The sequence below is a fragment of the Rhinopithecus roxellana genome, chromosome 17 (assembly GCF_007565055.1).
Source record: "Rhinopithecus roxellana isolate Shanxi Qingling chromosome 17, ASM756505v1, whole genome shotgun sequence".
Taxonomy (NCBI): domain Eukaryota; kingdom Metazoa; phylum Chordata; class Mammalia; order Primates; family Cercopithecidae; genus Rhinopithecus; species Rhinopithecus roxellana.
The window spans coordinates 57,761,326-57,833,188 of NC_044565.1; the positions used below are offsets into that span (position 1 = coordinate 57,761,326).

Genomic DNA, 71,863 nt, shown 5'->3' on the forward strand with positions numbered 1-71,863 from the left:
TTTTGGTCAGGGACAATTCTTCAAAATGGTTCCTATGTCTTTTGACACAGTTTCCTTGTTTCCTGGTACATTACTTCATTCTTACAACAATCCCAAAGAGATAGATACTATTATTATCTGCGTTTTGATGATGAAATGGAGTACTGCCCAAGGCCACAAGGCCCTTAAAGGTGGTGTTGGGATCTGATCTTCACCACTACACCATATAATTGATTTGAGGAGATAAATTAACACACACACACACAAAAGGATTTAGTAAGCAGCACGGAATGGTGTATGCCTTTTGATCGATTCATTGGCTCTTTGTTGGTTTCCAATCATATGCCAATTTCTAGGTCTCTATGGAGCTCATGTTTCAGCAAGTGTGCACATTGGTGCTTAGGATACTGAGTAGGAAAGGAATTCACTGTGGGCTGGCAAAGCCTGGGGAGACTTCTGGGATGGGATTGGACATGGCCTTTGAAGCCTGATTAAGAGTTTGCCAGAGAAGAGGCATTTCAGGCAGAGGATGGCATGAGCAAAGGCTCAGAGGCAGGAACCAGCCTGGCAGAGGAGGTGGCAGAAACGCACCTTGCCTCAACCCTCTCATTTTCCATAAGTTTGACCCCAAGAAGGGGGAGGTTCACAGATCAAGTGTGCTACGTAAACGATGCTTAAACGTCAAAAGAACACTCAAGTTCTGCACTGTGGGGAAAGTCACAGGTTATGGGAAGATTTGCCCCAAATGGTCTGCAACATTATACTGTAGTTTTTAATTGAACTGTTCCCATACAGAATGATAATGATAACCCATTTTTCATGAGGTTTAGAGTGGTGTGGTGTATGTCATGGGATCTCCCCAAGGTAGGTGCCATATCTATTGGTCATTATGTCCTCAGTAATCATCATACAGGTTGGTTCTTAATAATTTTTAAAAATTGAAATAAAAATTCCTTTAAGACATCATAATTGATAATCCCATTATATGTTCCAGAAAATCTATTGCAAAGAAATAATCAGGACCCAGACAAACATTTATACCAAAAATGTTCATTACAGAAGTATTTGTATTAAAAAAAAAACCCTACAGGTGAATGCTTAATTACACTATGGTCCATCCTGTGCTATTCTAGGTATGATTGCAGTGGAACCTGAACCTGATGTAGATATTAAATAGCATGTTTACAGAGAGTTTTTTGTTGTTGTTGTCGCTGTTGTTTGTTTAAGACAGAGTCTTGCTGTGTTGTCCAGGCTTGAGTGCAGTGGCACAATCATGGGTCACTTTAACCTCCGCCTCCCGGGCTCAAACGATCCTGTCATCTTGGCCTCCCAGGTTGTTAGGACTACAGGAATGCACCATCATGCCCCGCTAATTTTGTTTTTTTTCTGTATTTTTTTTGTAAAGATGGGGTTTTGTCATGTTGCCCAGGCTGGTCTCAAACTGCTGGGTTCAAGCAATCCTCCCGCCTTGGCCTCCTAAAGTGCTGGGATTATAGGCGTGAGGCACCATGCCTGGCCCTACAGAGAGTTTTTGATCATATGAGATATTCTTAGGACATACTGTTAACTCAAAACATTCAGGGTGTGAAATTATAAACACAAAATGACCCCAACTATATAAAAACAAATGCATATAAAAAGCCTGGCAAGAAATACACCGCAAATGTCAGTAAGTGCTTGTCTGTGAGATGCTTGTTATTTTCTTCCTTTTGCTTTTCTCTGCTTTCTAAAACGGGTATGCCTGACTTTTATAATAGGCAGAGCAAAAGTCATGGAAAGGGTGGCTATTGCGCTTCTTTAGATCCTGACTCAACGTTTTCACGAGTTAAAAGTAGAATGTTGTTTTTGCGTCCTAAAACCCAATGCGAAAGCCACGAAGGGTGATGGGTGCGCTGGGAAGGGTGGGTGGGTGAAGGTCCCAACAGAGCCATCCAGGCAGAGGAATGAGGTCACAGAGTTGGCGTGATGAAGGACTGGGGGGTCCCCACCTTGGTGGTTCCCACCCCTGCTCCAGGGCTACCTGAAAAGGTAGCTGGGCAAATGCTGGGGGAAACTTCAATTTTACGGCAATTAGGGGCACCCGTGGGCTGGGCAATCAGCCGAGGCTTTGATCTGGTTAACCTCGCTGGGGGTCAGGCTGCGCTGACCTCGCAGTGTTCTCACTCCGAAGCCGCAGCTGGGTCAGCGCTCCCATTGTGTGACCGGTCGACATTAACTCCCGGGCCAAAGAACAGGGCCTGCTCCCCACAGCCCTGCCTCCCGCCCAAGTGGGCCAGCTTTGTTCCCTCCCCATTGGCTCCCATTGTGCCTACTCAGGGGGAAAAAGCCTGCGTTCATTTCCTTACTCTAATGGCTCCATCCTCTTCCAGCCCATAAGCATTTTGTCACTGTGACCCCAGAGGTTATTCAGGCCTTTTGATCTTGCCTACCTCCAGCCCAGCTTCCCAGCTGCCCTGCGGACCCGCCACCCAGAGGGTGAGCCTATGCGCAGGATTGGGCCCCGGGCATGGGGAGGGGTTACCTAACCGGGGGCGGTGTGTGGGGGATTGGAGAACAGGGTGGGGTGGGCTCCAGTGGGAGGCATTTCAGTCTTTCTCTCCATCAGAACCCCCTCTCCTCCTGGAAATCAAAGGCTCAGGGCCCTGGGGCCTTCTTCCCTCGGGGAAGAGCCGGGAGGAGCTCTCTATAAGGCCTCCAGCCCTCCACAGCCGCCCAGTGAGCCAGGCCTGTCTGTCTCCCACGCTTGGCCCCAGAGCATTTCCTGGGACTTTCTGTTTGCTTGCAGGACAGTCTTGTTGTCCCTGGGATGTTCAGCCCTGCCCACCCCCTCACTCCGTCCTCCACAAGTTCTCCCCAAACTCCACATTAATGTCACTCTTTCCTATCCCTGTAGCACGGGGCTTGCAGGTCTATGACAACACTTCGGTGGCCAGCTGCCGACAGCCCAGCTACTTCCCCTTACCTTGAGGTCCAAGGTGACCACCAGCTCCTGGGGACAGGCGCCTTGCTTTCTGTATTGTTGGAGCCTCCCTCCCCACCGCACAGCCTGGAACAATGAAGGGTAGTGTTCAGTCACTTCCAGCCAGGAGCAGGGTGACTTCGGATGTTTTTAGAAGGAGCTTTATAGAGTAGACAGGAATGAATAAGGTTTATGAACCAAATTCTTCCGATTGGCGTCTAAGATGTTGAGAGGTGGTGGAGGTACGGGAAAGGGTTTGGAGAGTTTTTAAAACATGAAAGGATTGATTTATTTGCTCACTTATTTGTACAAACAGGAATGGAACCCCTTCTCTGGATGACTGTTGAACTGCTCTTAGCACTGGGAAAGCAGACGGTAAAAGACTCTAGTCCTGCCCGTGCTGGGTTCGTAGGGTTCGTAGTCTGGTGGTGGTGACAGGTACACAGGGGAGAACTCACGACCCACCAGGAGGTGTCCTGACAGGTCAGCCCTTATGAATGTTTAATCGTACACAGAGAGAGAAGGAGCTGGACCTTAAAGAAAAGGTTAAACTTACTGAGACAGATATAAAATGTCCACCACACCAAATTTATTAGGCAATATTGTATAGCCTGGGAGAATTAATCTATTTCCTCCAAAGTGAATAATCTCAATTCAAATTCCAATTAATGGCTTTGAGGAAACTACATTGAAGCATCGAACAGCAAATTAAATACAGCCTTTTCTGTCTGCCTCTCGACAACCGGATGCACTTTATTGACATTTGTCTCTATGCCTCTTCAGGAAATTTGGGCTCGCCCACCGGCAGCCAGCCAGCACTCTGCCTGTGCTCTGTGCCAGCCCTTCAGGAATCTACCTAGAGTCCCCTCTCCAGCAGGGTGGAGTCTATTATGGGTCGATTAGCTGCACCTTTTCAGCGCAGACTTAACACTGTCCAAAAGGTAAACTTATGTTGTTTCATTAGTACATTCTCCTTCATTCATTCATTTCCAATCTATAATTAATTCTTTCTCAGTTAACGAGTTATTTTCATTTCTTCATTACACAAGTGCTTTGCTAAGTGCTTGGCACCATGCTAGGTTTAGGAGTTATAAAAATGAATACAGGGCGAGCTCTGCTCTGAAAAAAAATTATTTTCGTGAGGGTCTCTGATGAGGCCACCTGGGAAGTGCTATCATGAGGGAGAAAAAACATATTAGGGAAACCTTTGGGAGGGGCCTTAACCCTATTTGGGGGTAGTCAAGAAAGCAAAAGCTTTGCTGGGCAAGATTACACTGAAAGTTTCCCTTTGTATTTTTTGAAAAATGTTTTAAGAGATAGGCTCTTGCTATGTTGCCCAGGCTGGTCTTGAACTGGGCTCCAGTGATCCTCCTACCTTGCCCTCCCAAAGTGCTGGGATTACAGGCGCACGCCACCAGGCCTGGCTCCTTGAATGTGTCTTAAAAGTTAAAGAACTACCAGGTGAGGAAAAGGGGAGGGCTGGAGAGTTGTGTTTAAGGTCAGAAGGCAGGTGGCTTAATTGGGGAGACCTTGGAAACAGGGAGGAGGTTGGCATAGGAGTCCAGGCTGGACCCCGAGTAGGCCCTGGCCCTTGTTTCGGCAGCACCCCTTCAGGGTGGGGATTGTGGAGCCCATCAGTGTGGTTTCTTATTGTTTTTGGAGACAAAGTCTCGCTGTGTCAACCAGGTTGGAGTGCAGTGGCCCGATCTCGGCTCACTGCAACCTCCGCCTCCTGGGTTCTTGCAATCCTCCTGCCTCAGCCTCTCAAGTAGCTGCGACTCCAGGTGTGCATCTGCACACCGAGTTAATTTTTTTTTTTTTTTTTTTTTTTTTTGAGACAGAGTCTCGCTCTGTCGCCCAGGCTGGAGTGCAGTGGCCGGATCTCAGCTCACTGCAAGCTCCGCCTCCCGGGTTCACGCCATTCTCCTGCCTCAGCCTCCCGAGTAGCTGGGACTACAGGCGCCCGCCAGGTAGCCCGGGTAGTTTTTTGTATTTTTAGTAGAGACGGGGTTTCACCATGTTAGCCAGGATGGTCTTGATCTCCTGACCTCGTGATCCGCCCGTCTTGGCCTCCCAAAGTGCTGGGATTACAGGCTTGAGCCACCGCGCCCGGCACAGTTAATTTTTTGCATTTTTTTTTTTTTGAGACGGAGTCTCGCTCTGTCACCCAGGCTGGAGTGCAGTGGCCGGATCTCAGCTCACTGCAAGCTCCGCCTCCTGGGTTCACGCCATTCTCCTGCCTCAGCCTCCTGAGCTGGGACTACAGGCGCCTGCCACCTCGCCCGGCTAGTTTTTTGTATTTTTTTAGTAGAGACGGGGTTTCACCATGTTAGCCAGGATGGTCTCGATCTCCTGACCTCGTGATCTGCCCGTCTTAGCCTCCCAAAGTGCTGGGATTACAGGCTTGAGCCACTGCGCCCGGCCAATTTTTTGCATTTTTAATAGAGACAGGGTTTCACAATGTTGGTCACGCCTGTCTTGAACTCCTGACCTCAGGTGATTCACCCGCCTCAGTCTCCCAAAGTGCTGGAGTTACAGGCGTGAGCCTCCATGCCCAGCCCCATCAGCATGGCCTCTGCTGGAACTTCCCACTGTGTCCTGGGCATGGGCCCCAGTCTGACCATGACCTCCTGACAGACTGCAGCTCTGGACACCAGATTTGCACATACCACTCTGCAGCAGGACCTACCTTTGTCCCTCATAAACTCCCTAGCAGCATGGAGAAGCTCCACCATCCTCCAGGATGGTTTGCCTGGTCTGTGCAAGTAGCTTTCTTTCTTTCTTTTTTTTATTTTTTGGAGACAGAGTTTCACTCTGTGGCCCAGGCTGGAGTGCAATGGCGCCATCTCAGCTCACTGCAACCCCCAGTTCTCCTGCTTCAGCCTCCTGAGTAGCTGGGATTACAGGCGTGCGCCACCACATCCAGCTAATTTTTGTATTTTTAGTAGAGACAGGGTTTCACCATGTTGGCCAGGCTGGGCTCGAATGCCTGACCTCAGGTGATCCACCTGCCTCGGCTTCCCAAAATGCTGGGATTACAGGAGTGAGCCACCGCGCCCGGCTGCAAGTAGCCTTCTAGAACACTCACTGCCTCCGGACAGTCCTACATTCAGTCAGGCGGCGTCTTCTCCCCGACCCCACTCCCCGGATATGTGAATAGATGCCGCCGAATGCGCTGTGTGGATCTGAGGCAGAAAGATAATTATTTTCCTTTCTCATAAGGAAAAGTTAATTACTAGAAGGAATCCCAGCATAATTACACAGTTAGGCTTAGCGTCTTGGTACGCATTGCTTCCTGGCAAAGACGTCCAGTTACCCTGTAGCCATTTGTTGTAGGCGGGGGCAGCCATTTCTGATTCTCTCCTGCTCACCTACCCCGTTGTCTGCCCCTCACTGATGACCCTTTGGGGTGGATAAACTGAGTCAGGTGCCCAGGTAACAGGACCAGGGAGCAGTGCCTACAGCCATCGGCTTTTCACAGTCCCTTGCAGGGAAGTTACCAGGGCGCTCACAAGGAGGGGAAAGCTGGTGCTCGGGGAGGCCGTGCCACTCTCTTGGGGTCTCTCCTCTCCCTGTAGGAATTGAAGCTGGGATTGGAACCTGGGTCTCTCAGGCTGGAAAGCTTCCTCCTTTCTCCATGACAGCCTCACCATGGGATGTTTGACTTAGCTGTCACCGTGCCCCATGTGGATGGCAGGGGAAGGAATGAGGAATGTGTTTCTCAGTGGGCTGGGGCCAGGTAGGGGGAACATTTGCAGTGTGGTTCAGCTCCTGCCCAGAGGGGGTGGGTGTGTCTCACCAGGGGCGCTTCCATCCCTGGGGGCCCCATCCTTGTCCCAACACAGACAGGGAGGCAGCGCTCTACAGAGGAGGGCCAGCTGGCTTTAAAGTCTGTGGCTTTCTCCGCAAGGAGAGATGGGCCAGGAGACAGCATGAGGATGTTCCAGGCAGAGGAAAGAGAAGAGCAAAGAATTGAGCAAAGGCCAAATGCTGGAAGTGAGTCAAACTGGCAGGGGTGGAGTGGGGGAGGAGGGTTGCGGGGGAAGTGGGGTGGAGGGGAGCATTTTGTTGAGTGAGTGGTGACTACTGGCCCGGATCACAGTGGCCCGGCACTACTGTGAGTCCTCATCTGGAAGGGGTGGAGCTGACTGCAAAGTTCCTTCCTGTTTGACACTCTCTAAGTCAATATTAAAAATATACTTAAATAGTTAGAATACTGTTTGGACACAGTGATCAAGGATGTTAAACTATTCATACCCTTTGACTTAGTAATTCAACTTCAGGAAATCTTTCTGGAGAAAATAGATATATAAACAAGGATGTTTGTTACAGCACTGTTTATAACAGGGAAAAATTGGGAATAACCTAAAGATCCAACACGAGAGGATTCACTGTGTAAACGCTATTACATCCTGACAATAGGTTTTCAGACAGTGGTTGAAAGGATGTTTGTGAAGACTTTATAAAAACAAATGGAAATGGTTATGTCATAATACTATGGGGGAGAGACACCAAGAGGTCAAATTATGCATTTAGTCAAAATGGTGAACACGCACAGTCTCATAGAGCAACAGACATGCAACTATGCATAGGGAAAAGCTAGAAAGAAGTATTAATGGTGGCTGTCTTTGGCTGATGAAACTACAGGGAATGTAAAAACAATTTTACTTTGCTAATAAAAAGGACAAACTTGGCTTGCTGGGCTGGCTCACACTCATAATCCCAGCAGTTTGGGAGGCCGAGGAGAGTAGATCGAAGAGTTCTAGACCAGCCTGGGCAACATGGTGAAACTCTGTCTGTACAAAAAATACAAAAACATTGTGGTATGTGCACTTGTAGTCCCAGCTACTTGAGAGGGTAAGGTGTGGGGATCGCTTGAGCCCAGGAGGCGGAGGATACAGTGAGCCATGATTGCACCACTGCACTCAAAGAAAAGATAAACTTTATTAATATGTTAAAAAAAAAAGTTAAAACACAAAATAGGAGCAACGAAAACATGACAAAACTCTAAGACAGGGGCTGGACAATTCTCACTCCTCTCTAGCAGCTGCGGACTATAGCTGGTCCATGCCTTGGCAGGAGACGGCCTGAGGCCATAAGAAGAGACCTTGGAAACAGACAACCATGTAAGGAAACTTTGGAGGTGGGGGTGATGGTGGACCTCAGACCCAAGGGCAGGTTTCTCAGTGAGTTCAACTCCCCTGAGGCTCTGACTGGAGCCATCAGGTCGCACTGAATCTTGGGGTGTGTCAGCACCTGCAGTGCCCGAGCTGACATGGAGAAAGTTGTGAGTCTATCCAGGGTTTTGCAAAATGTTAAAATGGCCTAATTTCTATCTTCGAACTTCTTAGGACACAGTGGGAGGCCAAGTGGTTTGACGGTCTAGTTTAGACTGTAAGGTCAGAGAATCAGGCCCAAATCCTGCTTCTACTTCTTATTCCTTTTAAATTCTTGGGTTTCGTCTGTCAAAGAGGGAATTATAACCCTGACTCCAAAGAGGTAGGCACAGGAATTTAAAGGAGGTCTTGTCTGCAAAGTGCCTGAAACAGCTCATGTTTGCAGGATTCTTCTTAGCTAACTGGTAACCTGACTTCACTGCTTCTTTCTTTGTTGGTGGGAGACGTTTTCCTGGTTGTGAGCAGTGGCTGTGACCATCCAGTTTTAAATTGGCCAGTTTGGTTAATGACATGGCCTAGCAGGCAGTCCTCATTGTGTGAGTGAGCACTAAATTAGTCCCACAAAGGAAATTGCTTCACTGATGTCCTGTGCTGGTACCAATGAGAATCTTCTCTCCCCAGGATAAAGCAGGTGGCCAATTGCTGCACGCTGCCGAGGGGTTTTACAGGTCTGAGACCTGGAGGCAAAGCTGGCTTTTATAGGGCTGGCTTGGCTCCTAGGGAGGTGAGCTTCTGTGCCCTTCTGACATGTCTTCCACCTGCTTGGCACCAGTTCAGTGAACACTTTTAGGTTCCGTGGCTATGAGAAAATCTTCCCATTGTTGCTAAATGGAGATTTCACAAAGGTTGATGATATGTATTTTCTGACCAGATGGTTCAGGGAAACCCTGAGAGCCCCAAGATGACCGAATAAGCTAGGGACTTAGATGGCTAGGATTTTTGGGGTGGCAGGGGAGACTACCTTGCCTAGAAAGGCCTGCTCATTGATGCCTGCTGTTCCACCATGATAGCCCCAACTCTGCAGAAACTTGAAGGCCCTTAGGTCTCAGGTCTTTCTGTCAAAGGTAGACCATCTTGGGAAGGTCACATCCTATACCATTACTGGTAGCTGTCATTAGGTCAGGTTAATAGGAATTAGTAAGGATAGAGTGCTGGCTAGGTTCTGAGAAGCAGGGCCAGGCAAAAGTAAAACCAGACGGGAGAACAGCAGTGGAGACAACACAGACCAGCCCTCTCTGATCCCCTGGGATTTAGATTCCGTCTGCTTTTAAGTGTAGTTTGAAGTTAAGCCTAAAGCATGATAATGATTAAGGTAGGAGAGAATCTAGGGAACCATCTTGCATGGGGGGTTGGGTGGGTATGGTATGGTTTCAGGGAGGTAGTGAGTGACGTTGGTGCATGATGCATGGGCAGGGGACATCAAGGGCTTGGCTGTTCAACTAGGACCTGAGAGGTGGCTGAGATGACCCTCCAGAGTCACTTTCAAGCCCAAATATTTGCCTTCCATTCTTTTTTTTTTTTTTTTTTTTTTGAGGCGGAGTCTCGCTCTGTCACCCGGACTGGAGTGCAGTGGCCGGATCTCAGCTCACTGCAAGCTCCGCCTCCCAGGTTTACGCCATTCTCCTGCCTCAGCCTCCTGAGTAGCTGGGACTACAGGCGCCCGCCACCTCGCCCGGCTAGTTTTTGTATTTTTTAGTAGAGATGGGGTTTCACCGTGTTAGCCAGGATGGTCTCGATCTCCTGACCTCGTGATCCGCCCATCTCGGCCTCCCAAAGTGCTGGGATTACAGGCTTGAGCCACCGCGCCCGGCCGCCTTCCATTCTTAATGCAGCAGAGAAGTTCCTTGTGATTTGTTGATCTCTGGTTGATACCCAAGCATTGGGGTTGTCATGGAGTCAGGATCAACTGAGGAAAGTGAATTGGGAGCTGCCACAAAATCGGATTCATGCCCACGTGACTATTCATACATTCACATTCAGTGCTGCTATGTGAAGACTCCTGACCTCCCTGTGCCTGGACTGTAAGTAGGAAAAGGACGATAGCATATCTGGGCCATACTTTTTCAGATAGGGAAAGTGAGGTCCAGAGGGGAAGTGACTTCCCCATTGCGAGTCACAGAAATAATTCACCCCAGTCACCAGGCCCCTGTTTTCTTGGTTTCTAGACCCTCAATCTCCTTTCTGTGCCCTGAGTTTTGGATCACTCCCCCCAGGCAGGGCTCTTAGGCATTTCCTGCCTCATGTGTACAATTGTGAGGATTTATTGTAGCTGGGATTTTGTTTCAAGCCTTTAATATGATTAGCAAACATCAAATATCAAAAGCTTATCTAGTAAACACCTCCCGTCCATGCCATGGATGTTATGGTCAGCTCTGGATTGAAGTCGAGTCACATTTCAAAACAGATGCAATTTCAAGAGGCCAGAGCGAGGCCGCCCGCATCTGCTGGCTGTGATCTTTCGTGTGCAGTAAATGGCATTGTTGGAGAGCTCGGCTGTAAAACTCAGCCTGGTCAGCAGGACCTGCTCACAATGCAGGGAGCTTTCCGGGGGATTTTAAAAATGCAGTCGAGCACTCCGAGCCTGGTGGGCAGTCTGCCGGGCAAGAACAAGCCGTCTGTTCAAGACTGGGATGTTCAAATCAAGTATTTGTAATCTTTGACCAAAATTTAAGTGATACTCTTAGGACAGTGGGGTTCCCAGGAATGACTCTGGCAGGGGAGGAGGGAGGGAGATGGTGAGCGTTTGTAAAAGAAGACTATGGTGCCTCCCAAATCTCACCATTTAAGCCAAAAGAAGCACACTTCCATCCTTTCCCTAGACATGAGATTAAAAAAAATTCCTGGCCGGGCGTGGTGGCTCAAGCCTGTAATCCCAGCACTTTGGGAGGCCAAGACGGGCGGATCACGAGGTCAGGAGATCGAGACCATCCTGGCTAACACGGTGAAACCCCGTCTCTACTAAAAAAATACAAAAAACTAGCCGGGCGTGGTGGCGGCGCCTGTAGTCCCAGCTACTCGGGAGGCTGAGGCAGGAGAATGGTGTGAACCCGGGAGGCGGAGCTTGCAGTGAGCTGAGATCACGCCACTGCACTCCAGCCTGGGTGACAGAGCGAGACTCTGTCTCAAAAAAAAATAAATAAATAAATAAAATAAAAAAAATTCCTTGTTCCATTTGCGAGTAAAAGTGCTGGAGGAATCTAAGGTCTGCTCAGTGGTGTTTCCCTTGAGTCCGTGGATATTGTGGCGAAGGGCAATGCATCTTGTTGGACATATCAAGACCAGAGGCTGGGGTCTGCCCCAGTGCCACTGAGCACTCCAGCTCTTCTTCACGGATGCCGGGTGTATTTATGTGAGCACGCGTGTGTGAGAGAGCAGAAGAGTGGGTGAGTACATGGACTGCCGAGGGATTCCCATTGTTGCAGCTCGGCCACTGCCATGCCCAGGCTGCTTTGCTCTTCCTGCTATACCCATGGGAGGCAGGAGACACCCTATCTGGAGGACTAATGTTTCCCTGAGTGCCACAGCCCATGGGTTTCAGTGACCCGTTCCAGCTGTTTCTGGCTGCAGCTCCGAAGCTGTCGGCAGCCTGGCGGGTGGCAGGGTGGGTTACACCGTGGAAAATGCCTTCCTAATGGGGCAACAGCTGCCACTGGCAAGAGCTCCAGGAATTGGTGTAATGAGAGAAATTGTTCTCTGCTGCTGGGTATGGCTGATTTCACCCATAAAGGAAGATTTGCTGCCTCCAACAGGGGAGGCACTTTCTTGTTTAGATTCCTGTAAGTCGATGAGGAGTGGGTTGTACCCATGAGAAAGTCACCAAGGATTCCTGCAAGAACATGGGGCTTTGCTCTGTATTCTGGCTGGGGCTGAACTGAACCAAGCTTGGTACCATCTGCAGTATACAGTGTTGCCGAAGTTCAAAGTCACCTGGGTTTCTCAAGGTGAATCCCAATCTAGGTGTTGCATCTGGGAGGGGACAAGAGCAGAGTGAGAGGGCAGGGATCATTCTCACAGGACTGGAGGGTGGGACTGGAAGGTATTTCCACTAGGTGCTGCCACGGCCAGTGGCTCAGGGTGTTGACATTGCCACACTGACAATTAATAAAGTCTCGTGAGGCTTTCTTCCTCCCTCCCTTCCTTCCTTCCGCCCTCCCTCCCTCCCTCCCTCCCTTCCTTCCTTCCTTTCCTCTGCCCGCTCTTCCTTCCTTCCTTCCTTCCTTCCTTCCTTCCTTCCTTCCTTCCTTCCTTCCTCCTTCCCTTCCTTCCTTCCCTCCCTCCCTCCTCCCTGTCTCCCTCCCTCCTCCCTTCCTCCCTCCCTCCCTCCTTTCTTTCTTTTTTCTTTTCTTTCCCTCTCTTTCTCTTTTTCATTTCTCTTCTTTCTTTCTCTTTTCTTCTTTTTCTTCCTCTTTCTTTCTTTTTTTCTTTCTTTCTTTCTTCTTATCGGTCTTGTCTTTCTTTCTTTTTCTTCTTATATTTCTTATTTCTTTCTTCTTTCTTCTTTTCTTTTTCCTTTTTCTCTTTCTTTCTTTCATCTGGTCTTTCTCGGGCTTTCTTCTTTCTTTCGTTTTTCTTCTTCCTTCTTTCCTTTCTTTCTTTTTATCTTCTCTTATCTTCTTTTGTCTTACTTTTCTTGCGTCCTTTTCTTTTCTTGTTTCTTTCTTTCTTCTTTTCTTTTCTTTTCTGTCTTTCTTCTTTTCTCTTTTTCTTTCTTTTCTTCTCTTTCTTTCTTTGCTGTTCTATCTTCTTTCTTCTTTCTTTCTCTTTTTCTTCTTTCTTTCTTCTTTCTTGTCTTCTTTTCTTTCTTCTTCTTCTTTCTTTCTTTCTTTCCTTTCCTTTCGTTTTTCTTTCCTTTCTTTCTTTCTTTCTTTCTTTTCTTCTTTCTTTCTTTCTCTTCCTTTCTCCTTCCTTCTTCCCTTCTTCCTTCTCTTCCCTTCCTCTTCCTCCTTCCTTTCTTCTTTCTTTCTTTCTTTCTTTTCTTTCGCCTCCTTCCTTCTTCTTCTGCTCTGTCTGTCCTTTTTTTTTTTTTCTTTCTTTTTCTCGTTCTCTCTTTCTTCTTTCCTCTCTCTTGTTTTTCCCTATTCCTCCTTCCCTCCCTTCCTCCTCCTTCTTTCTCTTCTTTCCTTTTTCCTCCTTCCCTTCCCTTCCCTTCCCTTCTCCCTCCCTTCCCTCCCTTCTTTCCCTTCCCCTCCCTCTCTCCTCTCCCCCTCCCCTCCCCTCCCTTCCCCTCCCCTCCCCTCCCCTCCCTTCCCCTCCCCCTTTCCCCTCCCTCCCCTCCCCTCCCTTCCCTCCCCTCCCCTCCCTTCCCCCCCTCCTCCCCTCCCTCCCCCCTCCCCTCCCCTCCCTTTCCCCCTTCCATTTTTAACTTTTATTAAAGTTATACATGCATACTATTTAAAACGTCCCCAAGGCTTCTTGAGAAAAACAGCAGTTTCCCCAGCCTCTTTCTCCTTGTTTCCTTTTCCCCAGAGGCAGTGATTTTTAACTCTCCTGGTTGAATCTTGTTAATTTCCTCCTCCCCTTTCAGCAACATATTGTTTCTTGATGTGACAGCTTTAGGAACAATCTGTACACTTTGCACCATGGAAGATGAACATTTAGCTTCTTTTTTATCTGTCCCTGTCTCAATACCACTGGCACCAGTGCCTCATCCTTGCTACTTCTCAGGCCCGGCTTCGTCGTGAAGGTCGGTATTGGGGTTACTGATCGTCTGCTTCTCTGCCTAGGTCTGTTTAACTAGTGGACACCAATCACCTTTCTGTTGCCTGTAGTGCTTTCCTGCTGATAGAATTCCCAGTTCACCTACTACGACTAAATGACTCAGGAAAGTGTCCAGAGAGCTGGAGATGAAAGTGGGAGGAGGAGGCCCCTAGTCGTGCTCAAATCACCTACTTTTCTTGCTAACTCTACAGTAAGGAAAGCAAGGGCTTTCACTCTGTTCAACTCTGGACTCTGGGTTTGGGAACATGATTTTTTTAAAAATTAAAAATGTGCTCATTATAGTAAATTTCTACTGATGTAAACATTGAAGTCCTCCTGACAATGGCCCACACGTCACAACTTTGGGCAGGGAAGAGCGAAGGGGCTCAAGCGATAGAATGGAGCCCAGACACTCGCAGCCAAGTGAGGATCAAACTATTTCTCAGTGAATGTGGAAAATGTGGAGTTAGGAGCTAAAATCCCCGCGAAAAGGCTGATTGGTGCATGCAGAACTCAAGGCAATGCGATGTATTCCATAAGGCAGGGTATCCCTGGAAAACCTGTGTGTTGGTGAAGTGTGTCTTTCTCCACTTTTCTACCCCTGCAATACTGTGTGATAGAGAAACCTAGTTGAGATTAGAAATGCACTTTTCTCAGAGCTCAGGAGACCCAGGAGAGGTGGGCAGGGGGCACATAAATAATAGATGAGATACGGCAAATGCATTAGAAGTGAGCCATCTGTCCCTGCTGCACAACTGAGCCACGAAAATGTGATTCGACCAGAAGCTCTCAGAACAGGGAAGGACCAGTTTACATTTATGACAGGCCCTGGGTGGAGCATTGTGCTTGACACAAAAGTGGGTGTTCAAACCAAATTTGTCTTCAATAAATGAAACAGCTCATTTTGCAGATGAGTAAACTGAAACTCAAAGAATTAAACTGGCATGTCCCGGGTCATGCAGCAGGTTCATGGTGGGGCTGGTAGAGCAGCCCAGATCCCCTGACTCCTCCACTCCCTGCACTGCTTGTATTGATGCATTCAGCACAACCTCGTGCCAGGTACTGTATAAGATGCTAAGGATTAAAAAGACAGAAGAGGCTGGGTGCGGTGGCTCATGCCTGTAATCCCAGCACTTTGGGAGGCTGAGGTGGATGGATCATCTGACGTCAGGAGTTCGAGACCAGCCTGGCCAACATGGAGAAACCCCATCTCTACTAAAAATACAAACATTAGCCGGGCGTGGTGGTGGTCGCCTGTAATCCCAGTTACTTGGGAGGCTGAGGCAGGAGTATCGTTTGAACTCGGAAGGTAGAGTTTGCAGTGAGCTGAAACCGTGCCATTGCACTCCAGCCTTGGCCACAGAGTGAGATTCTGTCTCTAAATAAATAGATAGATAGATAGATAGATAGATAGATAGATAGATAGATAGATAGAAGACCAGACTTTGTGTCAGAGGAGCTGAGAGTTTTACTAGGAGGCCACAAGTAAACAAATAATTACAGAAGTGTGGAATGCTATGATGGGACGAACTTATGCAAAGGACTTTGGGAAAATGGAGGAGGGGGAATTAATTTAGATTAGGAATCAAGGGAGGGCTCCCAGAGGAAGTGATAATTGAATTTGATCTTGAAGGATGAATCAACTCAGCCCAAATGAATACGGCCAGACTTCCGTTATATGCTCTGTTGACAGAAGATGCCAGGACAGCTGGGAGGAAAGGGTCTGGGGGTAGGGAGATCAGGGAGGAGGCTCTCCTACTTCTCCAGGTGAGAGAAGACATTGGCTTGAACCAGCAGGACAGTGGCAGGGGAATGTGAACAAAGGGAGGATTTGAGAAATACCTTGGTCCAAGAGTTGCATCACCCTGCGGTTGGCTGGAGGAGGGTGGCAAAGGGAGGGCCTAGGCTGACTCCCAGGGTCCTGACTTAGATATTTGGCTGGCTGTTGATGCCATTCATTGGAAAAGAGGACACAAGAGATGATGAGAGAGGTTTTTGGGGAAAAAGGATAAGTTCAGGTTTGCGCTCCCAGGATTTGACATAGGTGGACATAGGTAAGAAATCTAAGAAAATATTCTGCAAGCAGTTGAACTGAAGGTTTTTAAATACAGAAGAGAGAAATTGGAGGTGTAGGTGGTTGTTGAAGTCATAGAAAAGGAATGGTATCCGTCAGGGTCATGTGCAACAACAGAAGAAGGTTGAGGGCAGAACCCCGAGGAGCACCAACATGTGGGGGTAGTGAGGAGGGGACGCGTAAAGGTGTCTGCAAAGGAGAACCCGGAGACATAGGAGGACCTGCTCTCAAGGAGAGAAAGTTGATTTCAAGAACGAGGTGATGGTCAATGTGTCTAATGCAGCAGGAAAGTCTAGGAAGGAAAAGACTGATGAAGCCCATTGGGTCAGGCAATGTGGTGGAGGGTGAACGCCAGAATTCAGTAGAGCAGTGCACCTTTGGGTAGCTCACTTTCATGTCATATAGACACTCTCTCTGGCCTTGGGATGAACAGAGGATACCAATTTGCAATCCTAGCTCCTAGGGACCCATGAAAGAGCTGACGTAGAAGACCAGGGGATGGATTCCAGCTCAGGCTGAGGCCAAGCCAGTTTGACTGATGAGGGAATACTGTCCATTTCTTCTTCCTGACGACTCTATATCCTGGTGAATATTTTTTCTCCCCACTTGACTGGTGTACACATTTATAAGCATCCAGTGCACAATGTTTGCTGCTCTTTCTAGGTAGAGATCCACCAGAATGAGCTATTGCAGAACCAGAATTCAAATGGAAGGCCCACAATCCACAGAGTTTTAAACTTTTATTATTATTATTTTAAAACTCTCTAACAAAATCTCCTTCCTGATGGGAAGACTGAGCTAAACAGTTTCATTTCTTCTTTTCTTGAGTAAATCCACTGGCAAATCTCCCTGTATATATGATCTCTAAACCTTGGGTTGGATGAGGACCTTGCATTTATTCTTTGGTTGAGAAAAATAAACGGCATAGACGGGCCCCAAATAGACATGGGGGGTATGTTATACATATTTCTGCTTGTTTATGTAATAAGCCATTTAGGTACCAGACAGATAAAGGGTACGTGTATTTTCCACAGATTATTTCCAGATTTTTACTCATTTAATAGTTTCCTGTGAGTGTCCATGGTGGGATGGTTGGAGAACCAGTCTTGACTTTGACCCAAATGGCGCTTAAACCTTGTCATTAAAATTCTGCTCTTCTAAAAAAAAATCGGAGGAGTTTGAATTGTCATGTCAATGAAACAGGACCATTCAAGACTAGAGAAAAGAGACATGGGAAGATCCTGTGTGGGGAGAGAGAACAGAATCACAGCTAGTTGGGATAAGGTAGAATTGCAGGTGAGAACTACCTGTGTTGAGCTTCTTGATTGCAAGGCAAGAAGGAAAATGAGCTGGTTGTATAATTGTCTATATTGAAATTATGTAAATACAATCAGAAATGATTTTAGAGATTGTATAATTGTGTATTTAGACAAAAGGGTTGGTATGGAGGACAAGGAACCCCACTGGCTTCAATAGTCCCATCTGCCCCCATACTGGTGTAGGGCTTCACGAAAAACTGTAAGTCACTTTTCTCATTTAGTAACTTCATTTCACAGATGGGGTAACTGAGGCCAAAGAGGTGAATACATTTGCTCAATATCATTCAGTTAATTGGTGGGTGAACTGGGGCTAAATTCTGATCTATAGTCATTTTATCTATAGTCATTTTATGAGTCTTCAAGAAATTTATTAAGTTTGATTCTATTAGCATAACATCTCATAATCGGTGGCCTATCTCATCATTACCTTCAGCATATCTAAATTTATATGAGTTCTCGCTCATACAAGGCCTTTATTATGCATTCTTGTTATATATCAACTGTCATTAGGTCTCCATTAACTATGTCCAAACACACTAATAATATAATACATGAGTATAATCATTACGAACATATACTCTAGTCATAGTTCAATGTCTTGACTGTGATTTTTAATATTTATAGCAGGTATTGCTGGGGGCAGTGACTCACGTCTGTAATCCTAGCACTTTGGGAGGCCGAGGCGGGTGGATCACTTGAGGTTAGGAGACCAGCCTGGACAACCTGGTGAAACCTCGTCTCTACTAAAAATACAAAAATTAGCCCAGTGTGGTGGCAGGCACCTGTAGTCCCAGCTGCTTGAGAGGCTGAGGCAGGAGAATTGCTTGAACGTGGTGGGCAGAGGCTGCAGTGAGCCGAGATCGTGCCACTGCACTCCAGCCTGGGAGACAGAAAGACACTCTGTCTCAAAAAAAAAAAAAAAAAAAAGATATCATCATATGGATATATTATATAATAAATGATTGGAAGGATTGGCTGTCTTTTATCCCTAGGTAAAATGTGTTTAAAGACATGCACATCTGCCCAGCCTTCTGGGGAAAACAACCCCAGGAAAATTTTCCAGCTCTGAAAGCTTGGCTCACCTTCCGCATAGTGATATTTGAGACGATGACCTGTAGCTTCTGAGTTCCAGGGAGTCGCTTCCATTATTTCGATACTTTCAGCCAATGTCTTCCCACAGCTTTATTTCCACAACCACGGCTTGGCTTGCTGACTGGGCTGGAAGCACTTAGTGCTTTCTCGGTCAGCTGAGGAGCAAGGGGAAAGCCACTGACTTAGCCAGCATCAGTAGCGGAATCTCCGAAAGGGTTGGGCATTGACCAAAACAGACATAGGTTCTTTGGGTTTTAGAAGGGCTAACATAAAATCAATTCCTACAAGACTAACAAATTGGGAAAGAATAAGGAATGGTGTTCAGAAAGACGACCTCAGTCATGGCCAGGCCTGAAAGCACCTCCGAATCATCAGAGAAAAATAGCATTGCTGCTAGGGTGGTTATAATGTCAGGTTCTGTTTATGATGTCTGGATGCCTTGAGAATTAATCATTTAAGAAAAAACATTTTTTATTTATTTACGATCCATACTCTACTCCCCTGCTCTATCCCTTCCCACCTCCTTAAAGGCAGCACATTTTGGCACTTTAAGTTGGTTTCTCCATTTTCTACATGCTTCTATTGGTATTTTTAGGTTTATTAATGCCAGGCATTGTGCATATTGACTGCAGGTGCACTTCTGGTGGATTAACATGTGTTACTGATTCTTTTTGTTTTTTGAGACAGAGTCTCTCTCTGTCACCCAGGCTGGAGTGTGGTGGTACAATCATGGCTCACTGCAGCCTTGACCTCTTGGACACAAGTGATCCTCCTGCCTCAGTCTCCGGAGTAGCTGGGACCACAGGTGCATGCCACCATGAAGGGCTAATTTTTTTATTTTGTAAATTTTTTGAAGAGACGAGGTTTTGCTATGTTGCTCAAGCTGATGTCAAACTCCTAGTCTCAAGCAATCCTCCCACCTTGGCCTCCTAAAGTGTTGGAATTATAGGCATGCACCACTGTGCCTGGCTGTATTACAGATTCCTGATGGAGCACCAGAATACAGAGTGAGATATTGCAGAACCAGAATCCAGGAAAGAATACTTAACCATCATATGACTTGAGTAGACTTGAGGAGTTCAATCTCTCATAGCTACTCCCCCCACTTCCTCTCTTTCTATCCTCCCCATAATGCTTGCTTTACAATTTGAAGTTAAATTGATAGTATTTACGTTTTTACTATGAAAATATTGTTCACTGAAGAACCAAGTACTGTATGGAGTACCTCCCTTTTAAAATAGAATGTTTTTGTTTCTTTTGGAGCTAATAATTTCTTCATTTTTTTTCTCTTTTGACTTGAATAGTACTATGTACATATTTTTTTAAAATTAATGCTTGTTAATCATTTTCTTTTGCCAGTGCTTATACAAAGCAGACAATCTGCATTTTCCTAACTGTAAAACTCCCTCCCATCGTGCTCCATCTTCTGCTCTGGTTCTGAATGACTGTTTTTTGAGCCTAATATGCAGCTGTCATCCTGGGATGTGGTAGACTGCTTGTTAAACGTATTCACTGCACCTTCTTGCACGGGGATTATATTTCTGTGTCCCTTTGATATCTGACTTTGTCACGTAATTTGCTTTGGCCAATGAAAAGTAAGTAGAAGTGTAAGTAGTGTGTGTCACTCTGGAGAAGGAACTTTAGAACCAGGGAATGGTTTATCATGGTCTCTTTAATTCTGTGCCATGACAGTTGTCAGTGTTTCAGATAGAGAATGCTACATCAAGTCAGATCTGGGATAAAGAGGACAAGGAGCAGAGCTATAGCCTACCCACAGTTGACATGTAACAAGAAGACAGCCTCTGTAGTTGTATGCTACAGCCTGACCTAGCCTATCTTGTTTAGGCTACACAACTAATGATTGTAGCCTTTCTGCACCGGCAGTTGCTGTGTTCTGAATGTTTGTGTCCCTCTATAACTTGTATGTTGAAACCTAATTCCCAATGCAATGGGGTTAAGAAGTGGGGCCCTTAGCAGGTGATTAGGTCATGAGAGCAGAGCTCTGACGAATGGCATTAGTGCCCTTATAAGAGGTCCAAGGGAGCTAGTTTGTCCCTTTCACCATGTGAGTATACATAGAAGGCAGCATCTATGAGGAATGGGCCCTCACAACACATTGAGTCTGTTGATGCCTTGATCTTGGACTTTTCAGCCTCCAGAACTGTGAACAACAAATTTCTATTGTTTATAACTTCCCCAGTCTAAGGCATTTTGTTATCACAGCCCAAACATACTAAGACAGCCAATCTGTTCCTAGCCTACTTGCTTGCTTATTTATTGTTTAATCTATTGTTTCGGTAGAGTATAACCTATTCCAGCTTCCTAAGAAATGGTACACAGAACATAAAACTTGTGAGTTCTTGCCTAAGTAAAATTTCCTTTCTTCTATCTTCACATTATTTAGCTAGTTTGGTTGGGTATAGTGGTCTATGTTAAAATTACTTTTAGAATTTTGAAGGTGTGGCTTCTTTGTTTTCTAATATTCTGTGTTGCTGTTAAGAAGTCTGATGCCATTTTGGTCCAATCCTTGGAAGATAATTTTAATTTTTTTTCCATAGAGGCTTTAAATTTTTTTCCTTATCCCAATGTATTGAAATTTTACTCTGATATAACTTACTGTGGCTGTTTTCTCATTTTTTCTCTGTATACTTTCAATCCTGGAACTGATGTTCTTTCCTTCTAGAAAATTTTTCCAAAAAAAATGATTATGTCTTTGATAATTTCTCCCCTCTGTTTTATCTTTCTGTAATTAGCATTAGTCAGGCATTAGATATTCTGGATTGATCCTGACGTTTCATCTTTTCTTTCCCATGTTCCAACTCTTTGTTATTTAAAAAAAGGATGTTTGAAGATTCCTTATTTCCTAGTCTTTCTATTGAGTTTTCTATTTTAGCTGTATTGTGTAATTCATAGGAATTTACGAGAGAATACAGAGGAGATGACTTTGGGGATTTAATTTATGACGTTTAGATTTAAAATTTGCATAAATCTTGAAATTGCTGATGTTGGTGTCTTCCACTTTGCAATACAACGCTGGAGCTGACAGATGAGGATGACAGTTTCCAGAAAAGAAAATGACTTAAAGTAATAGCACGTCCTCCTAATTCCAGGTCAGCTTTTTTCCACTCCCAATGTTGTGCCTTTCCATCTTATCGTAGCTGAAACTTCATTTCAATTCTAATAAAGGACACTTTTTGAATTAGCTTCTAAATGGAAGGAAGCAATGCAGATTGGTTAGGGCATCATTGAAAAGCAGGCACTTGGCCAGGCACGGTGGCTCACACCTGTAATCCCAGCACTTTGGGAGGCCGAGGTGAGTGGATCACGAGGTCAGGAGATCGAGACCATCCTGGCCACCATGGTGAAACCCTGTCTCTACTAAAGTACAAAAAATTAGCTGGGCATGGTGGTGTGCGCCTGTAGTCCCAGCTACTTGGGAGGCTGAGACAGGGGAATTGCTTGAACCGGGGAGGCAGAGGTTACAGTGAGCCAAGATCGCACCACTGCACTCCAGCCTGGCGACAGAGCAAGACTCCATCTCAGAAAAAAAAAAAAAAAAAAAAAACAAAAAAGACAAAAGAAAAGCAGGCACTTATGTGATGGTGAGCTAGCATCACTTGGGGCTGAGATGAAAATCCAGTGCCTCTCTGGCTCTGACTCACACGGCATCTGTCAAGTTGTTTCATCTTTCTAGAAGTTGGTTTCTTCATCTACAAATTGAGGAGGTGGGAATAGGTCACTGCTCTTTAAACTCTTGAAGTTCCATGGGGTGCCGAGGGCCTCAGGGGCTCGGGGAGGGGGCGGAATGAGGGAAAAGGGAGGTAGGGCTCTGGGTCCTTGCTTGGTTTCACCTGAACAGTTCCACTTGGTCCCATTTTATGTATTTGATTTTCATGTAGACTTTTGTTGCTAAAAAAGGTTTTGTGACTAAAGGTTTGGGAACCACTTGACCAAACTTCTGTAGGTTTTCTTTTGGTATTGTGCTTTTCCGGTACTCTGATTAGAGATGTTCTTTTAGGCTCTCAACTTTGACTGGCTGAAACTTATACGCCATCAAGCTCTCTGGCATTCCTATAAATTAGGATGCATGTGGAGATAATTACCATTCTGTAATTCTAAGCACTTGAATCCTGGTCAATTCTTTTTTTATTATTTTACTTTATTTTATTTATTTACTTTTCTGAGACAGGGTCTGGCTCTGTAACCAAGGCTGGAGTGTAGTGGCATGATCTCTGCTCACTGCAACCTCTGCCTCCTGGGCTCAAGTGATCCTCCTACCTCAGCCTCCTGAGTAGTTGGGACTACAGGTACATGCCACCATGCTCGGCCTAATTTTTGTATTTTTCATAGAGATAGGGGTTTTGCCATGTTGCCCAGGCTAGTCTTGAACTCCTGAGCTCAAGTGATCTGCCCACCTCAGCCTCCCAAAGTGCTGGGATTATGAATACTAGTCAATTCTTAAACTGTCTTTCAAATCAATTGTCTTACTGCAGACACTGTCACTAATACATATTATCAATGCCAACACAGTGGGAAACTGGATCCTGCCATTTTCCTGATTAGATAGTAGAGACAGGCTGGATCCTGCCATTTTCCTGATTAGACAATAGAGATAGGCTAAAGCAGAGTCTTAGCTGTCATTCTGCTGTCGGGGTCCTGCTTCCCTCCACGGAGAGCCAAAGTCTGGATGTCAGGCCAGACGCAGACACAGGCTCAATACCTTTCATTCCCTTGGTTCTGGAGAGGGACAGAATAGTAGTCCCTTGCCCTTGGGAAGGAAACTGGTTTTCTGCTCTGTTCAACCATGTTTACTAATCATTAAAGGAAACAATAGATGTAGGCCAAATGCTAATATCAGATGAGGGGGTTGAGAGTGAGCAGATGAGCGTCGGAGCCTGGGATTAAGGAAGTCAAGGTCAGCAGTGGATCCCTCGAAGGCCCAGAGAAATGGCTTGTTCAGGGCACATCTGCTCTGAAAAGAGCCTAGTTACCTGGGGTGGGGGAGGCAGAGATTCGCTTCAAGATGTCTTAAAATTAGAATGCCCTCCCTAGAAAGCCCTTAGAGATTATGTGATTAAACCTCCTTATCTTACACATGGAAAAACTAAAACCTGTAGAAGGGACATCTCTTGCCTGCAGTCACCCACGATTAATGTTTTATTCCTCCCAGTCCACCTTTGTGCAGTCCTCACATATCTCTGAACAGGGTACTTACATTAGGTAACTGGCAAGGAACGAAGTTTTTTGGAGGAGGGAAGGTGAGGGGATTTTTTGACCTCGTGCCATTGCTTGAGAGGCAGAAGCCAACACACCGTTAGTCAAACCCAGACCAAATTCATCAGACTGTGCGACTCTAGACCCCACACCTGTCTAGGGACTGCAAAGAGCAGTCAGTGTATATAGGAATTCCCTCCTGCCTCCCCTGATTCTCAGCTCTCACCAGCCTGGGCCCATTGGTAAATTTATCTTAAGTTAAAAATACCACTAGTACCACCAGCACATGCCAAATACACAGTCCTTGAAACACCTATGTACTAAAGCACCTACGTGGTGTTTAGCACTGATATAGTACCCCACCCTTTCTGAGCCTGATAGTCTGGCTGTCTGATAGGAGCAGGGAACCCACAGATATCATCTACTTCTGTAAAATTCGTTCAATTAATGAGCATCCACCGAGAGAAGAAGGATCATTTTCAGCCTCCCTGACCACAGGCTTTGGTTTCAGGACAATGCAGATTGGGCAGCAGATCAAATAAAGCCATCACCAGCCCATAGGACAGTCTCAAGGGGGTTAACTGTCCCTGTCCTCTACAATTGTTGCTGGGGAGCAATTTGCCCTTGAATCCTCCATACTGTCCCTAAATTGACAATTTCATTTCCTTCCAATCCCGCCCCCTGCCCTGAAGATCTGCTGAAGCTGCGAGTTCCATGTGAGAAGGCAGGAGGATAATAGGTGAGTTCCATCCATCCATCAGCCGTAATGGTCGTGGACACTCCAGGCCTTTTGTCTGCTGCTTTCCCCGAGGATGCAGGCTAGGGACCTGGGGTATTTACACTGCCTTTGTGTGTGTAGTTTTTAAATCAGCCCTCTTGTTTACTTCCCAGCCTTTACCCAGGCTGTTTACTACCTTTGGAGGGGCCAGGCCACTAAGTCAACATGCATTAAGACCCAACATCAAAATGTCATAATACGAATGAGCAGGATTCTGAAAGGCCAGGGGACATTGGCTGCTCTGTTGGGTCCTGTTTAGTCTGAGGGTAATGAAGAGCTCACAGATGACCTGATTTCATTAAACTAGGTCAGACTCAGCTGAAAAGCGGCTATGACTCTCACCCAGTTACACAGCCAGCTCTTCCTCTCTCGCTGCCTCCCTCCGCCCCCACCCCCACCTCGGGGCTTGAATGCTTTCTGGGAATTAACGCTGAGTTTTGTCAATACAGTAGCTAAATCTCCATGGAATAATTGGACCTTTCCCTTCGGCTTCTGTTTGTGCAGTGGCGAGGCCAGGCATGGGAGAGAAGGGGGTGGACTTTAACGCAGGATGTATGATTCAGTTGTAGCAGTTTGCTTTTGAGCCAGACATTCTGAGTTACAGCATCTTATCTGAGGGCTGTATTGACGGAAGCAGCTGAACTGACTCAAAGAGGAGTTACCATGCAAACAAAGCTTTCAATGTGTCCTGGCTCACCAGCAACACACAGGCCCTCTGCATCTTCAGAAGGCTCCTGGTGGGGAGTAGGAAAGGGACCAGGCAGAGGGTGGAGGCAGGAAGGAGTGGTGTCCGAAGGCTGCTGAGGGAGGAGGCGTGGTCCTGCCCCTGTCCCTCCTTGCCAGGGAAAGACTGAGTCTGTGGTGGGCATTCCAGGCAGGCAGAATTCAGTTCATCCACATAGAAGAAAGTGTTTCTAACAATTAAAGCTGTCTAAAGATTGGATGGGCTGTCAGATGAGCTCACTTATGCTTTATTAAGCATCTACTATGTCTCAGACCTTATGCTGGGGATTTTGCTCTGAGCTCTGCAACATCTCAGTTCATAAGAGATGAGGAAACCGAGGTTTGGAAGTAAGTGACTCATGTAAGGTACCAAAACTAATATGAGGCAGATACAGGATTTGAACCCAGATCTTTCTATATCAATACTCCTTCCACTGTCCACACTGCCCCCACCTCTTGTTCAGGGCACATGGGGGATGCCTTAGTTTTGCTCCATGATGTCTGAGGCCTTAGCTATGAGACTAAAAGGTTGAGGGCTGAGATCACTGAAGGCTTGCTGCGTCACATGCCTGGTGGTGAATGCTGGCTATTGGCTGGGGGTCTCAGTTCCTCTCCACGTGGACTTCAGCCTGTGGACTCTCCATGTGGGTTGCTTGGGCTTCCTCACAGCATGGTGACTGGGTTCCAAGGGAGAGCATCCCAAGAGAGAAGATAAAGTTGGAGCACTTTTTCAGTCTATTCTTGAAAGTCACACAGTGTCACTTCTGCACACTGGTATTAGATAGCATTCATTAGAAGCAAGTCACTAAACCTGCCTTATGTTCCAAGGGGAGGGAAATTAAACTCAATCTTTTTTTTTTTTTTTAACGATAATACCTTTTAAAAAATGTTCTCTGATTATAAAAGTAATGCATGAGTAAGGCAAAAACTCCAAACATCATTATGTAGAGCATATGACACCCTTATGCTAAATTCCCAAACTAAAGAATCATCAATATGTGTTGTTTTCTTGTTGCTTTTTGTATATTACTATTGCTTTCTGAATATTAGTATTTGTATTAGGGTTCTCTAGAGGGACATTATATTAGGGACATTTGTATTAGGGTTCTCTAGAGTATATATGAAGGGGAGTTTATTAAAGAGTGTTGACTCACACGATCCCAAGGTGAAGTCCCACAATAGGCCATCTGGAAGCTGAGGAGCAAGGAAGCCAGTCTGAGTCCCAAAACCTCAAAAGTAGGGAAGCCAACAGTACAACCTTCAGTCTGTGATGAAGGCCCGAGAGCCCCTGGAAAACCACTGGTGTGAAGTCCAAGAGTCCAAAAGCTGAAGAACTTGGAGTCTGACATTCGATGGCAGGAAGCATCCAGCACAGGAGAAAGACGAAGGCCAGAAGACTCTGCGAGTCTGCTCTTTCCATCTTCTCCTGCCTGCTTTATTCTAGCTGCACTGGCAGCTGATTAGATGGTGCCCACCCAGATCGAGGGTGTGACTGCCTCTCCCAGTCCACTGACTCAAATGTTCATCTCCTTTGGCAACACCCTCACAGACACACCCAGGATCAATACTTTGCATCCTTCAATCCAATCAAGTTGACACTCAATATTAACCATCACACTATTCTAAGTAGTCGTATGACATGGTTAAAGTGGTATTTTAGAAAGATCACTTTGGTGGCAGCAGTAATTAGAGGGAGAGAAACTGAGGTCCAGGAGACTACCAAGGGGTTAGCATCATTATTTAACAAATATATGAATACCTTCAATGTTGGCTTATCATAGTCAAGTCTGAAGATAAGAGGGGACTGCTTTAGAGGAACAGAAAAAAATTAAAGAAGAATGGATGAATTCAAGAGACACTTTCAACGAAGGTTCATTAGGGTTAGTGACTGGATTGTGATTGGGGCAAAGGAAAAAGAGGAGCAAAAGGTGCCTGGGGATTTCAAGTGTGAGTCTTTGGGAGAACCACCCATTATCAGCTCGAGGCAAGTCAGGGATAGAAGCTCAGTTTTGGGGAGAGAGATGAGCAGGATGTATTTGGACTGAACTGTCAGAAATCACTGTGTTTAGGAGCTAAGCAGAGAAGCCACTCAAAGCGATAGGCAAAGAACAGCCAGGTTTGGGAAGACAGAAGCAAGAGCATACAGGCCCAGAGCAGAGGGGAAGAGATTCAGAGAGGGTGGCTACAGTGCCAGGTGCCGTAGATGTCTCAAAGAGAGTAAGGCTTGGGAAAGGTGATGGGCCTATAGAGGCGACCAGTTATGGTTGACTGAGCATCCTTGATGCCAATGAAATGGCAGAGGCAGAATCCAGATTACAAGGGCAATAGAGTTTAAATAGCTCTAAACTCAATCTTTTGATGAGAGGAGTGGCAAGGTTCTAGAAAACCACATGGAACCAGAAGTATTGCTGAGGCCTTTTGGGAAAATATAACCTAAAACAATATTCAAAATCCTTAACCTTGTGTTCTAGTATGTAAGAGGCTGAAAGACTACCTCCTAGGGTTGTAGGCTTAAGCCACAGGTTTCCCAGACTTTTTGGATCATGGTGCTCCTAGGCCAACAAGATACATAACAATTCTGTTTAAGTGGTTATGTCAAAAAGACAAGTATCTCCTAATTAACTAGTAGCTATTTGAAATAATAATACCCATACACGGAAAGAAAAAGTACTGTTTTTATTTCTTTCGCAAATAACTACAACTCACAGGATATGTGAGCCAGTTGGGCGCTATGCACCTTCTGAGATCTTGGAATCTGATGGGCCACTACTACCTTCACCTCCCGTTCTGCATTGGTTTTCACACTGCACATGCCTGTTATCCCTGCAACCATCTCAAACTCAGCTTTGCGAGGATATGATGTCCTTGAAAGGGATGCAGCCCAATCTGATGCTGAAACGGTGAGCAGCCTGGAGCCCACAGCTGTATGTTGGCGTGTGGGTGTTGGGTATGGCTTCTACATTTAAAATACTCTTCAGGTTGGGTGTGGTGTCTCACGCCTGTAATCCCAGCACTTTGGGAGTCTGAGGTGAGTGGATCACCTGAGGTCAGGAGTTCAAGACCAGCATGACCAACATGGTGAACCCCATCTCTACTAAAAATACAAGATTAGCGGGGCATGGTGGTCCATGCCTATAATCCCAGCTACTTGGGAGGCTGAGGCAGGAGAAGCTTGAACCCAGGAGGTGGGGGTTGCAGTGGGCTGAGATTGCACCACTGCACTCCAGCCTGGGCAACAAGGGCAAAACTCTGTCTCAAAAAAAACAAAATGAGAAAAAAACAACTCTTCAGTGCTCTTGTGAGTTTGCCGTGGGCCTCAGGGTACCTCATCACACAGTTTGGGAAGTGGGTTTAAACATAGTAGATCCAGAATAAGGGACTGTTTAATGTGCCAAAGTGATAGTTTCCTAACACATACCAAAATTCCTAACAAGGTTATTCAGATTTCACATTTCTAGGATATACTGAACTTGGATAATTCAGAGTTGAGGGCGGTGAAGCTGATTTGTTCAAACTGATGATTTTTTTTTTTTTTTGAGACGGAGTCTAGCTCTGTCGCCCAGGCTGGAGTGCAGTGGTGCGATCTCGGCTCACTGCGAGCTCCGCCTCCCGGGTTTACGCCATTCTCCTGCCTCAGCCTCCCGAGTAGCTGGGACTACAGGCGCCCGCCATCTCGCCCGGCTAGTTTTTTGTATTTTTTAGTAGAGACGGGGTTTCACCGTGTAGACCAGGATGGTCTCGATCTCCTGACCTCGTGATCCACCCGTCTTGGCCTCCCAAAGTGCTGGGATTACAGGCTTGAGCCACCGCGCCCGGCCCAAACTGATGAATTTTAAGGAACCGCCTTGGTTTCACGTATAACAGGTAAGAAACAATAGTATCCTCCCCTTATCTCAGGGAAGGTGAGCTATGAGTTATATACTGTCTTGAAGAAATTGACAGTTGCCTTGAAAAATGTGACACGTAGAGACTGAGGGAAAGATAGGAGGGGGAAAGCGAAACATATATAGGTTGAGAAAATTGCCCAAGCCAGGTTACATGGGTAGAAAAAAACGGAGCAATGTTTCAGTCCCAGGTTACCTAAAGAACCTTCCCACTATCGCTGGTGTGGTGGCTCACACCTGTAATCCCAGCATTTGGGACGTAGAGGCAGGTGGATCACCTGAGGTCAGGAGTTCGAGACCACCCTGGCCAACAACGTTGAAACCCCGTCTCTACTAAAAATACAAAAATTAGCCAGGCACGGTGGCGCACACCTGTAGTCCCAGCTACTTGGGAGGCTGAGGCAGGAGAATCATTTGAACCCAGAGGTGGAGGTTGCAGTGAGCCAAGATTGCGCCGTTGCACTCCAGCCTGGGTGACAGAGTAAGACCCTGTCTAAAAAAAAAAAAAAGAAAGAAAGAAAGAAAGAACCTTCCTAGAGTGCTGCCCAATATAAGACGAAATTTTACATGAACTGGAAACAATTAGGATTAACCCACCCAACCTCCACACCAAAATCGTTTCTGCAACTCCTGAAGTTAAATGAACCCAGAACATTGACATATTTTCCAAAGCAATTTCTTATTTAGCTCAGAACTTTACATGTGACCTCAATAAGGTCATTTTATGACTCTTAGTTTCCTTAAATAGAGCACCAAAGTTGTAAAAAGGCGCATTTTTTCTCTAAGGTTACTTAGCAAATTACAAATGAAAGAGGAAATGTACATGCGACTAGAGAGTTCATCACCTTACTGCACTAGAAAATATGGCCCAATTTTTCTCTCTCTTTCTTGTTCATAATTCTCAGACAAGACAATAGGAGTCATGTGATGTGACTGAGAAATTGGGCCAGTTAAAAATAGAAGGTGCACTTCACCAAGTTCATTAGAAAGTGGAAGTTTCATTGTTGATTGCTGTTCATTTATCTCTGCCTGCCGCATCTGTGAGGGAGGCAAGAGACAATTGCAGATTCTGAGAGCTAGAGCCTCCCACCCGCCTCGTTCTATTTCCTAGCCTGGCCGAGCAGCAATGCCCAGGAGCTCACCTGAGCCCCGTGAACTCTCTCTTTGTCCTCAGGGAACTCTCTTCTCTGGTTGGCAGCAGTTTTAGTTGGGAGAAAGCTCTAGCTGGCTCCTCTTTCCTCCCAATGGGAATGCTCAACATCGGCTTTTCTAAATGGGAAATGAAGGTCTCCAGCCTCACGTATGCAACATAGTGTCTGTACTTTTGCCCTTGCAGAGTTCTGAAGGTCTTAACAAGCCTTGCCTGCATAGCAACTGGTAGGTGGGAGAGGAGAGAGGCCACACTGAGATCTGCCAGTTTCATAAATGGAACTGAGTCCTCCCCTCAGCAGCTCAGAGTGAGCACCCACTATGGGTCCAGCAATGCCTGGGGCCACAGATCTAGAAAGGAAGATGATATACACTTGCAAGCCTTGCGGGGTTCCCAGGACAGAGGGTCCAAGGAAGGCCTGGCCAGGCCCAGAACTCCCAGACCTGATTCCCTCTGACGGTGGTCAATATTCTTCACATTAGGGTTTGCAAATTGTCTCGTTTAACTAGGTATTCTCACCTCCTCCCCACTTTTTTTTCCACTTTCAATTTTTATTTTAGAATCAGGTGGTACATGTGCACATCTGTTACAAAGGTATATTGTGTGAGGCTGAAGTTTGGAGTACGAATGAATCCGTCCCTCTGGTAGTTTTTTTCAGCCTTTGCCCTCCTCCCTCCCTGCCTCTCACCCCTTGTATCCTCCAGTGTCTATTGTTCCTATTTTTATGTTCATGTGTACCCAATGTTTAGCTCCCACTTATAAGTGAGAATATGTGGTATTTGGTTTTCTGTTCCTATATTAATCCTCTTAGGATAATGGCCTCCAGCTGTATCCATATTGCTGCAAGGGACATGATTTCATTCTTTTTTACAGTTGTATACTATTCCATGGGGTATATGTATCACATTTTCTTTATCCAATTCACCATTGATGGCACCTGGGTTGATTCCGTGTCTTTGCTGTTGTCTCATGCTTGTTTTACAGATAAACAAGTTAAGGCCCTGAGAGGAGAACTAGGTCCTAGACTGCACTAGGACCCTTTCCTGTCAGGGTGGGTGACCTGTCCTTTGTACCAGATCCCTTCCTTCGATGGTATAGGAAGAGGGTGTGTGTCCTAAGCCTGGGCTCCCTCTGCAGAGAGTGCTGAGTTTGGGATGGGCAGGCACATTTGGGCCAGGCTGTTCTTCCTAAAGTTATCACAGAAGCTATGGTTCTGCTTGTACCCTACAATTACCTCTGAGCTGAGGCCAACTGAACAGCAGACACAGAAGCCAGCAGATGGAGGTTCAGTCTCAGCCGTGCTGCTGATGAGGGTGGCATTCAGAGCTCCACAGCGAGAGTCTGGCTTCCTCACCCCGCCACCTTCCAAGTTTACACTTTGAGACAACCTGCCCAAGGAGGAGCTGGGGGCCACCGAGCTGTGCTGTTTTCCCATGGTTTCTGCCTCACCCTGTCTAGCCCATTTGTTGGAAGCATGAGAGATGAAGCTCCTGTTCTGTGTGCAGCAGGTGGGCCAGGCCCTGATCTTTCAATGCTCATCCTACAGGTGCATGGGTAGATGGAACACCCCAGCTGGCCAGGCAGGCCCCCAGAGGGCCGAGTCACTCAGCCTGCCTCACAGTCAGGTAAGCCTGCTCCTTCCTTAGCATTAGTGGCGAGTGGCAGGGGGCCCCAGTGTCTCACCTCCTCATTGTTCCCTTTTGGGAGAGAATGCACAGGTTCCCCCAATGGTCACCAAGTAGGGGGCAGCCTCCTCTTATTTTGCCTTTAGTTTACCCTAAGCTGAGGGGCCTCATGCTATGTGCCCTGTGCACACGGGGTGCCCCAGCAGTGTAGACTGCATGGCCCGTGGTGCTGACTTGAGCTGTGGTGGAAGAAGCCTAAACCACAAGTCAACTCACAAAGAGCTGATTCTTCACTGCTGTCCAGGGCTGTGGCACTGGGGAGCCCACCCAGCAGGTACAGCAGTTTGTCTTGAGAGCAGCTGGCCCCACCTGCTCTTCAGGTGGACTTTCAAGCCTCAACTCTTGCAAAGTGGCTTGTCAATGGGACACGCCCACTGGGTCCCCACCTGGTATTCTTTTGGACAATTAATCTTACGGCAGCTGGTGGAAGGAGCATTGGAGAGTGGGAGCACAGGGTGGGGTGGGGTGAGGGTGGGAGGAGAGTGTTAGAATCGCTCATTTGATACTTTTTTTGTTTTGTTGTGTTTTGTTTGAGATGGAGTTTCGCTGTTGTCACCCAGGCTGGAGTGCAATGGTGCCATTTTGGCTCACTGCAGCCTCCGCCTCCTGGGTTCAAGTGATTCTCCTGCTTCAGTCTCCCTAGTAGCTGAGATTACAGGTGGATGCCAAGATGCTCAGCTAATTTTTGTATTTTTAGTAGAAACGGGGTTTCACCATGTTGGTCAGGCTGGTTTCAAACTCCTGGCCTCAGGCAATCTGCCTGCCTTGGCCTTCCAAAGTGCTGGGATTACAGGCATGAGCCATGGCGCCCAGCCCATTTGAGGGATTTTAAGATATGTATGTCTGCACTAGCTCCTTCCACTGCCTGAAAATGAAGCTAGGCCGGGTTACTATTAGAATATCTAAGAAGGGGGATGTTCTACAGCATGTCTTTTACCTGCTAAGGTAGAAACAGAAAACAGAGTCTTGAGGGCATCACTAGGAGACTGGTAGCTTTCTCTGAGTGATGATGAAGGCAGATTCCTACAGAAAAAGTAGCTTTTACTACTCTTTCTAGGTTCTCCTCATTTGGCCCATTCCTAAAATACAGGATCCTGCTGCTGAGTGACTCCCCTAGGACACGATGACCTCCATCCTTTTCCTCCTCTTGCTCCCACTCTTCCCTCCTCCTCTTCCCTAGACCTCAGCTAAAAATAGGATGCTATGCCAGGGTAAGAGAGGATCTTTGTGTTTTATAGTTGAGGAAACTGAGGCCCAGAGTGGGGAAAAAGTCAAGAGGCCTTTTGGGCATTCTAGGTGTGTACTGATAGGTCCAAAATGAATTTGTAGAAATTGGATTTCAGCATAGAGAGAAATAAGCATTTTCTGAGTCACAGCATCCTTATGTAGGAGGCAGTGTCCTCGGTGCAGTCCTGGTCCAGTTATGGTACATGGAGCCTCTACCATGTGAGTGACGTGGTGTGTAACTTATCTCCCACGTTGGTCTTCTGTAAAGTGTGGGTATTCGCTTGTCTATGTCCCGGGACTCTCGCCAGTGGTACGTGAGCTGCTGCATGGAAAAGGGCTATGATTGGACCTGGTGCATTAAGACACACCATTCATTCATTTCCACAGGGTAGCAGACATGGTAGTTAGGATGTGGGTTCTGGAGCTATACCATCTGAGTTCTGATCCCAGCTCTGCACTTTACTAGCTTTGTGACCTTAGGTGAGTTATTTTACCTCTCTGGTCCTCAAATGTCTTGTCTATAAAATGAGGATAATAATCGTATCACCTCAGAGGGTCAATATGAGGATCAAATAAGTAAACCACCAAGAACAGTGCCTGGCACATAAGTTCTCAATAGATGTTAGCTGCTATGATAAACATTATTATGGGCAAACCATGAGTGTTATTATTATAATTGTTCCATCTTCCAGAGTCTCAGGGCTCTGAGTGATGATGAAGGCAGATTCCTACAGAAAGTTAGGATTGATGAAAAATCCCCCCAGCTCACCATCAACGGGGATGTCCAGGGAGATACTGAACAATTATTTTTTCATGCTAACAAGAGGACTCTTGCATGAAAGCAGAACTTAAAGCTAATTTCCCCTTCAAAGACTCTGTGTTTCAAAAACAACACTGACTTTTTCAGGTATTTAAACAGGTGTGTAAGGAACTGGGCACAGTGGCTCACACCTAAAATCCCAATGCTTGGGGCCAGGAGTTTGAGAACAGCTTGGTCAACATAGCAAGACCCTCATCTCTACAAAAAATTAAAAAAAAAAAACATTAGCTGGGCATGGTGTTAGGTGCCTGTAGTCCTAGCCACTCAGGAGGCTGAGGTGTGAGGATCACTTGAGCCTGGGAATTTCAGGTTACTGTGAGCTATGATTGTATCACTGCACTCCAGCCTAGGCTACAGAGTGAGAACCTAGCTCTAATACATACATACATATATATATATATATATATAATTATATGTATTATATATATTTATATATATATATTAAAAAGGACAAGAAGGCATTGCATCTCGTTTTAAAGAAGTTATCTTTATCTTCTCCCACCTGGCCATTCAGTGCTTTCAGAATACCTTCTATGTGACAGACACTCTATAGGCACTTGGGACCAGAGCTAGATGAGGTGCAACTTTTGCCTTCAGGAGAGACAGACATACAAGCCCAAGTTTTTAGGACACGGTATTAGATACAAGGAACCTATCAGGGGCAGTGTGGGCAAAGGGGGTTCTGTGACTACTTCTGGGGAATTCTGACCAAGAAGTCTTCCGAGAAAGAAAACCACTAGTCCGGGTTCCAAAAGAGAGGTGGGAGTGTCCCAGGCAGGAAAGAGGGGAAGGACATTCCCAGAGAAGGAAACACCACCTTCCCTCTTCCTCCCTGATGGCATTGTGAGACTGAGACCATGATGGCAATTTAAGTGCTTTGCAAAATAGCAAACGAGAAGGGTTATCGACAAGCCAACCAGTGCGCCTCTGACTTTGCAAGAAGCTGCTGGTGCCTGTTTTGGGAGCCACCAGCATGTCTGAGGTCTGCTGTTAATGATCTCAAAGCTGAGGGTTTATGCCTAATATCAGACATCCCCTCCCTGAGGGGATACCAGCCAAGATGATCCCTGTGTTTCTGAAATGTAGAAGAAATAAACCTCATTTCCATCTTTACCTCATGTTTTATAAATGTCAAGAAAGGCCCAATATTGCTCACATCCCCACTGCCAACTCAGATCCATTCAAATCAAAAGAGGAGATCAAATCCCCCACCTTGAAAAGCTTCTGGAATCCAATAGCCTCTGCCCTCATTGCATAATTGCATCCATCCCCACATCATAGTCAAGTCAGGTGTGAGTTTCAGTTAACCTGGGAGAAGGTATTAAAGGCTGAGTGCCCACCAATTACCTCCATAGAGGCAGAGCCTAGGACCAGAGAATAGAAACAACTATTATGTCAGGCATGTGTGATACAGGAGAAAGGAGGAATTCAGGTGGGAGAATTATGGGGAGAGGAGGAGAAAGCAGAGCCTTAGGGATTATAGTCCCACTTAAAGTCCCAGTGGCCTTTGTAGGAGCCTGGTCGATCTTGCTCCCTCTGATCTGGTGACCACAGGAGCTGTGCCAGCAAGGCTCAGGACCACAGATGGCTCCAACCTGGTGCAGTAGAAAAAGCAGGGTATATGAAATCACCAAGACCTGAGCTAGAGTCATGGCAGGGGCTCTAGTCAGCTGCATGACTGTTCACAGATGACTTATATAAATCTTAATTTCTTTACTGGTAAAATGAGGCTAATAAAATTTACTTCCAAAGGTAGTGGGTTTTAAACAATATAATGAAAGTAAAGATGCAGGCACAGTGCTAGCTACAGAGACATAGCAGGTGATCAGTAGATGTTCAGGCATCAAGGAACAGACATTTACTGAACACCTACCAAGAGTCTCACCTGTTTGACTGACTGTCCCTGATCATCATTGTCCAAACTTATGTCATTCACTCACTCAATAAACATTTATTGAGATAAACTATATGTCAAGCACTGAAATATGCTCTGGGACTGCAGACTCGTACATAATAGGTGTCTTTGTGGAGTTCACACATTATATCCATGAAGATGCTTTTTGCAGCCTTGTCTATAAATGTTGGAAATAACCTGGAGGCCCAATAATAAGGGAATAGTAAAGTAGATGATGGCTTGTCCAGTCAAAGAAGTATTCATGTATGGCAATACTGACAATTGCTTATCACATATGAACTGAAATAAGCAGGAAAAGAAATTCTAAATACAATTAAGCTTTGTTATTCACAATAGTTATGTTTTATAAGTTTATTAGTCTGTTCTTACATTACTAACAAAGACATACCTGAGACTAGGAAACTTATAAAGGAAAGAGGTGTAATTGACTCACAGTTCTGCAGGGCTGGGAATGCCTCAGGAAACTTACAATCATGGCAGAAGGGGAAGCAAACACATCCTTCTTCACATGGCAGCAGGAATGAGAAGAATGAGTGCCTAGCAAAGGGGGAAGCCCCTTATAAAAACATCAGCTCTTGTGAGAACTAACTCACTATCACAAGAACAAGATGGGGGAAACTGCCCTTATGATTTAATTGTCTCCACCTGGTCCCTCCCAGGACATGTGGGGATTATGGAAACTATAATTCAAGGTGAGATTGGGTGGGGAAACAGCCAAACCATATCATTTTGCCCCTGGCCCCTCCCAAATCTCTTGTCCTCATGATTCAAAACACAATTATCCCCTTCCAACCATCCCCCAAAGCTTAACTCATTCCAGCATTAATTCAAAAGTCCAAGCCCAAAGTCTCATCTAGGACAAGGCAAGTCCCTTCTTCCTCTGAGCCTGTAAAATCAAAAGCAAGTTAGTTACTTACTAAATACAACGATAGTACAGGCATTGGGTAAATACACCCATTTCAAGTGGGAGAAATTGGCCCAAACAAAGGAGTTACAGGCCTCTTGCAAGTATGAAATCCAATAGTGCAGTCATTAAACCTTAAAGTTCCAAAATGATCTCCTTCGACTGCACTTCTCACATCCAGGTCATGCTGATGCAAGGGGTGAGCTCCCATGGCCTTGGGCAGCTCTGCCTCTGTGGCTTTGCAGGGTACAGCCCCCCTCCCAGCTGCTTTCATGAGCTAGTGTTGAGTGTCTGTGGCTTTTTCAGGAGCATAGGGCAAGCTGTTGGTGGATCTACCATTCTGGGGTCTGGAGGATTGTAGCTCTCTTCTCACAGCTCCACTGGGCAGTTGTTCTAGTGGGGGCTCTGTTTGGGGGCTCTGACCTCACATTTTCCTTCTGCACTGCTCTACTAGCAGAGGTTCTATGTGAGGGCTCCGCCCCTGCAACAAACTTCTGCCCGGATATGAACGCAGTTCCACGCATCTTCTGAAATCTAGGTGGAGGTTCTGAAACCTCAATTCTTGACTTCTATGTACCCACAGGTTCAACACCACATGTAAGCCACAACACTTGGGGCCTGCACCCTCTGAGTCAATGGTATGTGCTGTATGTTGGCCCCTTTTAGCCATGGCTATAGCTGAAGCAGCTGGGACTTAGGGCACCATGTCCCTAGGCTGCATAGAGCAGTGGGGTCCTGGGCCTAGCCCAGAAAATGATTGTTTCCTCCTAAGCCTCTAGGCTTGTGATGGGAAGGGCTGCAGTGAAGATCTCTGACATGCCCTGGAGACATTTGCCACATTGTCTTAGTGATTAACATTTGGCTTCTCATTACTTATGCAAATTTCTGCAGCCAGCTTGAATTTCTCCCCGGAAAATGGGTTTTTCTTTTCTGTCACATCATCAGGCTGCAGATTTTCCAAACTTTCCAAACTTTTATGCTCTGCTTCTTGAACACTTTTCCACTTAGAAATTTATTCTGCCAGATACTCTAAATTCAAGTTCAAAGTTCCACAGATCTCTAGGGCAGGGGAAAAATGTAGCCAGTCCCTCTGCATAGCAAAAGTGACCTTTACTCCAGTTCCCAACAAGTTCCTCATCTCCATCTGAGACCACCTCAGCCTGGACATCATTGTTCATATTACTATCAGCATTTTGGTCTAAGCCATTCAAGTCTCTAGGAAGTTCTAAACTTCCCCACATCTTCCTGTCTTCTGAGCCCTCCAAGTCTCTAGAAAGTTCCACACTTTGCCACATTTTCCTGTCTTCTTCTGAGCTCTCCAAATGGTTCCAACTTCAGCCTGTTATCTAGTTCCAAAGTCGCTTCCCCATTTTTGGGTATCTTTACAGCAGCACCCCATTCTGAGTACCAATTTACTGTATTAGTCTGTTTTCATGCTGCTAATAAAGACATACCCTAGACTGGGTTATTTATAAAGAAAAGAGGTTTAATTGACTCACAGTTCTGCAGGGCTGATGAGGCCTCAAGAAATGTACAATTATGGCAGAAGGGGACGCAAACATGTTCTTCTTCACATGGCAGCAGGAAGGAGAAGAATGAGTGCCCAGTGAAGGAGGAAGCCCCTTATTAAACCATCAGATCTCATGAGAACTAACACACTATCATGAGAACAGGATGGGATAAACTGCACCCATGATTCAATTATCTCCACCTGGTCCCTCCCACAACACATGGGGATTAGGGGACCTACAATTCAAGATGAGATTCGGTGGGGACACAGCCAAACCATATCGCCATGAATACTGAATTAGTGAATGCCGAACCATTGCCTCTAGGAGGAACACAGAGTCCTGAGAGCCTCTGGTTATAATGTTTTGTTAGTTGATTAATTCATAATTTTATTTTATGCAGGCTTCTATCCAAAGACAGAATCTTGTTGATTCACTAAAATGAAACTCATGGCCAATAGCCCTTGAAGTCGTGTTGAAATGAAGCTCTTCTAATACATACTCTCTCTGTAAGGCACATCCCAGCCTCCTTACATGCAGAAACACTAGACAACACTTCAGCACTATGCTTAGGAGCCATTTAAAACAGACAGATTTCCAATAGAAAGCACAAAAATGCAAAAAACGTGGGCACTAAATAGTCTGTGAAAGGGATGCTCATTTACAGTATGAGAGCTGAAACAAGAAGGCAAAACTTGTCCTGTTCAGACTCCACTAGGAACATATATGTGGAACTACTCAAAATTTCCACCACTTTGTGCGTGTCTGTGGATGACCAAGACAGTGCCACAAGTATTGATTTTGGAGTTACAAATACATTTTAGCAAGTAGGTGAATTCACAAATACGGAATCCACAAATAGTGAGAGTGTACATGTGGATAAAGCCTGGAGACATTGTAGAAGAAAATTAAAATGTTGGTCACAGGATTACTATTGATGCTTCTCTGTTTTAAAGTTTTCATTAATGTCAAATTTTTTCTTTTGTTTAACAATAAATAACACTTTAGGGAAAACAAACAAAGCCTCCATCTGGCTCTTACACCCTCCTCCTCTGCCACCTTGTTCTCATGACATGGGCAGTGGGCTTAGAAATGGAGGGAATGAAGCTTCAGGGTTAGGGGTTCCCAGCCTGGGCTCCTCCATGCCAAGGCTTCTGGAATGATCACTGACAGTTAAACATTTTGCTCCAAGGTAGCTAAAATCATGCCTTAGGCCGGGTGCAGTGGCTCACACCTGTAATCCTAGCACTTTGGGAGGCTGAGACAGGCAGATTGCCTGAGCTCAGGAGTTTGAGACCAGCCTGGGCAACATGTTGAAAACCTGTCTTTACTAAAACACAAAAAATAAGCTGGGTGTGGTGGTGTGCACCTGTAGTCCTAGCTACTCAGGAGGCTGAGACGGGAGAATTGCTTGAACCCAGGAGGCAGAAGTGGCAGTGAGCCAAGATTGTGCCACTGCACTCCAGCCTGGGCAACAGGGAGAGACTCTGTCTAAAAAAACAAAAACAAACAAACAAACAAACAAACAAACAAACAAAAAATGCCTTTACTCAGCCTCTCCGGAGCACAAAGCGCTGACTGGTTTTCCTCTGGTTGTAGTCATGTCCTTACCATGCGGCAGCTCCAGTGACTTCAACTCCATCAGAACCTTTTATGCAATTTCCTGTGTTTTGATGACAGAAAATTTGGAAAACAAGTTAGTGTAGTTTGTTTATAGAGCCCAAGTGGGCTCTTTGGAGAAAAGATTTTTTTTTTAAATGGGTGATTGTGATTAAAATATTAAGAGTTGTTGCTCTAAATTATGTGAAAGGCACCCTTTTGGGTTCCTTTTCAAAGGTATTTGGCAAGAAACCAGCTCAGCCATTGACAGGACCTAGATGACCTATTGGATCATTCTAAGGGGCTATTTAAAGAAGATGTAGAAACTTCTTCATCAATACTTGCTGAAGCTAGGAGTATTGTCCTAATTCCTGACTATGGGGACAGGAAATTCCAGGCCACAAAGGTTGCTCACATTTTTACCTGATTTGCCTCCAGATTTGAAGTTATATGAATGGCTTGTTTGTCTAACTCAGCTCTGCTCAAATCAATCTTTCACGGGTCCCCCCAGTAAAGATCACCTTGGGTCAAAGGTCATAGGTCATCATGGTTCTTTAAATACCTACCCACTTTGTAGGAGTTCCAAAGTGGACAATTACTCAGAAATTAGTGAGGAATAAAAGCACGTATTTCAAAAGACTAATTGGGAAAAATGAGTATAGCATGTGCAGTAATGTTTCAAATGTTGTCTTTACGGCTATCCCAATTAATTTCCCATGTTTCTCCAACTTGACTTTTAAAAAGATAGAATATAATAGAAAGCAACCTGCTATTGATGTGCAGAGTTGCCTATGTCACATCTGCTGTACAATGACTTGACCATTAGGATATTCATCCTTTTTATGTGCCTCGGTGCACTCGTGCACAGCACATTCTTAAATGTATGTGAGTCCAGACACATATATGCAAATTTGTGATCAAAAGATTTTCCCTAAATAATTAATTCAGGGCTACTGCTGAGAAACAAAGCAAAACTTAGAGGGGCTTTCCAAAAATATCATAGTTTTGCCATTCAGTAGTCCTGACTTCTTGCGGTGCAAATCTATTAATTTTGATGTAATAAAAAAAGTGTTCATAGAAACAAGCAAGAAATAAATAGGGACATTAAGATTATATGAAAAGGTGGAAATTGAAAGGTGAGCTAGGGATTGTCCAGATGACAGGCAAAGGCAGTGGAGGCAACGTGAATGGAGCAGGTTGGTTAAATTCATGTGTGTATTAAAAAGGTGACTGTTTGTTGTGCGCACGACTCACAGGCTCTGCTTCCTGGAGAGCCAGGTAGTTGCTTTTTCGGTGAAAGAAAATCATTTCAATATGCGGAAGGAGAGGGCTTTTCGACTATTGCTTCTTCAAAGTGTGACCTCCAAATGGTCACAGATCAAGATGCCTCGTATTTACCTTCATGCCGGGCTTTCAGATCAACATTTGGCAACTTTCAACATTTCTATTGTGCAGTTTTAGGGCAAGGATTAAAAAGAAATCCATCTGTTAATATTTGTTTTTCTTGTCCTTTGTTAACCAAAGATTCTTAGGAACTTTCCAATTTAAAGGAACAACTTTTATTCATCATCTTGGTTAGAAGCAGCTTCTGCACCTTGGGCCTTCCTCTTAGAGGGGAGCACACCTTAATAAGGAAGGACTTGGTGAGTGACACTAGCCCTTCTCTAGTCAGCAGAGCAAGATGTGGAAAGGTACAGGCCTAGTTCTAAAGTGCTGAATGAATTAACTGCAAATGGTTGTTGATTCTTTTTGCTTGTTGGAGCACCCACTGTGCACTGGACAGGGAGCTGGACACCTGGTAAATCTTCTACAGTCTTTATAACAATGTTGTGAAGTGAGCATTATCAATATCACTGCTTAAATGAGGCAGCATGGAGAGGTTAAGTAACTTACCTAGAGCCACTCAGCTAAGTGGTTGAGCTGGGATTCAAGCCACATGTGTCTGCTTTGTGGCCTCTATTGGGTCACATTTCCCAGAAGCCCTGAAATCACCATGGAAAAGATGGCGTCTCCGAGAGCACACCGAGGGGGTGGGGGACTTAGGCTCCTCTCGCCAGGGTGGGGGATGTAGAGGGAGCAGCCAGATGCTCCAGCCCTCTCAGGTCAAATGAAGCCTGATCCTTTCTCAGCTTGATTTGACCTAGAACTAGGAAACAGATGGGTCCAAGCAGCCCCAGGGTCTGAGGACGGCTGGGCAGACACATGTGTCCTGGCTGCAATCGCTCTCATTCTGAGGGCCCAGGGCTTGGGGCTGCTCTGGGACCCAAGCTCCAGTGTGGGTCTTTTGACTTGCAAAGCCTTAGCTAGGAATTCCTCTGTCAGGCTAGAGGGCTCGTTCTTTCTGAGGGCAGTAGACCCAGGGAGGCCCAGAGCAAATCCAGGGAGATAAGGCAGATGTCAACAGATGCATTGTAAACAATCTAGTGTGGATGCCGGAAGAGATAGCAGAGGAGATAAACAGGGATCTAGGAAAGGTGCCCCATGGATTTAAGACTAACTCAACCCCAAAGAGCTGTCCTTCATGCTGTGCCATGAAGCTGTTTAGAAACACCCTCTAATTGGATGAACATGGGACCTGGCTCACAGATTTTTACTACATGTGTATGAAGTGAATGAACAAACAAATAGAGACCTAGGCATTTATTCATTCACTACTCACTTACTGATATGAGGACCAACAGTTCCGGTTTGTCTAGGACTAAGGGGTGTCCCGGGATATGGGACTTTCAGTGCTAAGATGAGGAATGTCCTGGGCAAACCAGGACTAGTTGGTCTCCGTAGTTACTGAGGATCTATGATGGACTGGGCCCTGGGCCCCCACTAGGCATATGGAGGTTAGTCAGACTCAGTTCCTGCTCTCAAGAAGTGCACAGCGTGGTTACAACAGGTAGATAGAAGGCAGAGTGGCAAATGTCATGATAGGGCCATGAACAAGAGCAAGGCTGTGGAGCCTGACACTTTAGCGATGGCCTTTTTTTTTTTTCTTTCTGAGACGGAGTCTCACTCTGTCCCCCAGCCTGGAGTGCAGTGGCGCGATCTCAGTTCTCTGCAAGCTCCGCCTCCCGGGTTCACACCATTCTCCTGCCTCAGTCTCCTGAGTAGCTGGGACTACAGGTGCCCTCCCACCATGCCTGGCTAATTTTTTTGTATTTGGTGATGGCTTTTAAGAGGAGGAGCAAACACTGGCTTGAGTCTCGTGGGAGAGGAACTCACCAGATCCCTACAAGAAGCTTGGAAAGGGCCTTGAGGTTAAGAGACAGCTGGGACAAAGGCCTAGAGGCTCACACAACAATGGTTTTGTTCAAGAAACAGTAGGCAGCATATGTGCGTGTTGGAGGGGTGGGATTGGGAGCATGTGGAGGTTGTAGGGTTGGAGAGGTATTTGAGGGGCCAGTTACAACTGGTAAGCTATGCTAAAAGATATTAAATTGATAATATAGGCCATAGGGAGCTGTTAAATGTTTTCTGAGCATGGAGAGATAGAATCAGATATTACAAAACATTTCGTTCATTCAACAAATGTTTATTAAGCATCTATTATGTGCCAGGCATTGTGCTGGAGGAATGAATGAATAAATGCATGCATGCATGGCTGTCACTTAATTTTCCAGTCACAGTGAGGAGCCTTGAAATCCAGGGACCAGCTGATGTGACTTGTGTGCTTATGATCTCTGTCAGAAAACCATTCTGCAATGAGCAAATCTAAGCCAGCCAGCATTGGCTCCCGCCACCACCTCCTTATCTGTTTTTCTTTTTGCAAAAGACCTTGAGGGCTGTAGTTGGTTCCACTACAAAACGGTTACACAATTTCCCCGGGAGAAGGCGAGTTTCCACCTTTGGGGATGAATAAGCCCTTTCTTTTCTGGAGAGCTGGCCAATGAGGCACAGGCTGGGTACTGCAGGAGGGGCGGCTGAGGGAACAGCAGGCCTCGGTCTAATTTGGGGGTAACTATTTGTTTTTTCATTAAACAAAGTCTGCATGGTAGGAATTGTGGTCGCAGGAGCCTCGGGAGGCCGATAAAGCAGGCAGGGCGAGTCTGCCGGGAGCAGCGGGCAAGGGAGCTGCTCTCTCTGATTCTGCTGCTGCCCAAAGCTTCCAGTTTTCTGGGGCTGCAGGTCCTATAAATGGTGCCTTTGAGGAGGCTGCCCTGGTGACAGCAGGACCCTCCCTGAAGCACCCACTCGGCCACTGGCTTCTGAAAGCGGAATTGTCCCTCCCCAAGCCCTGCCCTCCTGTGACATTCCTCACGCTGACCATTGTCTGTAGAAAGAGGCCATTGTCTGGGGCTGACATATCTGCTGACCAGGCACATGAAACAAGCAGAGCTTTGGGGAGAAAGAAATCCACCCAAACCAACAAAAAACCTGAGCCTCGCCCGAGGGCAGGGCTTAGACCCGGCTTGCTGAATTTCCTGATTCACTGGTGTTCTTCCCGAGAGGAAGTGCCCACCATTATGGGAGGATCCGAGTTTTATCTCTGGGCTGGAATGACACCATCCCTGCCTTTGTGTCAACAGCACTGAGAGGCCTTGTTTAGGATGATGTGGCCAGTGCTGAGAAGGGCTTGTTTGAAGAGAAAAAAGAAAAAAACAGAACAATGTTTATCCAGCAGGCAGCTCCTGCCAAGGCGGCCTCCTCGCTGTCCTCTCCGTAGGATGCTGCTCGCCAGGCCCCTTGGCTGTTCCTCGGCCTTGGGTGCAGGCCGTGGGTCGGGGGACAGCCAGCTGGCAGACACCGGTATTCGATGCCAGCTCTTACAACACGGAGGTGGGTAAACAGGCTGCCGTCCCCGCCTCTCCCAGGCACCGCCTGTGGCCTTGACTGCCCAGCCCTCCCCCTAGCATCTCCCCACCCACAACTAGGAGTTAACTCACACCAGGGGCGGCAGAGGCTTCAGGGCTGTGGCCACTACATCCATTCTGAGCAGTTGGTGCCCCCACATGTACCCTTCCCTTTGAATTTGGAGTATCACCCCTGCATGCAGTCATGTTCCTGAGGCCAGCTGAATTGCCTCCGGGCATTAAGCCTCAGAGAGCCTCACTACTCAAATGGTCCCAGGACCAGCGGCAGCAGTGCTAATTAGAAGTGAAGATTCTCAGGCCCATCTTGCTGCATCAGAATCTGCATTTTAACAAGATTGCCTGCATCTATTTACACATTAAGTTTGAGAAGCACTGGTCTAAATCAGTGGTTCTTAGCCAGGCCCGGTGGCTCACGCCCATAATCCCAGCACTTTGGGAGGCTGAGGCGGGTGGATCACCTGAGGTCAGGAGTTCGAGACTAGCCTCAACATGGCGAAAACCCGTCTCTACTAAAAATACAAAAAAAATTAGCTGGGCATAGTGGTGCATGCCTGTAATCCCAGCTACTCGGGAGGCTGAGGCAGGAGAATTGCTTGAACCTGAGAGGCGGAGGTTGCAGTGAACCGACATCATGCCATTGCACTCTAGTCTGGGCAACAAGAGCGAAACTCCGTCTGAAAAAAATAAAAAAAAAAATCAGTGGTTCTCAAACAAGCCTGCCTATTGGAATCACCTGGGGAGCTTTTAAGCGTCTCAAAGACCAGGCAGCCTCTCGGGCCAATTATATGAGGATCTCTGGGGTGGGGGTGGCAGGGAGTGACTCTGGAATATCAGTGTTTTCTCAAACTTGCCAAGTGACTCCAATGTGTCTCCAGGTTTGAGGCAGAGGAGCTAGGATGGGGCCTCTTTTCACAGTCCTTGGACTGGGTTTCCATCAGTCACAATATTCTCACTTAGTGCAACTCAGCAACTTGAGCATTTTCTATGTGCAGGAATCACAGCAATTGCTGAGGTTTTATCAGTGATGTTAGTACATGTTCACTTCTGCAATGCCTTTCTGGCCCAAAGAACTCCTAGTGATTCTTCAAAGCCCAGTTTAGAAACCTCCTTGTCTGTGATGTGTTTTTTGACCTCCTGAGATGGGGAAAATGCTTCTTCCTTTTAACTCACATTGTCCTCTGCATTTTTCTATTATTGAATTTGTCGTGCTGAGGTATAAACATCTATTTACCAATCACTGGACTGGGACCCTCAAGGACAGGGACTGTATGTCATTTTCTGTCGCCAGGCTGGAGTGCAGTGGCGCGATCTTGGGTCACTGCAACCTCCACCTCCTGGGTTCAAGTGATTCTCCTGGCTCAGTCTCCCGAGTAGCTGGGACTACAGGTGCATGCCACCATGCACAGCTAATGTTTGTATTTTTATAGAGACCGGGTTTCACCATATTTTCCAGGATGGCCTCGATCTCTTGACCTGGTGATCCACTTTCCTCAGCCTCTCAAAGTGCTGGGATTACAGGCATGAGCCTGGCCTGTATCTTATTTATCTTTGCATTCCGGGATCTAGGGCAGGGCCTGGGCATAAAGCAGGTACTTAGTAAATGATGTTGACTGATAACATGAATACATGGGTGAATACCCAAAGGAATATAAGAATGGGTGAAGATACATTCCCTACCCTTAAAAAACTGAAATTCTAGGAGGAGAGACCATCATGTGCAAAACTAATGTGACATTAACGTCTGATGGGTGTTTGATAGGAGTTTACCCAAGTTCTGTGGGAGTGGAGGGTTGGGAGAGGGCCATCGACAGTGAGATCCAGAGTGGTCCACACTCTGCTTATTATCACATTTCCAGTGTATACACCAGGGATGTCACTCGAGTGGTTCTCTTTGGCTCCTTTCCTTGTTGTAGTTGGAGACAAGAAAATAGTCCAATAAATGGAAGGTAAAGATATTTCTACATTTCTAGAAGGTGCTTGTTCTGCTACATGCAGAACAGGTGACTGTGGTTGGACTGTCAGGCCCTGGACACAAGCCTGGAGAGCCTCAGATGGAAGGAGGAGTCTAATGGGGCCAGACAACTGCTAAGAAGCTGCTACAGTCCACGCTGGCCATTGTGCGTCTGCAACAGTGTGGGTTGTGGGGTGGCTGGTCACAGCTAAGATCAGGGTCCTGGCAGAGTAAAGGCCTGGCCCATCAGAGGCAGGATGCATTGCCCAGGTAGTAGGTGTGCATCTGGCTCACATGGGCTCCTTCCCCGCAGAGGCTTCGCAAAGCTAAGCCATCCTGTCCTGGAGGAAGGGCAGAGGCCAGTCAATCAGTTAAATGGGTACAGAAAAGCAACAGAGACAGAGCAAGTGTAGGGCAGGTGCTGGAAGATGGCGAACACAGCAGAGGTCAGTGGGCACAAAGGTTTGAGCCAAAGGACAGCAGGCTGGAATAGGCAATGGGGAGGGGCTCCGGGACACCCAGAAGGGGGTTCTGACTCTTGTGGCAGAGGTTTTAAGCCCCTAGGGTGGCATGATAAGGAAGAAAAGGGTTCAATGAGCGGTAGTAGAGACCATGGGTGATTCCTTTAAGAGAAAGCTGGGAGGGCTGACACTAATGCTATTATTGGCAGCTTGGCTGGATTTCTCACCCTTAGAGCAGCCCTGAGGGTCTCTCCTGGAGCTCAGTGGAGACACAGGCCACATGGCTGCTTGGCTGCTAGCAGATTCTTAGGGGTCCTGGGATATTTGGGAGGAAGCTTTCCATTTCCCTGTCTTTTCTCATTTTCCTGCACAGGCCAGGAGTTCATTTTCTGTGTCAAAGATATCCATTCTACTCTTTAGCATTGCATCTCTCTCTTCCCTTTGCACCAGACACAGCCAGCTCCTGTGTAAGGAAGTCAAGATTTTCTCAAGGGAGAAATCACCCTAGAAACCATCAACTCATGACAAACGTGATTTCCAAGGTTCATTTTGGAAAATAGCCTCAAGGATGAGATGATGAGGATTTTGAAGATGGGTGAGTAGGTCATCCACTTCCTGGAGGAGAAGGAAAGCCAGGACTCTCTTGGGGCATGTCCTGAATGTCCTTCTTTTCAGTTCTGACTTTTCAAATCTGTCTATTGCTGGGGCCAGTGAGGAGGGCTGGGCAGGATGGGCACCCGAAGAGGCTGGGAGGGAGGATGCTGAATTCCAGGGGGCCCTACATCATCCTGAAGGTCAAATTGAGTGAGCCTAGTTCAGAAAGGTCCAAGGCAGATCACAGGGCTAGAGAAGGGATGGAGCTGCTGGGTCGACACTCTGTGTACACTCTGGGATGAACTGGGAATGAACTGGAGCCAAGGTCAAGCCCAAGCCAGGCAGCCTGGTGAACGGCCTCCTTCGATAGCTGAGGAAGCCCAAACCATTCTTCCTTTGGCCACTGGGTGAGGGACGCACGTGGGACCGTCAGACTTGGTTCAGGAAGTCAGCAGCGGCATTACCCTTCAGGAAGTCTCTCTGATAACCCCAGAGGGTGATGGTCTCGGCCTCCTGGGAGTCACTCTGCACTTGCACTTGCCCCTCTGAGGATAGGCATGGGTGTCTCTCCCCCCACCACACACAGGCCTAGTACCTTCCGCAGGGCTGGCTTGGTTTTGTCCCTTCTGTGATCCTCTGGGTGTCCAGCTGAGGACCTGGCCTGCCCTGGAGCACAGTAGGCATTTCCTAAATCAAATGGACAAATGGATTGACTTGCCTCTTGCTAAGAGCGCCTACCTTCGGGGTGTGGAGGTAGAGACCGGAGAGAAGCCCAGGACGCTGCTCAGAACAGCCCGTGGCTCGGACTTCCCGCCTGCAAGATGGGCAGATGGGCAGAAGAGTCCTCTCTTTGTCTGCCACTCATGTGGCGTGCTGTGAGGAGCCTGTGAGAACCTGCCTGTCACCATGAGAAGTGCAACACCAACTTCAGGTGAAAGGCAGGGGCGAGGGATGGTCGGGGCTTTACCCTGTCACCAGGTTGCCAGGAGTGAGGCTGGCTCTGCTGCCGATTGTTGTCCAATCTGGGGCCAGTGACTGAGTCCTCATACCCTAGACTCCTCATCCACCATGGGGGCTATTGTGAGGATTAAACGAATACACTTACTTACCTAAAACCACGCAGGCAGGGAAGTGTGCTGTGCTCCAAAATTTGGGACCCTTACCTTGATTCCAGATTTCGTATGTTACCAGTCTTTAAAACATAATATTGACTTCTTAAAAAAAAAAAACTTTTATTTTAGATCCAGGGGTTACATATGCAGGTTTGTTACATGGGTATATTGTGTGATGCTGAGGTTGGAGGTACAAACGGTCCCAGCACCCAGATAGTGAGCACGGTGCCCAGTAGGTAGTTTTTCAGCCTTTGCCCCCTCCCTTCTCTAGCAGTGCTCAGTGTTGATTGTTGCCATCTTTATGTCCAGGAATACCCAATATTTAGCTCCCACTTATAAGTGAGAATATATGGAATTTGGTTTTTTGTTCCTATGTTAATTCTCTCAGGATTATGACCTTCAGTTGCATCCATGTTGCTACAAAGGACATGATTTTATCTTTTTTTGTGTGTGGCTGTGTAGTATTCCATGGTGTATATGGACCACATTTTCTGCATCCAATCCATTGTTGATGGGTACCTAGGTTGATTCCGTGTCTTTGCTACTGGGAATTGTGCTGTGATGAACATACGAACGCATATGTCTTTTTGGTTGGATGATCTATGTTCCTTTGTGTATATACCCAGTAACGGGATTGCGGGGTTGAATGGTAGCTCTGTTTTAGGTTATTTGAGAAATCTCCAGATTGCTTTCCACAGTGGCTGCACTGATTTACATTCCCACCAAGAATGCGTTCCCTTTTCTCCATAGCCTCTCCAGCATCTGCTATTTTTTGATTTTTTAATAATAGCCATTTTGACTGGTGTGAGATGGTTCTGATTTTCATTTCTCTGATGATTGATGATGTTGAATATTTTTTCATATAAAACATAATACTGACTTTGAAGGGCAGTCCTGCCCCATTCCACCAATGGCATTCCTTGTGGGACACAGGAATGGGATACGCTGCGGTCTATTTGCAGAAACTTTACAAATGAGTGGTTAGTAGGATTTGCTCATCATCAGAGTAAAGTCACTCAGGAAGTTAAGGCAAAACAAAACAAAGACAAAACAACACACAGACAAAATCCCAAGCTCTAATTTATTTATTTATGTATGTATTTTTATTTATTTTTTTGAGACAGAGTCTCTCTCTGTTGCCCAGGCTGGAGTGCAGTGGCGCGATCTTGGCTCACTACAAGCTCCACCTCCCAGGTTCACGCCATTCTCCTGCTTCAGCCTCCAGAGTAGCTGAGACTACAGGTGCCCACCACCATGCCTGGCTAATTTTTTTGTATTTTTAGTAGAGACAGGGTTTCACCGTGTTAGCCAGGATGGTCTCGATCTCCTGACCTCGTTATCCACCCGCCTTGGCCTCCCAAAGTACTGGGATTACAGGCGTAAGCCACCTTGCCAGGCCTAATTTATTTTTTAAAACATTTTATTTAGGTTAAAAATTCAATTTCAGGGCCAGATGCGGTGGCTTGTGCCTGTAATCCCAGCACTTTGGGAGGCCGAGGCAGGCAGATCACCTGAGGTCGGGAGTTTGAGACCAGTGTGGCCAACATAGTGAAACCCCATCTCTACTAAAAATACAAAAATTAGCCAGGCGTAGTAGCGGGCGCCTGTTGTCCCAGCTACTCGGGAGGCTGAGTCAGGATAATTGCTTGAACCCGGGAGGCAGAGGTCGCAGTGAGCCGAGATCGCACCACTGCACTCCAGCCTGGACGACAAGAGGGAAACCCCATCTCAAAAAAAAAAAAAAAAAAAAATGTGCGTTTGAGAATAATGGCACTTTTCCCTCAACATCTTTGCAGATTTCAGAATATGGTACAGTCCTCCAGGTAGGGGGGTTGTTGCTGAGTTGGTGTCATATAGTTTTATCAATCAATCAGTCAACCACTGTTTGCTGCCCAAGAACCTACTCTATACTCAGCATTGTGTTCGGGCTGTGGAACACCAGGGGGTGGACGCATGCTCTCACCCTTCAGAGACACACAGTGTGACTCTCACTCCTGAAATGAAGCCGGGCGTGCTTGGTGCCAAGCGTGTGACACAGTTGGGCATTTAGGCCAAATGAAAACTGAGGGGCCAGAGTTCATCAGGCACACCTGTAGTAGGGATGCTGCTCACGGGAGGGGGCCTGCAGGCTCTGTCAATACAGACAGAGCAGGAGGACATTCCAGAATGGTGAAACATCGTAATCATGGCTAACAGACATATAGTGCTTACTTTATGCTTTGCCCTGTTGGAAGAGCTTCTCATAGCTAAGCTCAGTTAAATGTCACTGCAGCCCCACGAGAGAGCTACTTTTATGATTCTCATGTTACAGAGGAGGACACTGAGTGTTTCAGTGATTTGCCTAGGTTCGCGCAGCATGTAAGTAGCAGAGCCAGGATCAAACCAAGACTTTGATAAACTCTTTCTTCTCGCTTGTTCTTTTTTTTCCCCCTATTCCTTTTACACTTGCTGTGGACTAGAGAATTTGATAAACTCTTAACCATCCCACCAGACAGTCCCTCCATGGATGGGGTCATCGGACTATATTCATGAACAATAAATGTAGATGATTTTAGCAAGAAAAATGTCCAAAACAATGTAAGCTGAGAGGCTAAAGTGAGATGTTTTGGTGAGTTGGGAAAGAACAAATATGACACATGATATGACCCTTTGACACGTAGCTGTGGTTCATACAGATGGAGTTAATGGAGAATGACCAGGACCTGGCATATGTGAAGGCCAGAGTCCGGGAACACTGTTGTTTTCTTTTTTTTTTTTTTTGAGACAGAGTCTCACTCTGTCACCTAGGCTGGAGTGCAGTGGCGTGATCTCCGCTCACTGCAATCTCCGTCTCCCGGGTTCAAGCGATTCTCCTGCCTCAGCCTCCCAAGTAGTTGGAAGGACAGGCTCCCGCCACCACGCCTGGCTAATATTTTGTATTTTTAGTAGAGACAGGGTTTCACTGTGTTAGCCAGGATGGTCTCGATCTCCTGACCTCGTGATCCGCCTGCCTCAGCCTCCCTAAGTGCTGGGATTACAGGTTTGAGCCACCACGCCTGGCCCAGGAACACTGTTAATAATAAATGCCATTTACTGGGTACCCAGGACTGTGCTGGTGCAGGCATGTGTCTTATCGCACTCCATCCTCAGAGGTGCCCTCGAGGGAGAAATAATCCCCTCATTTTGTTGATGAGGAAACTGAGGCTCAATGAGGTGAGGGGCTAGGATTTGAACTCCTTTCCATCTGGCCTCCATGCCAAGCCCTTCCCAGCAGTCATGGGCTGATTTGTGTCTCCTCTCCCCAGCTCATGTGTTGCAGTCCTAACCCCCCCGGTGCCTCAGAATGTAACTGTATTTGCAAATAGGGTTTTAAAAGAGGTAATTAAGTTAAAGTGAGGTTATTAGAGTGGACCCTAATCCAATAGACTGATATCCTTATAAGAAGAAGAGATTAGGACGCAGACACGCACAGAGGAAAGAGCAGGTGAGGGCGGGAGAAGACGGCCATCTATGGGCCAAGAAGAGAGGCCTTGAAAGAAACTGATCCTGCAGATACCTGGATCTTGGACTTCTTGCTGGCAGAACTGCAAGGAAGTAAATTTTTGCTATTTCAGTCATTCTGTCTGTGGGTCTTTGTGATGGCAGCCCTGGAAAGCCAGAATGTCGCCTCCCAGCAATTCCAGGTCTTAGACAGTAAGGGGCACGCTGCCCTTGTACTTCAAGGCCCGGATCTACCATCTCAGATTTAAGATGACACAGGGCTCCCCTGCGTTGGAAGCTTAGCACATCTGGGCCACGCACCACCTTCTGCCTTGCCTTGGGAATGAGCTTCTAGTACACACAGAATAGGTGAGTATGTGAGAAAGTCCCATAGAAAGCCTTCCCAGGTGGGTACAGGGACCGAGGGGACTGGAGGCAGTGAGAGGAGCTGCAATGTGGAGTCAGTGCTCTCTGGGGGTCTTCAGGACTCTGAGATGCCTTCTACTCTTATAGCCCACAGCAAAGGGGAAAGGTGCTTGGTTTATTATATGCTTACAAGCCAGAAGGCCATGGGCTCAGAGGACTGCAGAGAATAGAGCCTAAAGACTCCATCTGGCACTCCTGTCTTCCAGGACCAGGGAGAAGCTGAACATGCTCTGTCTTGGCAAAGCCAGGGCAGGCACCAGTATGGGGCTCCATTCTGAGCCCTCACCGTGTGTGGAATAGGTCATGCCTGCATCCACCAGAGGATGAGTAGAGGCTGGAAGCAGGTCAGCTGAGGAACCAGGAGGGAAACGGGGTGGCACCATCTCCATGGGGGGCGGGGGGATGACCTGGATTTTGACTCCTCCAGCTCCAAGTCAATTATTCATGCAGTAGACAGTCTTTGTGTTGGGAAGTCAGGCCTCAGCACATGCCCTTTGGAAGAAAGCATCTACTTCTTGGCATTTCAGGTCTTTTATCATTTCCCCCAATCTTTCCTAATCTTACTCTTTCCCCTTTCCCTGCATGCCCTCTGCTCCTGCCACACTGTCCTGCTTACCATCCCTCCATCACACCTTTTCATTTACTCATTCTTGAATTCATTGATTTATTTTTTAAAAAATTTTATTGAGCACCTACTATGTGCTGTGCTAGAGAAGCTGGGAACTCAGAATCAAGCAGGACTTGGTCCATGCCTTTGTGCAGGTTTTGGTCTAGAAAGGAAGGCAGACCTATGTGTTCAACCTGTTGAGCACACAATACCAGGGTGCTGTGTTTTATCAGAAAGTGCTGAGTGCTATGAAAGGCTTTAAATGGCTTCCCAGGCTAGGGGCAGGACACCAGAGAAGACTCCTGGAAGACTTATGGTAGAGTTGGTCGGAGGATGAAGTAGAGAGAGAACGTTCCACAGAAAAGGTCAGCACACACAAAGGCCTAGGGTCAGAAGGCCCTTGGTGCAGTTGAAGAACTGAGTGGCCACCACTTGTCTGAGTCATACCCTAGAGCTGTGGGAGGTCTGTGTGCTTGTTTTGTATTCGACCAGTGTTGATACATCACTATTCATGGAGCTTTCTCTTTTCTCTTTACCTACACTCCTTGCCATCATGGAGCTTTTAGTCTGGAGTAGGGGTTGGCAAACCTTTTTTGTAAAGGACCAGTTCATAACTCTTTTAAGCTTCGCAGGCCACATAGTCTCTGTTGCAACTCCTCAACTCTCCCATTGTCCTGTAAAAACAGCCACAGGCAATATGTAAATGAATGAGTGTGGCTGTGTGCCAATAAACTTTATTTACAGAACCTGGTAGTGGGTTGGATTTGGCTCCTGGGCTATAACTTCTGATCTAGAAGAAAAGATAGACCTTGAACAAATCTTGATAACCTGGTGGCAGCTCTCAGCAATGATTTTTCTTCCACTTTCTGGACCACAGTGCAGAGGGTTGAGTTACTCTAGTTCATGAAACATTACCTCATTGATTCATGCCAGGCTCCTCTTCTCATTTATCTACTTAAATTCCCACGCCATCCCCCTCTTCTCATAGGCAACTGCTCCAACGCATCTGCTTTGTATCCTTGAAATTACATGCGTCTCTCTAAAGCATGTTGCCTTGTGTGACGTATTCTCAATTTATATAAACGATATTGTGCTATCAACTGTTCTGTTTCTTACTTTTTCCCCATTCAGCATTGTGTTTTTAAAATCTAAGCTGTGTGTACATTTAGTTAATTGTTTCCAAATGCTGCAAAAAATTTCACATCGTGCATCACTAAATTTTCCTTACTCGTTCCTCTGGTGCTGGCCGGTGAGTTTGCTGCTAGTTCCCCCCAACTCCTGCTCATTACAAGCATCCTCCTGAGTTTCCTGTGTGGAGGCTGCACACCCCTGGCTTTCCCCCTTGGCATGCCCCCTTGTTGTAACATTTGTCCACTGGATGGGATCTGGTAAGCCTGGTGCTCAGTAGAGCCAACAGTATCGGGTGAATGAATGAGTTTTCCTGGAAAGGACTCTGCCAGCTTCCTTTTTGTCTGTCAAACAGTCTAGGAGAACACTTGGTTTGTCTTGGTTGCCCCCAAACAGCAGACTTATAACAGCCCCCACCCTGGCAGCACTGTTCTGTGGGGTGTCTTTTCCCTGGAAAGTACTTTCCCATTATTGCTTCTTATGTAGTAACTGACTGTTGGGTGGGCTGATTCTTTTTCATATTGCAAACTTGGGGAGCATGATAGCTAATTTTGTACGTCAATGTGGCTAGGCTATGGTGCCCATTTGTTTGATCAAATGCCAGTCTAGATGTCACTGTAAAGGTTTTTTTGTTTTTTTTTTTTTTTTTTTTTTTTTTTTTTTTTTTTTTTAATGAGAGTAACATTGAAGTCAGTAGATTCTGAATAAATATATTATCCTCCAGGTCTTAAGAGAAAAGACTGAGGTCCCTCGAAGATGAAGAAATCCTCAGGAAGATGAATCCAAAGGCGGATTCAATTCTAGCTGTCTTTGGACTCAAGACTGCAACATCAACACTTCCCAGGGTCTCCAGCCTGTCCGCCTTTCCCGCAAAATTCAGATTTGCCAGTATCCAGAGTCATGAGCAATTCCTTAAAGTAAATCTTTCTCTGTTTCTTTCTGGATATGTATAGGTTGTGTTTCTCTGGAGAATCCTGATGAATGCACAAAAGGTCAGGATAAGTCTACTCCAAGGTAAAATCTTTCTCATGATATTTAAGACTTGAAAGGGGCTTCAGGAGACTCCGTCTGCGACAGCATCTAGGAGTGACTCCCAGCCTGCCACCCTATACAGACGTGGAAAGTGCCAGCTGATGTTCCTCAAATCTGAGTTGAATCAGTGGGCTTTAAACTCCATGAAGACCCACATCATTTCTTTCCTCCATCTGACTTTGGAATGTGAAATCTCTCCAATGGATTTGGGGACCAATCCTCACTTAAGCCTTGATCATTATGAACCACTCGTCAGACTAAGCTTAGCCACCCTAGAAGGATCACAGCAGCAAGCCACATAGTGCTTTACTGTATGGCCCTCAGAGCACACAGCACCATACAATGGTTCCGAGGGGAAAGGCAGTCTGCCATCTGATCCCTGTTATTTTTCCAATTTATGCATCACCTATTACTGGGTCCCAGGCACTCAGTAAACTGCTTTTAATTTTCACAACAACCTTGCAAAGCAGCCACCTTAGTTCCATTTTATAGATGAGGAGATGGAGGCCGGTGTTGTTAAGTCACTTGTTTGGAGCATTCAGAGGTGGGTAGTGAAGGTGGATTCAAGCCCAGGTTTGGGTTGTGAGGCCAAGGCCTGTGATCATCCCGTTGTGCCTCAACTTTTATTCATCCATCCATCCATCCATCCATCCATCCATCCATCCACCTACCCACCCCCACCCACCCCGCCATCCATCCATCCATCCATCCTCTCTTCAGTGCCAGGGTATGTTCTAGGATAAGAGGGTCTGGAATAAGACATTTCCTTTTTCCTCGAGAGGCTCACAGGCACATTGAACAATAATGGGATGGTGAGACAGTCCTGACTTGGGGGCGTGGGCAAAATGAGCGTAGAACTGAAGACCCTGTTCTTTCCTGGGGTTGTTGGGGGAGGCTGGTAGTTTCAGCAGGAGACTGTGGCAGAGCTCCCAGCCCTGTATGTATACAGGGGGCCATTGGTGGCATTGGAGGAGGGGCTGCCCAGGTGGAGTGGGGACCCCAGAGGCAGCAAGGACATTCCCAGAAGAGGGAGGAGTATGTGCAGAGGCAGTTTGGAGAGCTGGTCACGGGGCTGGAGTGGGTGTGCAGAGCCTGTGCTCAGGGAGGAGGTGAATGTGGCTGGAAATACAGGCAAAGGAAACAGCTGGAAGGCTGTGCTGAGTGTCCTGGACTCAGTCATCATCCTGGGGATCACCTGGGGCTTTTATTGTGGACTAAGACAAGGGTGAGGTGAGCGAGACACTCATTTTAGGTGTAAATTTTAAGGAGAAGCCAAACAACAACAACAACAACAACAACAACAACAACAACAAAACTCAGTTATCAAGATAAATTCTATAAAAATCAGTGCAAAAATGTCCATGATGAGCAATGGAGCAAAGAAGCTTTGAAATGAGGACGGGAGTTGACCCTGCACTTGGATGGCTCACCTTGCTCATCTCAACCTAAACATGGCCCTGCTTTTGTTAAAGACCTGGATTCCTGGTTCTCCCCATGGACCTGCTGACTCAGGCTTTGCAGAGGAGAGGCCCTGTTAGTTCCTAGTGCCCCAGGTGATCTTCACAGTGGTGTTTTTTCTTTCTAAACTGGTTCATGGTTAACAACCACCTGTGGGCACTCAGTAAAAACAGAGATTCTTGAGTCACTCCCAGACCTTTTGCCTCCGAATCTGCTGTAAAGCAGCCCAGAAGGCTGGAGATTGAGCAGGGGCCTAGGGTGCTTCACACCGTCTGGGCAAGAGGGCAAGCAGTGGGGAATGAAGAGGAGGCTTTTAGGCTAATGGGTCTTGCTTTGGCTGGCCCAGATACGGGCGCCATTCTGGCTGAGTTTTCCCACTTTTCAATTTCCAAATGAGAAAACGCCCTGGTTGTTAAAGACTGCACACTACACTCCTACAGCAGATATTCTAAGAGACTGCTTACACAGAAAGCCCCAACTCCTGGCCCAACTTTCAAGGCCTTACACATGTGGCCCTCCCTCTCTCTCCAACAGGCTGTCAGCCCAGGAGCCTCGTCACTGTCCCCATCAGGGCTTCTGGCTTGAAGCCTCTTCCTAGGCAGGTCCCCCTGCTAAAGCCCCTCACCATCGCCCCTCTACCACTCTCAATGCTGCTCCAGCCTTAAGGCTTAGCTGAGGCCCTTCCTCTCCAGGAAGCTCCTCCACCCCCCAGAATGCCACTGCCATGGCAACAGTTCTGTCTTCTGAAGTCTCCACCTCTCTCTGGCAAGAACAGTCTGTCTCTGCTTTCACATGTTCTTGTGTCTTTGTCCTACCCTCGAAGCTTCCTCTCGTTCTTCTGCCTTCCAGGGGTGCTCCTCGGGAAGCAGCGGGGCACTCACTAAGTTTCGTGGCTGCAGAGTCCAAAAACTTGGCTCTAAGTCTTGGCTCCACTTCTTCTGGTGACCTTGGACCCATCCTCTGCTCTTTGGTTTTTTTTGGCACAAGATCTAACTACCTCAGTGGGGGTGTGAGAGCCGAAGGAGATGGTGTTACTTGCAGGGGGAAGTACATGATGCCAATTAGGTCATTACCATTCCTAAGTTAGAAACCCTCAAGCATTTGCCGAGGGCAGGGTGCGCATCTTAGGGCTCCATCTTCCCCTCCTCATGGACAGCAGTTCCGTGAGCACCAACTCACTGGCTGGGGACTTGCGTCCCAAATCAGTACCTTGTCCTCTTCAGCAGGAGGTCAAGGGGGTGATTCTAGTCATCCATTCTTTCCACGCATAGGGCAAACTTAGGGTGGAAATGTTTTGAAAGGGCTTGTTGATAGCTTACTTTGTTCTACAATAAGAGATTTTACAAAGATTCAAAGGGAGGTAGAGAAAGTTCATTTTAAATTGTCTTTGATTCAGTTTTTGGGATTCCAGGAGCTTCCAGAAAGCAGGCTTTTATGGAAGGACACTTGGAAGGAGGTATATGTTTTAAATTGCTCTGCAACATGAACATCTTTCAAAGAGACACAGTTCTCTCAAGTGACACACTAGGAGGAACAAATGCTGCCTGAGTCAGGTACTCTGTCCTAGGGGCATGGCAAGTGCTGGGAGGCCCAGGATGGAATGGGGGAGCTGGGACCCAGATCCGACCCTCTTGTGTGTTCCGGTACCGGATGCTGGTGTTGGCTGAACAGACCCCGCTCGTGGTTTCATCTCGGTAAAGACAGAGTAAGCGGGTGGGGGCTTGTTTCTTTGTGTAGAGAGCCTGCTGGTGAGTACGAATGGAAAACTCAATTATCAGTGAGGTTAGGGGCAGGGTGAGAGGTCAGGGCCGAATGCCCGCGCTTCCTCTGGGTGCTGAGAGAGTTGCTCCTGTCTGCACTGCTTGGGAGGAGGATGCATTGATCAGGGTCAAAGGTTGTGTGTCATCAAAGGCGGTCCAGGAATAAAGGGAGCCCTTCCCAGGGATTCTAGGATGGTCTGTGGAAACCCAAGGCAATTCATGCTCATATGTGCCTCATACCCAACAAGTCAAGAATTCTTATTACAAAATTCACAAGAGAATGTTGCTTTATCTTAGGACAGCTTTCAAAGACTTAGGATTTGAAGGTGGAGAGTTTGGAAACACTCTCCATCTATCCTCCTCAGCCAAGAAATCTCCCCCTCTGGGGCAGAGGCTACACATGTCTTCCTTTTTTGAGAAAAAAAAAAAAAAACAATTCATTAAAAAGTTCTTTGTATAAGTCTGGACACCCCAAAGATAGGACCCTGGCTGCCCTTGTTTCACACTTATCTTTTCCCATGGGAATAATTTCTTTGTAGGCAAGAAAAAACCACACACACAGTAACTTGAGAATTAGAAGTTAAATTTGAACAATAACATGGCTAAAGGATTGTGTGGAAAAACCATAAAGATGGGAAGAAAAGAAGAAAGACAATCTACCAAAAGACAGACAGAGAGGTAAAAAGAAAGACAAAATTTAGAGGGAAGGAAAGAAAGAAAGTTTATGTGTGAACCCAGACGAAAGAAAAAAGGACCACACGGGCAGATGCAGCCAACTATCATCTGCTGATTTGAAATATGACAAACATTTCCAATTGCAAGATTCTGAACTAGAGGGGAGAAAGGAGTTTTCCAGCAGTTATAGATATATTTTTAATAATCATTTCTTGTTTTTTACAGCGAAGTGCAAAAAATGAACAGAGGCCCGATGATGCATCTGCTTAACTTTTCAGTTGTCAAATGCAAATTGAGCACAAAGAGGACAGAGTTGATGACATATCAGGAACATTGTTTATTTCCAGAGCAGGTCTGAGTCCCAGAGGAAGACTGAGGCTGACTGAGCCAGAGGTACCACTTCAACAGGTCACTGGTCTCTGCAGAGGAAGGAAAAGGTGTAAGAGTTCTCCCTGCATAGATGCTATTTGTGACTTGGATGTTTTCTTTCTAATACAAATGCATCAAAATGTTCACAGGAATCTAGCTATATGCAAGAAGTCTGGATTATCTGCCTGAGAGAACTGGCCAGAATTTCCCAGACCTTTCCAAATTTTACTTAATGCAGATTAACTTCATCAACCCTGGTGAAAATGCCACCTCCTCTAGGAAGCCTTCCCCGTTTGTCCTGTCTCAGAGACACTTGACTCCATGGGCTTTTCTGCAGTTTTGTTCTGCGTAGGACTGCCTAGTGCCTAGCCTTCTTATGGTGTTCCTTGCTTATGTCTTGTCTCCCCATTTGATTTGGAGGGTCCTGGGAAGGGGCCACTGGGCTGGGCTATAGTAGGTCCCCTGTAAAGACCTGTTGAGTAATGAGAAGAGACAGTGGCCCCATCTGGGTGAATCCTGAATTTAATCAATTCCCTGGATCCCTGTTTATCTTGCAAGTAGGATAAGAATGTCATTGAAATCCTATGACGTAATCATGGAAGGGCTAATACAGTCAGTGTACTACTACTAGTCACTAAGCATACTGTTTAGCTCAGCGGTTTTTTTGTTTTGATAGCAAGACTGTCTCGATGAAGGAAGCAGGGCATTGTTTAATATTCTAATGCAGGCTCCTTATTTCACGACATACTGGTAGTTACACTTGGAGTCGCAGTGAAATAAAACATCTAGGCCAGCGCCGTGGCTCACGCCTGTAATCCCAGCACTTTCAGAGGCTGAGGCAGGTGGATCACTTGAGGTCAGGAGTTTGAGACCAGCTTGGCCAACATGGTGAAATCCCACCTTTACTAAAAATACAAAGATCAGCCTGGCGTGGTGATGCGTGCCTATAATCCCAGGTACTCGGGAGGCTGAGGCAGGAGAATTGCTTGAACCTGAAAGGTGGAGGCTGCAGTGAGCCAAGATGGTACCACTGCACTCCAGCCTGGGTGACAGAGCAAGACTCCGTCTCAAAAAAATTAAAAAAAGAAAAAAGAAATAAAACATATAGCCTCACCCTCTTCATTTGACAGATATGGACTTTGAGGCTGACAGAGAGGTAACTTGTCCATGATTACACAGCAAGAAATAGAGCTGCAGTTGGTACCAGCACCTTATAACACTGGATCTATAATAAAATAAAACACCACCAGTGTCAGTGTGTGTAAATTTCACACCCCTTATCACACTGCATCTACAAAAAGTGCTGAGAATTAGGCATGGCAGGCATTAGTCTCTCCACAAGGAAACAAGCTCAGAGACTCTAAAGATCCGTCCAAATGCATAGAGTGGGGAAATGATGAAAAGAGGACGGTAGGACATCCCAGCCCTGCGCACGTTCAGAGCTTGTTCCAACACATTAGTCTTCAGATGAGCTCATATTTTAGTCTTACATGCTCCAGCAATGGCCTGAGAGGTGTAGGTACATACTGAATGTCCAGGCCTTGTTAAAGATAACTGCAGGATGGGCCAGGTGTGGTGGCTTACACCTGTAATCCCAGCACTTTGGGAGGCCAAAGCAGGTGGATCATGAGGTCAGGAGTTCGAGACCAGCCTGACCAACATGGTGAAACCCATCTCTACTAAAAATACAAAAATTAGCCAGGCGCGGTGGTGGGCGCCTGTAATCCCAGCTACTCAGGAGGCTGAGGCAGGAGAATCACTTGAACCCGGGAGATGGAGGTTGCAGTGAGCCAAGATGGCGCCATTGCACTCCAGCCTGGGCAACAGAGCGAGACTCCATCTCAAAAAATAAAATAAAATAAAAAATAAAAGATAACTGCAGGATGAATACACAAGTGCTATGTTTACAAATTGAAATGCTCCAAGTTTTTAGCAGTTTCATCTGTAATAGAACTCAGTTTCTAAGAGGCTCTACACCTGTGTCTTCTGGTAACATACCTACTAGCTATCTCAAATCTGTTTTTGAACAAAGTATGGGAAAGATAATACATCAAAATGAGCCTTGATTTACACAGCAGCAGGCAAGTTCTCTGATAGAAAATGCTTTGTAAATCATGAACCTCATGCAAATGCTAGGTATTACTTATATTTTGAAGCCTGGAACAATCAGGTGTTTGACATTTTTCAATTAGAAGTATGGGGCTGAGATACTTGTCCATTGAAAACATAACACAACCCATAAAATCTTAGTTTTTAAATTGTCTTTTCTTTTTCTTTCTTTCTTTTCTTTTTTTTTTTTTTTTGAGACAAGAGTCTCACTCTGTCACCCAGTCTGGAGTGTAGTGGCACTGTCTCAGCTCACTGCAACCTCTGATTCCCAGGTTCAGGTGATTTTCCTGCCTCAGCCCCCTGAGTAGCTGGGATTACAGGTGCCCGCCACCATGCCTGGCTAATTTTTGTACTTTTAGTAGAGACAGGGTTTCACCATGTTGCCCAGACTGGTCTCAAACTCTTGAACTCAAGTGATCTGCCTGCCTCGGCCTCCCAGAGTGGTGGGATTACAGGCGTGAGCCACCGCATCTGGCCTAAGTTTCATGTTTAACAACACAAATTAGTTCAATCAAATATCTTAAATCTTAAAATGAAATCTTTCTGAACAGAAAACCAAATACCACATGTTCTCACTTATAAGTGGGAGCTAAACACTGGATACTCATGGACATAAAGATGGGAACAGTAGACACTGGGGACTGTTACAGCGGTGAGGAAAGGAGGGGTGGAGGAGGCAAGGGCTGAAAAAGTGTTGGAGACTATGCTTAGTACCTGGGTGACAGGATCAATTGTATGCCTAGCCTCAGCATCACACAATATTCCCAGGTAAGAAACCTGCACATATACCCTAAGAATCTATAATAAAAGCAGAAATTAGTAAAAATAAAGTAAAATACATGTAAAAAAATAAAACATACTTTAAGCAAACCAAGCCACACACAGGAACCAAGAGGATCCTTACAAAGATTGCTTCTTCCTCTGGAGCAGACACCCACCAAGCCGACAGCCACAAGTAAGTTTCCTTGCAATTTTTAAAGCCAAGGATTTGCCACACTTTCGTAGACCTCACATAAGCTCTTCATTGCACATGGGAAACCTATGAACACTTTATTTCTGCTCACAACTTCCTGTCTGGATGTTGGCATTCAGGGGGCCTGGGAAGGGGTTTGTGGCTGCAGGGCCCCCCATGCTCTGTGGCTGCCACATAAGGCCTTGTTTGTTACAATGAAGTGAATCAAGCTGGATCTGATAGGCCTAAGTTCCCTTTTCTTTTTTTCTCCAGGAGACGTGAGATTCCTCAAGTGTGGGGTCTAGATTTGCTGGAAGGATGCTTAGCTAAACGTAGTCCACAGAGAAGGATGGGGGAAGATCTTTGTTTTCTAGACCTGTGACTTTTCTAATTTAAGTGGCCAATATATGATCTTTTTAAGGAAAGAGGTCTTTACACCAGCTTGGACTGCAGCGGAAAACTGGGAATTCCTTGGCAGAAAATCTCTACTCGGTTTGTTTGTTTGTTTATTTATTTATTTATTTATTTATTTATTTATTTATTTATTTAGAGACGGAGTCTCACTCTGTCTCCCAGGCTGGAGTGCAGTGGCAGGATCTCGGCTCACTGCAAGCTCCGCCTCCTGGATTCACGCCATTCTCCTGCCTCAGCCTCCCAAGCAGCTGGGGCTACAGGCGCCCGCAATGGCGCCCAGCTAATTTTTTTGTATTTTTTTTAGTAGAGACGCGTTTTCACAGCATTAGCCAGGATGGTCTCGATCTCCTGACCTCGTGATCCACCTGCCTCAGCCTCCCAAAGTGCGGGATTACAGGCATGAGTCACCGTGGCCGGCCTATTCGATTTATTTTTATTTTTAGTTTTAGTTTTTATTTAAAGACAAGGTCTCAGCCTGACCAACATGGCGAAACCCTGTCTACTAAAAATACAAAAATTAGCTGGGCATGGTGGTGCGCGCCTGTAATCCCAGCTACTCAGGAGGCTGAAGCAGGAGAATTGCTTGATCCTGGGAGGCAGAGGTTGCACTGAGTCGAGATCTTGAGGCTACAAGACAGAGTGAGACTGTCTCAAAAAAAAAAAAAAAAAAAAAAAAGACAAGGTCTTGCCCTGTCACCCAGGCTGGAGTGCTGTGGTGCAATCTTGGCTCACTGCAGCCTCCACCTTGCAGGATCAGGTGAGCCTCTTACCTCAGCCTCCAGAGTAGGTGTGCCCTACCACATCTGGCTTTTTTTTTTTTTTTTTGTATTTTTTGTACAGATGGGGTTTTGCCATGTTGCCCAGGCTGGTCTTGAACTCCTGGCCTAAAGCAATCCACCCGCCTTAGCTTCCCAAAGTGCTGGGATAACAGATGTTAGCCACTGTGCCGGCTTCTATTTTAATTTTCTTTTTTTTTTTTGGAGACAGAGTTTCACTTTTGTTGCCCAGGCTGGAGTGCAATGGCGTGATCTTGGCTCACCACAACCTCTGCCTCCCAGGTTCAATTGATTCTCCTGCCTCAGGCTCCTGAGTAGCTGGGATTACAGGCATGCACCACCACGCCTGGCTAATTTTGTGTTTTTAGTAGAGATGGAGTTTCTCTATGTTGGTAAGGCTGGTCTTGAACTACCAACCTCAGGTAATCTGCCTCCCTCGGCCTCCCGAAGTGCTGGAATTACAGGCATGAGTCACCATGCCCGGTGTTTGATTTTTATTTTAACAGTACTTTGCAAACTCAACTCACACATTTTCAGAAAGATTTCAAGGTCTGCTGCCTCTGGGATGAAATGGAAACTCCTAGGCTGGGCCTGAGTGAAAGCAGCATAGCATGGCCATAGGCAGAAGAGCCAGGCTGTGGAGGTGGCTGGAATTTGGTCCCAACCTTGACCGGGTACATCCTAACAGTGAGCCAGGAAGACTTCCTGGAGGTTCAAGGTCTTGATATCTGAGATGGGGCCAATGCTAACATCTAAACTCTTAAAGTTATTGTGAAGATTAAAAGAGATAATGAATAAAATGTCTCTTACCCCCAAACACTGATGACCTCATCCCTCACCCCCTTTTCCTCCATTTAATTATCTTTCCTGCCTTTTTCTTGCTTCTTAATTCACTGAGGTCATACTCAGAGGAAGGCCCTAGACACGAGGGGATCGTGTTGAATTCCATGAGGTTCCAGTCCTCAAGGAGAACATCTCCTGGGGCAAACACACAAGTGAATGGAAGGATGGGGTACACAGGCTGCCCACGGGCTCGGAGGAGGACCGACCAACCTGGCAGTTCCCACTGTCCTTCTGGGTCTAGGTGACTCCTTTCCTAGCTTTGCGTCTACAGTTTTATTCATACCTATTGTCTGTCTTGCAAGAAATATCCTTCAGCCATCTGGGGGGAAATGGGTGTGTACACAAAGAGAGGGAGAGAGAGCCAGAGCGAGAGCGAGCGAGCGAGAGAGAGACAGTGACAGAGAGAGAGAGAGAGAGAGACAGACAGACAGAGACAGAGAGAGAGACTAATCCTCTGTTCCCTGACCACCCAGGGCTCCAAGGAGAAATTGAACAGGACATGGCAGTCACTGTCCTTCCACTACTGGAAGCACATGAAAGTTGTCCAGAGAGCGGGTCAAGAGTCATTCGTGGGTGACAACATAGGACTCCAGTGCAGGGAAGAAAGGCAGGTAGGAGAGTTCTTATGATATGTGGGTCACAGAAAGGAGGCTCCAATAGGCTAGGGCTGGTGAACTCTCAACCCCTCCTTTGGGTCTTTAGAGGGCCCCTGAAGTGGCTACCTAGGTATTGAGAAGACAGGGTCCTCAGCCAGTCCTGGCCCCATCAAGGTGAGCCACGGGGGCTGTGACCAGGATTCGGGGGCCTTCTCTCCACCCAGCCTTTAGGGCCTTCAAGGGCTGAAGCAGCAGTGGGGCAGGCCACGCCCAGTGGATACGGCTTATCAAGTGTCTGGCCCCCATCTCTCTCCTGAGCACAAAAGCCTCTTGTGTGGCTGAGTGCAGAGAGCGGACACAGACCATCCTCTCTTCTCTTTGTCATTAACGTAATCTATTTGATCTTCAGGGTGGTTTTGTTTCAGTCTTTCAAGGGGTGAGGGGGACAGAGGGTGGCATTTCTTCTGACTTTGAAGAGTAGAGTGAAAGGGTTAAGCAGGAAAATTAAGCCCCGGAAAAAGATGCATCTGAGATCCTCTTTACCTTGTCAGAAAAGAGCTTATGCTCAGACCTACAGGAAATTCACCTATTCTTTGGAAAGAAAGTGATTTTGTTATTATTGCCTCTACTAATATGATTATACTTGTCTAAATTTCTTTATGTACCTCTTACCTCTTTTTCAAAAGGATTTTAACATACCAGTGAAACAGGTTTACAATGATTAAATAAAGGAATGATGGTCAAGAGAAAATAAGGATAGAAGAACTAAGATAACAGGTAAAAAGTTAGAAGTTAACATTTCCCCTCTGAAGGCCTGGGCAATGACTAGATGTAGACAAGGACTCAGTTCTGAGCTTCCTAGCAGCCACATTAATGAGGGAGACACTCACATGGTTCACAGCATCAGCAAGAAACAAGCTGTGTCAGTAAAAGACAGCACTGTGTGATATATCAAAAATATATATTATCAATAAAATCCCTCTATAGATTTAAATATTAGAAGATATGGCCCTTTGAGAACTCCCAGCTACCTCTAGAATGGCATTTTCTGTTTGTTTTTTTCTTTTTCTTTTTTGAGACAGAGTCTTGCTGTGTCTCTGTTGCCCAGGCTGGAGTGCAGTGGTGCAGTCTCGGCTCATTGCAACCTCCACCTGCTGGGTTCAAATGATTTTCCTGAGTAGCTGGGATTACAGGTGCCTGCCTCCATGCCTGGCCAATTTTTTTGTATTTTTAATAGAGACGAGGTTTCACCATGGTGGCCAGGCTGGTCTTGAACTCCTGACCTCAAGCAATTGCCCACCTTGGCCTCCCAAAGTTCAGAGATTACAGGTGTGAGCCACCATGATAGGCCTAGAACAACATTTTCTTTTTTTTTTCTTTTTCTTTTCTTTTCTTTTCTTTCTTTCTTTTTTTTTTTTTTTTTTTATGAGACAGAGTTTTGCTCTTGTTGCCCAGGCTGGAGTGCAATGGCACGATCTTGGCTCACCACGACCTCCACCTCCCGAGTTCAAGCGATTCTCCTGCCTCTGCCTCCCAAGTAGCTGGAATTACAGGCATGCACCACCATGCCTGGCTAATTTTTCTTATTTTTAGTAGAGATGGGGTTTCTCCATGTTAGGCTGGTCTCAAATTCCTGACCTCAGGTGATCCGCCCGCCTCAGCCTCCCAAAGTGCTGAGATTAAAGACGTGAGCCACCGCGCCCGACCAAACATTTTCTAAATTGTGTTTTCTGAAACACTGTTTCTGTGAGACACTAAGAGGTATTTCTCAGAAGCAGACACTGTTGCCAGATACACATGGCGAGTCTGACACTGTAGTCCCCTCTCCAAGATTTGCAGTGTAGTCTACTGAGGACTCTGAGAAGTCTGCAGAAAAAAAAAGACCTGTTTAATTTTGTTCAAACAATCATTTTCCAAACTCTTTTGATCACAGAGCCAGAATTTGGAGAAATCTCTAAATTCATGTGGCAAAACTGGTTTCTCCAGGATGCTATCTGGGAAATGCGGCACATCCTTTCTGGTTCCAGTTTCCACACATACATACCAAACAAGTTCTATATTTTTGGGAGAGTTATGGTGCACCTAAGACTCCCTTGCCCTTTTCCATGCTCTGCCTCCCTCAGGGACTGGACTCCACTCAGCCAGAATGCTAGAAGCCAGCTGGGCTCTGATCTGAGGTGCCTGCACCCTAGAGAGACAGAGCAAGACCTCAGGGCCTTTGCACAGCATTCCAAACTGAGCACCTGCAAGATGAATGGATCTTTCATTTCTAATATTTATCCCCTCTCATTGCATAATACCTATGCCAGCAAACCACCATTTCTATTTTACCAAAGACTTCCCAGTGCACCCAAGGGCTCTGGGGTGGGGGTGGGTAGTCCCACCACATGGGTACCAGGCAATTGCATTACAGCATGATAAATACAGATATCTCTGGGCTCCTGGGAGAAACAGAGCCCTGTGTTTCCAGGTAGGTAGGCTTCCTAGAGGAGTTGACACTTTAACAGAGATTTAAAGGATTGGCACAAGCTATATGGAAGAGGAGGTGTGGGGTTGCATTTGAGGCCTGGATGGAACAAATGGTCAGAATTGGCTCTGGGTAGAACAAATGGTGGGGCAGAGGGTGAGACTGGGGAGCAGGAGGAAGCCAGCCTCGCAGGAGGCGGTGTGAACTTCCTGTCCAGGGTCCTGAGGCAAGGCATGGAGGGATCCCCGGGAACCATGGCAGGGCTTTCCTGTTAGAGCCTCTTGGCGATGATGGACTGTGGTATGGAAGGATGCATGCCGGCCGCCGGCTGAGGCTGTGATCCACAGTGACAAGCACCCACCCAGCGCAGCAGCTTTGGGGCTCACGGCAGAGCCCCGGCCCTCGGCTCCAGTGGGATAATAGGGCGTAGGGCGACATGACAAGCTCTTCGTGCTCCCTGGAGGCTTGGTGCTCCCCCTGGCTGGACGTCAGAACAAATTAAGGGCACTTGTCTCACAAGCCCCACCTGGCCGGCAGCGTTGTGGGGCCGGCTGGCAGGGGAAATGTGTCACCAGCAGCATCTTGGACCTTGGCCATTGGCCTCAGAGCAAGAAAAGCTCTCCCTGCCCTGCCTGTTTAGTGAACAATGTACAGGAGTACAAGAGACTCTGTGGCAACCAAAGACCTGTGTCAGGGTCATGGTTCGAGGTTTTCTGTGCTCACTAATGTGGAAAACAGAAGCCTCATGCTACATCAGCATTGCGGCTGGTTTACATAAGCAGTCGGAGGCCACACAGAGCCAGAGCCAGAGCTGGGGCCGGGCAGCTCCACATCTTGCATTTGCATGTTGCTAAGTGTGCATGTATGCATGATCTCATTTGACTTCACAATACCCTGTTACTCTGGGATTCCTTGTTAGCCCCATTTTACAGACAAGGAAACCCTCTAGGTTCCAGGGAGGGGCAGGGACTTACCCAAAGTCTGAATCCAAGTTCAGTGCTCTCTCGAATTGACTAGATGTGGAGGCGTCTCAGAGCTTGGTGTAGCATGAGCTGGTGGGCAGAGTCCCCTTTTCCACCAGTGTCTCCCTGAGTCCTGATGCCAGGAGGGCATGGCCCCCTAAGGTAGGGCACCTTGAATGCATCCTGGGCTGATTCTAGGGTCTGAGGACCAAATGGCTGGGAATGAAACAGGGACAATGAGTTGGATGTCTTCATCCAGTGCTTGGAAGCTGTCCTGGAGTTACCACTGACAGTGCTGAAGAGTGGAGAGCCTCTGGGTTCTGGAGAAACGCTTGGACCCATGCTGTCCCTTCTTCCTGAAAGCTCCTCTTCTCCTGTCCATGCATGAGGCTTCGCCCCTTCACGCTTGAGCTAGCATATCCTGTTATCTGCAAAATGTCTTGAATCTCTCATCTGGGCTGGGTTGGGTGCCTCTACTCTGTCTGCTCACTTCTCTTGGGAAACCCCTCCCACAGTGCTTATGCCACTCCCAGGTCACGGCTTCATTTGTACTTTTCATTGCACGAAGACAGAGACCTCGCATGGGCCCTCAGATGTGTCCCTAGCAACTAGTATTGTGCCTGGCACACATAAGGCTCAACGAATATTTGATGAATGAACAAAGGAAGAAATGAACAAATGAAATATTTCACTCTCCAGTGGTAGAAACCCCCTAGGGCTCAGGAAAGCTCTCTTCATGGCTGGGGCAGCTGGGCTGGTGGCTTTAATTATGGGTAAATCTGAGTGTTGGATCCCCTGAACTCAACTGAGGTTTGCAGTGGCTCCTGGCATCTGCCTGCCAGTATAAGCTTGTCAGGGTTCTGAGACAAACAGTTATTTTATTGAATTATGCGAAGAGTCAGGTTGTTGGAATTCCATGTAGATCTCAGCCAAAGCCTGGTGATGCTTTGAGAAGATGGAAATACAAAATGGAATTCAGAAACAACTATTTTTTAAAAGTAATATGTGTTTGCTATGGAAATTTTAGAAATGTGGGCATACACAAAGAATGAAATAAATAGGCTGGGCGCGGTGGCTCACACCTGGAATCCCAGCACTTTGGGAGGCTGAGGCAGGATCACTTGAGGCCAGGAATTTGAGACCAACTTGGCTAACATGGTGAAACCCTGTCTCTACTAAAAATACAAAAAATTAGCAGGGCATGGAGCTTCCACCTGTAATCCCAGCTACTCGGGAGGCTGAGGCAGGAGAATCTCTTGAACCCAGGAGGTGGAGGTTGCAGTGAGCTGAGATCACGTCACTGCACTCCAGCCTGGGCAACAGACCAATACTCCGTCTCAAAACAAAGAAAAAACAAAAACAGAAACAAGAATCAGTGAAATAAACAAAACGATTATCTCACCACCTAGTGGTATTGTGCATTAGTAGCTGGGGCCACCTGTGCACCTTTCTTTGATTCCATGTGGCCCCCTCCACATGGTCTCTCCAGCACCGTGGCTTTAGGGTAGCCAGACTCCTCCCGTGGCAGCTCAGGGCTCCAAATGTCCAGGTCCCAGTAAACAGACCCAGGTGGAAACTGAAGTCACTCAGACTCATTTTTGCCAGATTTCATTGCTGGAGGCAGTTAGATAGCTCCACCCAGGTTCAAGGAGAGGGAGTATGAATTCAGTATAAGGAGAGTTTACCGGATGGGATATGAAATACATTGATGTGCTCATCTTTGGAAAAGATGACTTGTCACAATTAAATCTCAGTGTTTATTATTATGCTGTTAATTGAAGCCAATGTTATTTCAATTAGGAGTCCTTTATTTATTTATTTATTTATTTATTTATTTATTTATTTATTGAGACAGTGTCTTGCTCTGTTGCCCAGGCTAGAGCGTAGTAGTGCAATCTTGGCTCACTGCAACCTCTGCCTTCCAGTTTAAAGTGATTCTCCTGCCTTAGCCTCCTGAGTAGCTGGGATTGTGGGTACACACCACTGTGTCTGGCTAATTTTTGTATTTTTAGTAGAGACAAGGTTTCACCATGTTGGCCTCGCTGGTCTTGAACTCCTGACCTTGTGATCTGCCTGCCTTGGCCTCCCGAAGTGCTGGGATTATAGGCGTGAACCACCGCGCCTGGCCTGAGTCCTTGATTGTTGCACTGAAGTCAAAAAAGAATTCTTGGCCAAACGATGTATAAGCATCTTACATTGTGTGGTGTTTCTCAGGTTCCAAAAATCTTAGCAGAACTCATTTCATTCAGTGCTTACAATTTCCTGGTAGGGATCATCAACCCCATTTTACAGTGATGGAAACAAGTCTAGAAGGGAATTAACAAAGATTTCTTCAATGTCAGCAACTGATGGAGCTGGAGGTAGATCTAAATAGCTTGTTTCAGACCTAGAATTATCTTCTCTACTCCAGGTAACGCCACTTGTGCGCAAAATCCACCTGGGAGCCACAGTCTAGTCTTAGGAAATTGTAAAACGGATGCAGGGAGTGAAATTTCCTTCTTAATATTTTAACTTTAGCTTGGCCTTCTGCCTCTGACTCTAGAATGGTTTGTACTGAGTAAATATTAACCTAGGGCTCCATGGCCAGTGTTTTATGAGCTGGTGGAATGCCCCACAGCAGAGGCTGGGGAGAGAGGAATTGGTTGGCCCCACATTTGAAGATGGCACCTGATGCTTGGGTCAGCAAATGTCTGAAAGGCTTTGCAGCTTGCTGGGCAGCCCAGGTGGGAACTTATGTCTTGGTGAAAGCATCAGGAATCCCCCAGTCCCTCAGGAAACCCCGATCCCTCAGAATAAATCAGATGATGGCCAGGACTTGTATTAGTCCATTTTCACACTGCTGATAGAGACATATCTGAGACTGGGTAATTTATAAAGAAAAAGAGATTAATGAACTCACAGTTCCAAGTGGTTGGGGAGGCCTCACAATCATGATGGAAGGCAAAAGGCACGTCTTACATGGCAGCAGCAAGAGAGATTGAGAGAACCAAGTGAAAGGGGTTGCCCCTTAGAAAACCGTCAGATCCGGGCGGATCACGAGGTCAGGAGATGGAGACCATCCTGGCTAACACGGTGAAACCCCGTCTCTATTTAAAAAAATACAAAAAACTAGCCGGGTGAGGTGGCATGCACCTGTAGTCCCAGCTACTCGGGAGGCTGAGGCAGGAGAATGGCAGGAACCCGGGAGGCGGAGCTTGCAGTAAGCT

At 46.5% G+C, this 71,863-nt stretch overlaps 1 long non-coding RNA gene across 1 annotated transcript; it reads left to right on the forward strand.

Annotated features, from left to right (window-relative positions):
• The first annotated feature begins 23,999 nt into the window (after positions 1–23,999).
• LOC115894189 lies at positions 24,000–59,740 on the forward strand. Its single transcript, XR_004054196.1, has 4 exons — positions 24,000–24,250; positions 47,375–47,513; positions 54,969–55,161; positions 59,395–59,740. It is a non-coding gene; the product is annotated as an uncharacterized LOC115894189 (long non-coding RNA).
• The last annotated feature ends 12,123 nt before the right edge of the window (positions 59,741–71,863 follow it).